The 72,089-nt window shown below is 40.3% G+C and overlaps 1 protein-coding gene and 1 long non-coding RNA gene across 2 annotated transcripts; one reads left to right on the top strand and one right to left on the bottom strand.

Moving 5' to 3' along the window:
* Positions 1–27,923: 27,923 nt before the first annotated feature.
* LOC121404629 lies at positions 27,924–29,838 on the bottom strand. Its single transcript, XM_041594432.1, has 2 exons — positions 28,225–29,838; positions 27,924–28,085 (listed from the first exon to the last, which is right to left on the bottom strand). Exons 1-2 carry the CDS (start codon positions 29,836–29,838, stop codon positions 28,074–28,076), a joined length of 1,626 nt encoding a protein of 541 aa, XP_041450366.1. The 3' UTR covers positions 27,924–28,073.
* Positions 29,839–41,130: 11,292 nt separating this feature from the next.
* Positions 41,131–41,696, top strand: LOC121404633. Its single transcript, XR_005968109.1, has 3 exons — positions 41,131–41,148; positions 41,212–41,275; positions 41,330–41,696. It is a non-coding gene; the product is annotated as an uncharacterized LOC121404633 (long non-coding RNA).
* The last annotated feature ends 30,393 nt before the right edge of the window (positions 41,697–72,089 follow it).

Here is a 72,089-nt window from a genome sequence, read left to right as displayed (position 1 = left end):
TGAAGTTAAGCTTTCGTTGCATTGTGTGAATTAGCGTCGGCTCAAATAATGTTGGTATTATTATTTTCCAGCATCGATAAAATAATCATAAACTCGATATTTTATTATGATTAGACATAGTCGCGACATTTCCAAACATTTGGGGATTCGAAAATTTTCACGGAACTATTATTTTTGTTCAAGGTGTAGTTTTTTTTAAAGAATTGTAACGACAAAGTGTGGCACTAAGGGATTGATCAAACGGCTGCACCCTAGCCGTTTATCCATAGATTTTTACAAGCGATACCCTAAACGACGCCTTATTAATGTAAATATCTAAAACCAAAAATTCAGCCTAAGAAATAATTTTTTTTCTACTTTCCTGAGTTTTCAAAGTCAAAATTTCGGAAAAATATACCGGAAGATATTATCAAATTTGAATTTGAAAGCTTAATATTTTCCAGATTTTGGCTTCAGCTAAAAGAAAAATGAATGTGTGTAGCGCAGAGAAGGAAACGTTTCGACCCCATAAAGTATATACTCTTGATGAGCATCAAGGGGCCGCCGCCAAAGCTGTGGGAATTGCCAAAACTGCCGCTTCAAGGGCTACCCGGCAGCGCGTTCCATGTTGTCAGCGGCATGCCCGATTGCAGCGGTATTGGCGAGGGTGCAAGCTGGACATTAAATGTTTAGCTTCATCCAAGCTAATTGTGGCCGTGGCCGAGCGGTGGTGGATCGGACCATCATGCGCAACTCTGGCCATCTGTTCGCACTGGTCCAGGGAGGCGGATTACTCCTTCGGGAATCACCTTCCGAACCGCCCCTTTCGTGAACCCGAAAGCTGCCATCATCGTCGATGAACCGGAAGCCATCTGCACGCCAATAGACCCCCTTACCACCGAACATGGAGTATGCGTCAGAGTGCAAGGAAGATTTGGCTCAATCATCCTATGCTCCGTATACTGCCAATTCAACACCGACTTGGAGCCGTACCTCAGGTACCTAGATGCGGTTGCTGCTGGCCAGCCGCACTCCCGTCATCTTTGGGCTCGACGCGAACGCAGTATCCCCAGCGTGGTTTAGCAAACTCTCCGAGCATGCTCGGGGGCAAGCTAACTATGCACGGGGTGAGCTGCGTCTGAGTGGATTACCGAAACCGAGCCGGCGTGCTCAACGAGGCCAGTCGGGTGTTTACATTCGATAACCGCAAGCCCACAGCGACACGATGTAACAATCGCCAATCTCGGCCACAAGGAAGTGAGGGAATGGGATACCATGATCCGACCGACAAGTTAGACATTGCTCCTGTGCCGTCCTGGAAGCTTTCCAATGCGCGCTGGCGATTGTTCGAGGAAGAGGTGGTAAGGAGACATCCGAATTGCGGAGGGCCGACATCGCCGTTGGACAACCAAGTGGCTGCACTGCGCTTGTAGTGCACAGTGTGTGGGACAGAGTTGGGACGCAGCACGCCCAGAGCGCGAGGAAAGTAGTTGGTGGACTGCGAGCTCTTAGGGTGAGGGAAACTAAGGCGGCGGCTACAGGACGCTCGTCGGCACGAGTCCGACGCAGCAGAGCAACTTGTCTCGCCACTCCTTGGGATACAAGAAGCTCATCCTGAGGACGAAGGAGGACAACTGGCGACGCTTCGTGGGAGACAACAGAGATGATCCATGGGGCACGTCTACAAGATTTGCCGAGGACGCAAAAAGTGCAGGAATTGATGCCTTCGGAGGATGGTGGGGGTGGTTGCTACTTGTCCCCCGCAACTTTTTCCCTGTTGCGGAGTTGAATGCGCACATTGCCATCACGTCCGAAGCTCCACCGGCCCTCGTGGTTTCCGAGGTTGATGCTTGCGTCGCCAGGTTGAAGAGCAGACGCTCTCCCGGCAGGGGATCAAAGGTGCCATTTGCAGGCATTGTGGCGTGCCATCCTCAGCAAGACACGTTGTATCCCCTGCCTGGAGCAAGATTCGAAGGGTGGTTCCACTTGAAAGGACAGGACGGATCCTGCTTCATATCGGGGTTTTGTTGCCAGTGCTGGGCAAAGTCTTGAGGGAATCATGGTGAATCGTCTGAGGGACACCATACCGGATGGCTCCGATGGCAATTTGGATTTCGCCAAGGACGCTGTGTGGAGGATGCTTGGAAGCACGTCGTGAGCACTGTTTCGGCCAGCCGGTGCTCGAGTCTCGTGGATTTAAGGGAGCCTTCGACAGTCAGTGGGATGACTGATCGTCTCCTCGAGCTGGGCTGCCGTGAAGCAGGCTTGTGGCGAAGCTTCTTCTCGCAGATGCGAGCATCGTCAGCAGGCATGGAGTAGCCACTGTTCCGGTAGAGTGTGATGAACGTCCATCAACATCTTGATGATGGGTTCCAGCGCTTGGAGCCACTTGGAGCGCTCAGCGCGTATGCGACGACCTGCCCTCCTCATCGAGGAAACGCCCGTTCAGAGCTCGAGCGAAAGGGAGGAACTAATGTCCATCGTAGGCGCTTGGGAGTTGAAGTCGGCGTTGCCGTTTCAACTAGCAACAGTGCTGCTCAAGGGCATACTTGACGCGGCACCCCTTGGTACCTTGCTGGAGAGCACCTGCCATATAAGCGCGAATATCGGTACCTTGGCATCACAGTCGGTGAGCGGTTGAGTTTTCTCCCGCACATCACGGGCTTGCGTGATAGGCTGACTGGAGTCGTAGGGGCATGTCTCGCGTATGCGGGTCGACTGGGGTCCCCGCGCAAAGCGGACAATATATGCCGGACTATGGTGCCCTGTGCACTATTTGGTGCCTCGGTTTGGTCTGTCGTGACGACGACGCAAGTGGTTGCCAGGAGGCACCTGCTTGCGTGCCAAAGGGCTATCTTGATTGGATGCCTACCGGTATGCCGAACAGTGCACCGTGGCACTGCAAGTGCTGGACCCCCCCGTTTGATCTGGTCGCCAGACGCCTGGCAATCGATTCAAACTCAAGCGTGACTACCCGCTGGAGGAGAGCGATTGGCTATACGGCTTTGGCAAATCTTAGCTGGAAGCAGAAGATGGCGCGACTGGGGGAATGCCTGCTGAGCGAGTGGCAGCGCAGATGGGACGATGGTGACTCCCAGGTCGGGTGACGCACCGCTTCATCCCGAACGCAGCTTCGTCTACAGCGAGCCAAGGTTTGGCTTCACGCTGCGCGCTGGAATCCTGCTGACTGGCCATGGATCGCCAACGCATTCTGCATGAGAGAAGCCGAAGCGACACGCCTGCATGTCTACGGCGCAGAGCGCGCGGATTGGCAACACGTTCTATGTGTTTGTCCGCTCTATGCATTTGCGAGACCTGATGGACTAGGAGTGCAGCACACGGATGGCGAATGGATCTTCTCGGAAGTGGTGGCTTCGCAGGAAAGAATGCAGTTGCTGGACAGATACGCTGGCGACGCGTTCTCCAGACGGCAACAACTGATGGACCCAATGGCGACAGACGACCAAAGAACCAACCTAAAGACCCCTTGGCGTCCAGTCGGGGCTAAAAGGGGAGGGTCCACTGAGCCCTAAAGATCGGTACCACGGGTTGTTCAGCGGTCCAAGGCTGTTCATTGAGGTAGGCCCCCTAGTGGGAGCATCGTGGTGGCTGTGGTAGGCTGAATTTTACGCGGCAAGAGCCGCTAGGCTCCACCGTGGAGTTGCGATGGGCCGAGACCCATAGATCGGAAGAGGTGATAGATACACTTCGCTCCTCACCAAGGGGGAAAGTATGCCCGACTAGTATACTTCAATTGGTACCAGGTGGGTGGCTATGTATTTGCTATAGCTTCTTATCCTGGGGCGTAAATTGGCGCATGTACCAGATTTACCGTGACATGTGCATTGCACTCAGCACATTAAACACCGTGGTTGAAATCCCTTCCTGTGGAACCGCCACGTTAAATAAAGCTGAGAGATCAGATTGCCTGGATCTCAGAGACTATAAGAGTTAGGGTAACAAAATTTGCTTTCCAGACTCGTGTGATATCACACTGCTACAAGTGTATTTCAAAATTTCGCCCCAGATGGCATTATTGCCAGAATGAAGAAATTCATTTTCTGTTGGTTCCCCCTCCTTCTTCAGCACTGCTGACGCTTCTGATTCTCTTTCTCGCTCGCACACTCTGCCGCGTTCAGTGCGCGAGCAACCCCTAGCGGAGGAGATGTAGAATCTAAATGGTACATGTAGAATATACATGTTAGATGGAGAATATACATAGTATATGTAGATGTAGATAACAGATGTAGCAAAAAAATGTAAGATGTAAAATTTTTTTTTAAATTCTAAAATTCTAAAAAATCATTTGTTCAAAAATGTAAATACTGACTGAGTACGGGTATAAGTAGAATCGCGTCCCCAGAAGCGACTCACACGTTCCTTCTCGTTTTTTGTCAAATTTTGGTCCAGCCTAATGTACACTACTGGTCAAAATAATAAGTACAGAGGTATCTTGCTAGTTTGTTATTAAATATTTCTTATTTTTTTGAAATCATGGCTGCCAACTGTTTATATTTTGAAAGGTTACAGTGTTGCAAAGCATTTAAGGTCAAAATGAAAGTGGGGAACCCCACCTATTCAATTCTAAGCTCCAATTTGAGCTGGATGGGCATTTTTGGTGTGGTCAAAATAATAAGTACACTTGTGAAATTTATAATTTTTTAAGGATTATATCAGGATTTGGACAAAGGTTTGTTGTTTTTTATTGACTCCTCGCATTTTTAAGTACATGACGCTAAAAAAAATTCCAAAAGTCTTGGACGATCGGTTTGTTTTGTTCAGAATGCCTTAAAACCAAAAGTGCTAACTGAAAATCGAGGACGGAAGAAAAAATCTTCACCAACAACGGACAGCCGCATCGTATTTCTTGCAAAAAAGGATATGCGTTCATGTCTTCCAAGGCCATTTCCGGAGAAATTGGAAATGTAATATCATCTCGGACAGTTCGTCGCAGACTACAATATGCAGACTTACCAGGACGTATAGCCCGAAAAGTTCCCTTGCTCCGAGGAAAAAATTTTCAGACGAGGAAATAATTTGCCGAAAATCATTTGGCATGGACTGGGCCAGATGGGTCTAAAAAGTGGAATAACATATTATGGAGCGACGAATCAAAAATAAATCTTTTTGGTAATTACTCCAGAAGATATGTACGACGACCCAAAGGCAAAGAATTCGACGTCCGGTACACAAAACAAATGGTTAAGCACGGAGGCGGTTGCATAATGGTCTGGGGCTGTTTTTCTTGGCATGCCGTTGGGCCGATACATCGCATAACTGATACTATGACCAAATTTGGATATAAAAACATGTTGACTGACATTATGCATCCATATGCTGAGGAAAACATGCCCTTAAGATGGGTCTTTCAACAGGACAACGACCCGAAACACACCTCAAAGCTGGTCAAGGATTGGTTCACAGAAAACAAGGTCAGCGTTATGAATTGGCCAAGTCAGTCTCCCGACTTAAACCCTATTGAAAACTTATGGGGAGACTTAAAACGGCGAATTGGAACAAATACCTTTCGAAATGCCCAAGAATTGTGGGAATTCGTCCAAAAAACCTGGTATGAAATTCCAGTGGAGACCTGCCGCAAACTTATTGTCAGTATGCCAAAAAGAATCGCCAAAGTGATACAAAATAAGGGTGGCTATACTGGATATTAACATAGAATTATAAATAATAAAAAAAAATTGAAAAATTTAGATACGCTTTGAGTTTTTGGCTTTGTAGAATTGCTGTAATTATTATTTTGACCACCCCTTGTTTATGTTTTTTAGATAAAATCGATCATAAACTATATATTTGAAGCGAAAATTGATTATGTTAAATGTTTTTATATTCGACTAAAGGTTAGTAATCTAAAAGTTAAGTGGATTTTTTCTTTATGTTTTAAAAAAAAGTTTTATGAGACGTGAAAGAATGCTCATGACCGTGTACTTATTATTTTGACCAGTAGTGTATATGTATTGTATATCTCATATAAAATCATATTTTTTACTTTTTTCGTGCGCAATTGCGACAGTTAAATAGATATACATACACCTTGGTCCTCGCTTAACACGACTTATTTTAACACGAACTCAGTTCTTACACAATTGCAACATATCGACAACAACAACTAATTTTTCCGCTGCGAACTCAGGAATATGTTTTTTTGAGTCGACATTTTTCTCTAGAACTTTCTATGAAACGGAAAAAATTTGCACCTTTGATTGCTCATATCTCTTAAACATGAGTACCGAATATTTTTAAAATTAGATTTTCGTAAGCTTTGGAAAATATAGATGAGTTTATTCATTTTATCCAAAGCGCTCATTAAATTCTTTGACTTTTGTCACCCCCCTTCCGCTGAGGCTCCTATGTGCGACGCCCTCGGCTAACACATTTCTAGAATGCTCTAGACGTATTTTGTGTTGCATTCTGCTTTCTGCATTTTACATTTTATTAAAACCAAAGTAACACTTAAACTTATGTAGAAATGCGCACTGTTATCACTTAGTTCACTTACCTGAATTAGTTAATCGTGAAACCTGAAAAAAAAACACTTTATTGTGAACTCAGACGGAGACAAAACAACCCCACTACTGTTTCTTTTGTTTCATCTCCTCTTTGACGCGTGCCATTTTCATCTTTTGACGCGTACCAATGCTTATATACCCTTTCGATTGTGATCAGAGCTCGAAAAAGATGCTCAACCAATTTTTTGTATGCTGTCTGCTCGCGGAAAAGACAGAGAAAAATAAAACAGACGTGCTCTCTCTCTGAACAGAACACGTATTTTTGTTGCTATCGTGTTTTCGGTCTCGTGCTGAGCGGCGAACGAAGCATAAGTGTTTTCCTACGAAAACAGTCTGAGCGAGAGACTATCATTCGGCGCTCAACAACTGAGCATCAGTCACTGAGCAAAACGAGCCAGCTGCATGCACGAAGTGTCTTTTTGTTGTAGTTGCGTTAGGTATTTGTTGTTGCTACTATATATTCCCTCGCAGGCAAAGCGTGGAAGAGGAAGGGATAACGAAGAACGAGAATGTAAATACGAAATCATAGACAAATTTATAAACTTAAAAGATTTAATATCCATACTTCCACATATTCTTCATAACAAAACAAAAAATTAAAGCTGCATACATATTTCAAATATTTTTTTTTGCTTAAATTAAGAATTCAGCTTAACAACTAATATTGAATTGATATTTTCGGGAGTTAAAGAGGTGCGCTTCTCATTTAAAATAAAATTAAGGGCTGAGAACGACCTTTCTACCGACACCTGAGTTGCCGGTGTGGCTAACACCACCTGTGCCAGCTCACTTATTTGTGGCGACTTAAACTTTTTGTCGTGATAAAATTGTTTGATATCACTATTTAGTGGTAAACGGCCAAACACAACATTGAAATTTTCTATTTCCATGTAAATTTTAGACAATTTGTCCGGTACTTCTTCTCCTTTGACTTGAGGCACTGGTTGCATATCATCTAAATATGATGACAGAAGTGACCGTTCCTCCGAAGCATCGATACTGCTTGTTGCGGAAGAAACATCATTTGTTGACACGGGCTCTGACGTAACACTTGACTTAATAAAAATATAAATAAAAACGTTATTATGAATACATTATTAGCACTTAGTGCATTAATTAGTATTAAACAAAGACGATTTTATTAGTTAAAAACAAATAACTACACACATATCTATCTAGAAGACGAGACCTCTACGTTCTTACCACATTTATAGTATCTTACTTGATTCAAATTAAAAATGCGTAACGCAAGTTTTTTTAAATTTTGTTTTGCTATCATTTTTTGTTGGTCGGATAAAATCAAATTAATTCGAGGGTCCATGTATATAGCTGATAACAAGGCTTCGTTTTGAAGCAACTTACTCTCGCGAATTTCGAATTGAGCAAATAATATTTTTGTGATGTAGTTTTGGCTTTTTTCACATAAAGCTTAAGCTCCATCCACAATATAAAAAAATCGCTGTAAGCAAGTTGCTCCTGTTGCAGTGTTAGAGTCGCTTTATATGTGTCTTTAAATGCTTCAATATAAAGCTTTACCCAGTCCATGTCAAGATCGACAATAGTTTGCGTAGAAACAAACTCCTTTAGCTCGAATAGTTTTTCTAACATTAAGTATGTTGAGTTCCATCTTGTGGTGACATCAAGCGTTGGAATGTGCCTCTGGTTCTCCATCAAGGTACGTCTACATAAGTCAAATTTATTGTCATATATGTACATATGTATGATAACACAAAAACCCACAGTACCTATATTTTCCGGTCCGCAAAACTTTGCACATTTGACGGCAACTAGACATTTTTTGGCTGATCTCGCTTTGTTTATTTACGTCGTTTACGCACAATTGTAGTGTATGCGCTGCGCATCTCACAAGTTGCACGTTTGGGAATGCCATGGAATCCAGCAATTCCATAAAATCTTCGTCCTTGTCATCATCGGTTATACTTTTCTCTGTGGCATCATCATTTATCAGCTCTATGGCCTTAACCATGTTTTTGCCATTGTCGGATGTACGGATTGTGCTGAGCACAAAATACATTTATTGGCTTTTATGCTTATTTTAATGAATAAACCCTTAACTAAAAATCTGATCAAGTTTAATACTATACTCCTGAACAATCTCCACAATTTTATTTATTAAATAAAGTCCAGTATGTGACTCGAACAGCTGGATCATCCCAAGCGTTTTCACGACGATCTCCGTTTTTGACAGTGTGGATTTAAACATCTGTAAATTTATACCCAAGATGGATTTTTCCATCCTGGTTGCCACATCTATTTTAAGTGATACGAGCTTCCGTTTAACAGAAGCCTTTATTCGCACATGATCCATTATATTTCTCGATGTTATTGTAGGCATTTTCAGTGCATTATATATGGGGCTTAAAATTTCACGAAACCCTTCGCTGTCTAAAAGTAAAAATGGCCTGCCATCAGAGGTAACAATTTTTACCAGCGATTCAATTATACCCGCTTCACTTACCTCGTAGGCTATTTTCTTTTTTCCTTTTTGTTGCTCAGCGGTGTTTGAGATATCTTCATTGTACGAGTCGAATCTTTCTTTATGTTTGATGTTTTAATGTCGCCGCAAATTTGTGACATGGTTGCCAGATAATTTTGCACCACACACGTTGCACAACGATTTATTGTCAGTTTTATCAAATTTAAAAAAAAGTGCACTTTATTATTTCCCTGACGGCTCATCGTAATTGATCCACACGCTTCAACGAAAACAAACAACTGAGGCACGCGCGCAGAACACACACACACACATATCGCAAAAGACACTTTCGGCTCAACGAAGTGTCTCATGTGAACGAATGCATAAGGAGAGCGACAAGACACTCTCGTTGGTTGAGCAAAGAGCGAAGAGCGAAAAAACGAAGCGGAAGGGTCTTTTCGATTCCGTTTTTAAGCGTGTCCGCGAACAACCGGTTTTTTCATGACTGCTTGCAAAAAGGGACCACTTCTTGCGAGCTCTGATTGTGATACATGGATCTTTAAACATACGATACTTTCGCGCGCTATGGTTTTATGGGCTCAGACTCAACAAGTGTACATACGATAATGAAAAAAAACTATTTATTCAACGAAATAAGGTGAACAAAGTATTGTATTTATTTTGTTTATAGTAATAGTAAATATTTAAATTTTACAAAATATCTTTAGTCTATGGAATAATTAAACTAAGTTTCATCTTCTTCATGCGTTTCCCCCAAACAATCTTTTATTTGAATGAATGACGAAGGTTCATGTATTCATTATGATATTTATTTAAATTTAAAGTTTTATTTTTATATATTAAGTTCGCAAAAATCATCCAAATTTTTAAGTCATTGTACTTAAGTTCTATGCATTTGTAGCCTGATGGATTTGTTCTAGAATTTCTTATCAGTGTCGACCGATCACTGGGTGCCCAAACATTTCGGTTTCTTATAAAAAATTCTATTGTACTGTGTATCGAGTCTACTGTAGAATGATAGCCTTTTTACACTGCCGCCAAAGCCGCATCTTTTTTCGCATCATTTTTCAGCTTTTTATACCCGTACTCAAAAAAGAGTTAAGGGGTATATTAGATTTGTGGTAAAAGTGGATGTGTGTAACGCAGAGAAGGAAACGTTTCCGACCCCATAAAGTATATATATTCTTAATCAGCATCAATAGCCGAGTCGATATAGCCATGTCTGTCTGTCCGTCCGTCCGTCCATCCGTCTTGTTGAGCGCCTGGATCTCAGAGACTATAAGAGTTAGGGTAACCAAATTTGGTTTTCAGACTCATGTGATATCACACTGCTACAAGTGTATTTCAAAATTTGCCCCCCTGCCCCAAATGTAAAAAATTTTTTTTTTCTATAATATCTAAATAATTTAATGCTCAAATAATGTTGACTGGGGGAAAGGAGGTAGAATCGGCTGTCCCAGAAGCGACTGGTTCTTCTCGTTTTTCTTCTCGTTTTTTTATGGTGTCATTTTTTTTTTAGAATTTTTAAAATCTGGCATGGATTTTTAGGGGTTGAATTTTTGGTACCTATATGTGTTCCTTTGGCATTGGAACAGCAACGGTATTTTTCAGGTAAAATTAGGTTTGAGTCGTTTTGGTCAAACGGTTGCAAATTGACCGTTTATCCATAGATTTCAATGAACAATACCTTAAACGACGCTTAATAAATGCGTCTATCTAAAACTAACGAGAAGGAACGTGTGAGTCGCTTCTGGGGACGCGACTCTAGTTGCATTTGGCAGCTTTTCAGAACTGCAAAGTTCTCTGCAACCAGATATAAGAAACTTAAGTTATGTGAAAAATAGAAACACCACCTCTGAAAAAAACATTAAAATAACAAATTTTAAAAAATTCTTTGAAAAAAAACTACACCATAAAAAAAACTATAATTCGTTAAAAATTTTTAAACTCCGAAATCTATAAGAAAAAGTTATTTTGGGCCACAGCCTAATTCTAGTATTGACTAGTGTTATTAGATCCCTGGTCGCAAATAGCTGCTCTTACCATTAGCCCTAAGGATTGTACTTGCTCAATATTAGCCGTCACCTTTTCCATAAGGGCTTCGTGTTTTATACCGGTGGCAGAAACAGTATAGCTTAACACGTATTTCCAGTTTTCGAATAAGCCTCTAATCTAATCATGAACATAGACTTGCTGCCCCAAAAGGCTTTTTGTATTTTGGCCATCATTTTCGTAGCCTTGGATTTCATCTAGTGGAATATTATAATGAAGACCTCGTCTGATCTTAATTTCATCAAATAAAAGCACTGCTTCTTTTCCCTTAGTACTCATTCCTTCAACTATTGCCTTTAGGTTACTAAGTAAATCAGAATTAAATCCAGGTCTCATGTTTTTTAAAATAGCTTTTTTGTATTTTGGCCATCATTTTCGTAGCCTTGGATTTCATCTAGTGCAATATTATAATGAAGACCTCGTCTGATCTTAATTTCATCAAATAAAAGCACTGCTTCTTTTCCCTTAGTACTCATTCCTTCAACTATTGTCTTTAGGTTACTAAGTAAATCAGAATTAAATCCAGGTCTCATGTTTTTTAAAATAGCGCTAACGTGCGTCTCGATGGCAGTTTTAAATTTAAAACATCTCGAAGGTATTCGTAAGTCCTTGACGAGTAAAAGTTAATATTCTGCGCAATTACTTTTTCTGCTTTATACATATGTATAGTTTTTCCCTCCTCAGAAACATGAGACATACTATCTATTAGGGAAATAATATTTGGTTTTGTTCTAGTTGTTCTGATCCTGAAACGCCTATTCTTGCGATAAAGAATTCTTTTTAAGGCCACAAATTGCTTCTTTTATTTGTAAAAGCCTTCCTGTCTTTTCTTTTGATCAGCCAATATCTCATAATATTTGTTCCTATAATATGCCTCGTTTTGCTCTTTTTTTAAGCAATTTCCACAAAACTCAATATCAGTCGATTCATTATTTTGTAACGGAACTTCAGGCGTTTCTAATCCGCACTGTTGCTCTACATCGATTGGTATTATATTATGCACATCGGCGAGTTTAATTCTCTTAGCCGTCACAAATTTTCCTATTGATTCAATGTCTTATATATTTTTTCTGAATATTCATACTGATCACAAAGATCTGCATTAAATGAAGTTAATAAATTTTTTTCAGACAAGTTTAATGTTGGAATTGCTTTCGACTTTAATCGATTGTTTCCTAACCACTCGGCCTCAAAATGCCGATCGCAAATTTGTGAAGTTCCCTTCACCAAATTGCTATCCAAACTACAAGCCTGAACCCATTTATTGAACATTAATGAATTCTATGGAAATCTAAATAATGTCACAGGGAAATCCGGCGAACTATTTCTATACCCTCTAAGGCAGGAAGAATAAATGCATTTCACCCCGCTTTTTTAATTTGTTTTTGACTATCGGACGACATAATTAATTCAAAAAAAAAAACTATGTAGGTGCTAAATAACTGAATAAAATAGGAAAATAATATAACGAATATGAAATATAAAAAAATAATATAAATATAAAGAAAATATTAAAATATATGTATGTATATCACCAAAAATGCAGCAACGGCGCACTACGGACGGACTCCAAGCACACACACACTCGCCGAAAAGGGGGAAAGCGGCTGCCACCCAAAAGCACAATTGTGCAGGTCCCTAAATTTACACTAGATATGCCCTTTCTTCAATCACAATCACAAAAACACTCACTCATACGTGGATAAGCATTTGAGGGTCTCTTAGTCCTATTAAAATAAGCTTTATTAAAAAAAATGTTTCACTCTTAATGTATATGCCTACTTGTAGTCCTACTAGCATATACAGCTATAAACACAATACACTCGGACAAAAAAACGGTTAAAAGTTAATTGTTAAACATATAAAGAATGAATTATAATTTGAAACGACCAACCAGCGGAAAATTCGGCTCACTTGTGTCTTTCTCATCAGATTCGCTCGCGCTTTCCATCATGCACGCATACATCCCTATACATCCACACATCAAAATACATCCCCATGAGCGAGGAACTGTAAGAGCTCGCATTTGTGCCGCGAAATGCCATTTGCATTCCAGAAACATATATTTAGACAGGACATTTAAACAGATTTTTGTTTGATTAGGAGCTCCAGGAGGAGATTTTGATTGTGCATAAGCTCCTGCATCGTTTGTTGTATTGCTACCATTGTATTTGTTATAGTTACCAGCATTGACTCAATTCCACTAGGCAATTGGGATGGATTAGCAGGGGTATGTTGGGCAGAGATTTCTGGGATCTGATTTGATGCCTGATTCTGCATTATTCCAGCTGGGGTTGGTTGAAGTGTCGGCTTAGACACTTGTAACTTAACGCCTGAGCAAAAGAAACTCCTGGAGTCGTAGTTGATGGTATATATGGTAAGTTTAGTCGGACGACCGGGTTTCGAGCTGCAGTTATTTGTTGTTTTAGGCGATTTTTCAATTCTTTACAGACAGGACAACCTCTATAGTTGGCAGTATGGTTTCCCCCACAGTTGCTACATTTTTTGGCAGATGGGTCCTCCTTATTTACGGGGCAGGCCTCAGTGAGATGAACATCACCACAGGCAACGCAGACTGCCCGTAGAGTGCAATAGGTTTTCGTGTGTCCATATTCCTGGCAATTTGTGCATTGGACCGGTCCATTTCGTTTGTGTGGGTCCTCAACGGTGATCCTACGGTGCAGTAGATATTGAAGCTTGTATATTGGGTGAACTTAATTTTTACTTATATGCATACTTTCAGGTGTCAGTTCTGCTTTGAGCATTGGCTGGGGAATTTTATTTCTATTTATTATGTTCATAGCCATTTTGATTTCGATGCCCTTATCGTTAAGTCCATCTATTATCTCATTGATTGGGACTGTTGGTTCGATTCCTTTGATAACCACTGGTAATCCTTTGCTACTTTTAAGTTGGTAGGTGTAGTAATTCATTTTTTCATTTTCGAGGTATTTCGCAACTGATCGATAGTTTTGTTTGTCATTGACTTGTATTTCTGTTTCATTTATGTTACCCCTTTTTATGTACGTGACATAGAATGTGTTTGAGCCAATTGTCTCAGTTATTTTTTTGACCAGTTTATCACAATTTGCCTGTCGAACATAAATAGGTGGCGGTCTTAATTTGTTGGCCTTGGGTGTTTGGGCGATCTAATCTTCATTTGGGACACTTAGTATCGCAAATCTATTGTTTGCTAGTGCCTTATGTGGCACAGTGTTCTCGGTTATTTTAGTTATTTTAGCTGCATTGTTGCTCTTCACATTTTCCTACTGCCGCATTATTTTGAGTTTTCTCTCATATGACTTTGCATTTTGATTCCCTATCATCCTATCTGTAAGCCATTTACAATTTTTCCTAATCAAAATCAAAAAAAACTGATTGAGCAGATGCATATTTATCTATTTTGGACGTTAAAATTATACCTTTTTGGACTATGTTTTTTTTCAAATGGAATTCGTGAGACTTAGTCTCGAAATGCCGATTAAAAATATCAAAATGAATTTTGTAATAATGTAAAAAAATCGTCTGAAGGAGCTTGAAGTTTAAAACTACTACTGACATAGCCAACATTTTTGTTGAGTATTAAACACTCAGAAGAAGATCGGACCTCATCGGACGGTTTTAAAAGCTCAGAGCATTTTTTGCAGTCGTACTTTTTCAGTACCCTATGCAATAAATACCCTGCATAATAGCGTAATGCCTTGTCATTAAATGCGGCTTTGATACCTAAATCTGTTTCAAATTCTAACTCTGAGTTCTCGTCAGTTGACATGAAGTCATCGTCATCAAGAGTTTTGAAATCTGACGCCGATTGACTTTTCTCAATTTCGTTGACAATGTTTAGCAACATAGTATCATCGTCGGGGAACAGTTCCCAGATACTGAACTAGACGTTAGAACTTTCATAGAAAGCATTTTACTAATAATCGCATTAAACTCATACATGGTTGGATTATTATTAGTGACTCTGCGAGATCTGATTAAATAAAAGAGATTTTCTAACGGGTCTTGATTTAATTTCGATGTTGCAATAAAGAAAAGATAAGAGCTTTCACTCCAAACATTTTGGGCCAATGCAAGTATAGAGTTGATTGTTAAAATCATACCCTTTATACAATACACTTCCTGTGGATACTTGAATTCTTCGAAATAATTTCGCATTTCTTACAGGGTCTCATTGACAACATTTTTTTCTGGCAGTGCCCTCCTGAATGGGTTTTTATCATAGAGAACATGACTATTAAGACAGTCAAATAGTCTGTTCATTTTTTCTATGAATGTGGGAATTGTGGGAACTGTGAGAACCCTCCAGAACTAATCATAGTTCGTAGAGCAGCGGCTACGCTATGGCTAAATACATGAGTGGATAAATATGCTTTGGTGATAATTTTGGACAGAGTCGCGTTGAATTTTTGGAGTCGATTTCATATAATTCCTCGACTACATTCCATGAAACAACGCCATCAGGGGTATTAAGATTTCTTTTACGGACGATGTTCCTCATCGATTTAATCAAATGTGGAACATCGCAAATCAAATATCTCTTTATTTTGAACATTAAATCTGGGGCTTTTAATGTCAACTCCCAATCTTTTAAAAACAGCTCTATTACACTACCCGACCAAATTGAACTTTTTATTTAGGCTGTGAACCAAAATTACTTTTTCTGATAGATTTCGGGACTTAAAAATGTTTGTGGTACTTTATTATTTTTTTATGGTGTCATTTTTTTTTTTAAGAATTTTTAAAATCTGGCATGGATTTTTAGTTTTAAATACCCGCATTAATTAGGCGTCGTTTAAGGTATTGTTAATTAAAATCTATGGATAAACGGTGTAGCTAAACTTCGTTATCCAAACCTCAAAAATGAAAAAAATAGACAAAAAATACTTTTTGGAAGGTTGCGGGCCCAACTGCCAATTGGAAACAAAGAAAACGAAAAGGGGTTGAATTTTTGGTACCTATATGTGTTCCTTTGGCATTGGACCAGCAACGGTATTTTTCAGGTAAAATTGGGTTTGAGTCGTTTTGGTCAAAGGGCTGCAAGTTGACCGTTTATCCATAGATTTTAATGAACAATACCTTAAACGACGCTTAATAAATGCGTCTATCTAAAACTAAAAATGTTGGCCATTTATTTTTTTTTCGACTTTTCCCGAGTTTTTAAAGTCAAAATTTTTGGAAAAATACCGAAAAAAAATGATGAAATTTGAATTTGAAATATCTTCCAGGCGTTAAGCCGCAGATACAAAGTGTCTGGGTACGATTTATAGTTGCATTTGGCTGCTTTTCAGAACTGAAAAGTTCTATGCAACCAGATATAAGAAACTTAAGCTATGTGAAAAATAGGAGCACTACCTCTGAAAAAAAAACATTAAAAAAATAACAAATTTTAAAAAATTCTTAAAAAAAAACGCCATAAAAAAAACTATAATTCGTTAAAAAATTTTAAACTTCGAAATCTATAAGAAAAAGTTATTTTGGGCCCCAGCCTAATTCTAGTATTGACTAGTGTTATTAGATCCCTGGTCGCAAATAGCTGCTCTTACCATTAGCCCTAAGGATTGTACTTGCTCAATATTAGCCGTCACCTTTTCCATAAGGGCTTCGTGTTTTATACCGAAGGCAGAAACAGTATAGCATAACACGTATTTCCAGTTTTCGAATAAGCCTCTAATCATGAAAACTTAGACTTGCTGCCCCAAAAGGCTTTTTGTATTTTGGCCATCATTTTCGTAGCCTTGGATTTCATCTAGTGCAATATTATAATGAAGACCTCGTCTGATCTTAATTTCATCAAATAAAAGCACTGCTTCTTTTCCCTTAGTACTCATTCCTTCAACTATTGTCTTTAGGTTACTAAGTAAATCAGAATTAAATCCAGGTCTCATGTTTTTTAAAATAGCCCATCGCGCTAACGTGCGTCTCGATGGCAGTTTTAAATTTAAAACATCTCGAAGGTATTTGTAAGTCCTTGACGAGTAAAAGTTAATATTCTGTGCAATTACTTTTTCTGCCTTATACATATGTATAGTTTTTCCCTCCTCAGAAACATGAGACATACTATCTATTAGGGAAATAATATTTGGTTTTGTTCTAGTTGTTCTGATCCTGAAACGCCTATTCTTGCGATAAAGAATTCTTTTTAAGGCCACAAATTGCTTCTTTTATTTGTAAAAGCCTTCCTGTCTTTTCTTTTGATCAGCCAATATCTCATAATATTTGTTCCTATAATATGCCTCGTTTTGCTCTTTTTAAGCAATTTCCACAAAACTCAATATCAGTCGATTCATTATTTTGTAACGGAACTTCAGGCGTTTCTAATCCGCACTGTTGCTCTACATCGATTGGTATTATATTATGCACATCGGCGAGTTTAATTCTCTTAGCCGTCACAAATTTTCCTATTGATTCCATGTCTTATATATTTTTTCTGAATATTCATACTGATCACAAAGATCTGCATTAAATGAAGTTAATAAAGTATTTTCAGACAAGTTTAATGTTGGAATTGCTTTCGACTTTAATCGATTGTTTCCTAACCACTCGGCCTCAAAATGCCGATCGCAAATTTGTGAAGTTCCCTTCACCAAATTGCTATCCAAACTACAAGCCTGAACCCATTTATTGAACATTAATGAATTCTATGGAAATCTAAATAATGTCACAGGGAAATCCGGCGAACTATTTCTATACCCTCTAAGGCAGGAAGAAATAATGCATTTCACCCCGCTTTTTTTATTTGTTTTTGACTATCGGACGACATAATTAATTCAAAAAAAAAAACTATGTAGGTGCTAAATAACTGAATAAAATAGGAAAATAATATAACGAATATGAAATATAAAAAAATAATATAAATATAAAGAAAATATTAAAATATATGTATGTATATCACCAAAAATGCAGCAACGGCGCACTACGGACGGACTCCAAGCACACACATTCACTTCACGCACACACTCGCCGAAAAGGGGGAAAGCGGCTGCCACCCAAAAGCACAATTGTGCAGGTCCCTAGATTTACACTAGATATGCCCTTTTCTTCAATCACAATCACAAAAACACTCACTCATACGTGGATAAGCATTTGAGGGTCTCTTAGTCCTATTAAAATAAGCTTTATTAAAAAAAATGTTTCACTCCTAATGTATATGCCTACTTGTAGTCCTACTAACATATACAGCTATAAACACAAACACTCAAATACACTCGGACAAAAAAACGGTTAAAAGTTAATTGTTAAACATATAAAGAATGAATTATAATTTGGAACGACCAACCAGCGGAAAATCCATGCACAAACACCATGCAATTGCGCGCCCTTTGGGTTGCCATCCAACACCAAGCCAACTGTAATTTTGAATACCCCCATAGAATGAACGAATATGTATAATAAACGGATATTAATTGATTATAATTCATAATCGACTTCATATTAGAATAATTGCATGAGGGTATTAAAAGTGCGCGAATTCGACAAGTAATTTTAAATATAAGCCAATTATAAAAAATCAACATAGATATATACATGTATATAAAAAGATTTTGGAATGCAATTATATGGATCGTAAAAACAGGTCTCTGAAAAATACATATATGTAAATTTATTGAAAAAGTTGATATTACGGCAGCAACGAAGTCGAAAGCCGACGGCACTTGCACAATATTTATGCTCATAAGTAACAATCAATGCATGTATGTACATATATGATAAATAATTGATTTAAGGTAAAAAATCAACATATGTATATACATATACCAATTCTTTGCGTCTATGCATAAATATATATAAAAAGAAATAAATATATATAGAAAAGTTCTCTGAAAAAAAGGAATTTGTTGACAGAGTTTCAAAGTCGAAAGCCGACGGCATTTGCACAATATGTAATCTTAAAAAAAAACCTGTCGTAAATTGGGATACATACATATGTATATGTAAAAGTGCAATTTCAAATAAATCAAACAAATAACAGCTTTTATTTTATATATTGTAATTATTTCCCACCCCCACCCACTCTGCCCATTCCTCATTTATGTTGCAGCAGGTCAGTTCAGGTTGCTATGTCAGCCCTCAAAACAAAACGAAAAACCAATTCAAGCGGCCAAAAATTGTAGAGCCCACACCCAAGCACAGTATGTGTGAATACATGGCACACACACATTTACGTAACCTGGAAACGAAACTCAAAACGAACTCAAAACGGTTTCGGAAAATAAAAATTCATAAATATTTTGTCGTGTCTGTGTACACACATATATTTGCAATTCTCGGCTTGCTTTCGCATCTTGTCATGAATCGAACATGTCGAAAAAATGCCAAACGTCTCAGCACCACAGCCGAAGGCCCTGGGGGTTCTATGCAACACAGATGGCCTTCCGTCATGTTTTATAGGCTGTTTATATTGGGACTGCGTCATGCTTCTTTGCGTTTTGGCGAAGACGCATTTTTTTTACATATGTAGGTTAAGCCACTAACCATACAGTATATAGATGTGCCAGTTCATACATCGAAAGGGGCGCAAGCTGAGTGTTCTGTCCCGGCTCCCAGCGCTTCGGCTCTGTGAGGCTGAGACACTCGGGTCGGGAGCCAGGCCATTCGGGTCGGGAGCTGGGCCGTTCGGCATGTATGACTCATGTCGGGAAGCGAAAGCAAGCTGAGAATTGCAAATGTATGTGTGTAAACAGACACGACAAAATTTTGTATCAATTCTTATTTTCCGAAACCGTTTTGAGTTTGTTTTGAGTTTCGTTTCCAGGTTACGTAAATGTGTGTGTGCCATGTATTCACACATACTGTGCTTGTGTGTGGGCTCTACAATTGTTGGCCGCTTGAATTGGTTTTTCGTTTTGTTTTGAGGGCTGATGTGATGTAGCGACCTATTCAGGGCCGGATCAACCCTCAACCGGGCCCTGGGCAACCATCAATCTGGGGCCCTCCTTTATTTTGTATTTTTCTCAGTGGCCATTATATTTTGTATTCATTATTTGGAGTTTTGTTTTTTCAACAAAATTTTTCTGTTATTTCTAGGAGGGCCCTAGGCAACTGCTAATCCGGCCCTGGACCTATTCCCGTCGTAAGACTTCATATTTTCTTGGTGTGTTCTGTCGCTCGACTCGACGCGGGTCGGGTCGAGGCATTGACGAAGCCGAAAGCAGAGGCAAATGCAAGCCGAAAGGAGAATGGAAGAAATACCCCACGCGCCCGTCGCAACAACAGCTTTTCAAAACAAAACGAAAAAATATTTTATGAACGGCTTCGTCAATGCCTCAACCCGCGTCGAGTCGAGCGACAGAACACATTTTTGCACTTTTCTGCCTAACAGCGCAACTATCACCTCTAAGAATAACAAAAACTTGTAGTTAAAAAATCAAGTTTTGGCGCTAAAATGAATGGTTGTGCAAAAAGGTGAAAATATACATAAAATCATGAAATAAAATACTTGAAACTGATTGTATTATTATCATACGACATTTTTGGATTCCTCTGATGCCATTATGACACTGCTGGAGACGAACTTCGATGGTTTTCATAATTTTAAGAAGAACTCCCACAAGCTCTACAAAGAAATTTCTGAAAATAATAAATAAATATGAGAATCAATTCTCTTTCGTCCATTTTCTTGTCGTCTTGCATAATTCTGTTGATTTCTCAAAATTTGTTTACTTTCCTTGTCATCAAGCATTTAACAGAGCCAAAAGCAGCAGCGAGGAAGCGCACTGGGATAATTACAAAAGTAAGACAGTAAGGTTCAATTTCGCTGGATCCATTACAAATCCAATGTCGTTTGGAAATATTGAACTCCTATATTGAAAAAGCAATGGCCCTGCAGTCCGAGATCGATGTACTAGACCCAGATAATTCAGATAGGGCGGCGTTGGAAGAAACGTGTGTGATCACAAAGGCTCTGTACATGTCGGCAGCGACCAACAGATCCCCTCAACCATACATGAATTCAGCACCCACACACCACCACTCCAATTTGCCAAAATTGAAGTTGCCGAAGTTCAGCGGCAAGCATGCGGATTACAAACAGTTTATTAGTCTGTTTGAAAGTTTGGTAGATTCCGACCCGTCGTTGTCCAATATAGAGAAGTTCAACCATCTCATATCGTGCTTGTCCGATGAAGCCTTGGGAACCGTTAAGGCGTTCCAAATGTCAGATGCCAACTATCCAAAGGCGTTAGAAAGTTTGAAGAGGGTGTACGACAAGCCGTCAGCGTCTGCATTGCGATCAACTATAGATACAGTGTCAGCCATTTTGGAGTCGCTTTTATCGTTAGGAGACGAGCGAGAGGTTGCTAACGCCATGATAATACATCTGGTGTTATTCAAGGTGGACCCATACACAAAAACAAAGTATGAGGAGCAGCTGAACTACGATGAGCTCCCTTGCTGGTCGGATTGTGCAAAAATGTTGAACCGCCGGTACCAACACCTTTCAGCAGAGGAGTCATCCAAAGCGAGAGGCAAACCAAAGTTTGACATGCCGTCGACCAGCAAGAAAACCAGCAGATCCGAAAAGTCGATCGACCCCAAGTGTGTATATTGCGGCGCCAACCATTCGATCGTAAACTGCCAGGGATTTGGGGCGATACCCGTCTTGGAGCGTTTCGAGTTCGCAAAAGGCAAGCAATTATGCATTAATTGCCTCCAATCTGGACATAGGGTATCTCAGTGCTCATCCTCTAAGTGCAGAGTTTGTTCACAGAGGCATCACACCCTCTTGCATAGATACGCAGCTCAGAGCGCAGATTCAGAAAGTCAGGCAATAGGAGTACAAGCATCGTCCCATCCTGCGCAGGTGAAGCAGGCATCCAGTGAGCCCGAGCATGTCATCCTTGCCACAGCAGTGGTAAGAGTTCGGGACAGATTTGGCCAAGTTCACTTAGCAAGAGTGTTGTTGGATTCGGGTTCACAGGTCAATTTCATGACAGAAAGTCTAGCGCAATCGCTAAGGTTGGCAAGGGTCAACCGTTGCCTGACAGTGACATCTGTAGGCAAGTCAAGCTCGGTGTCGAGGAGTGAAGTCTCGACGACAATATACTCCAGGTTAAATAACCATAGTTTCGTAGCAGATTTCTGGGTTCTTAGCAGCATTACCAATCAGCAGCCTGACAGAAGTCTGCCCATTAAGCAGTGGAAAATTCCTGCGAATGTAGAAGTTGGCAGATCCAGCATTCCATCGACCTCAAAGGGTAGATATGCTGATTGGAGCAGACTCGTTCTTCGATCTGTTGTGCACAGGCCAAATAAAACTGGGTGAAGGGGCACCATTGTTGCAAAAGACCCTTTTAGGTTGGGTAGCTTCAGGTCGGTGTAGCAAGCTTCTGACTGGAGAAGCCGCTTGCTGCGTCGCAACCTACTCACCGGAAGAAGACTCTCTGTCTCAAATGGTCGAAAGACTGTGGGAGATAGATGCAACGCCAGAAGAAAACATGCTCAAACAAATTCGGCAGAGCAGCTGGCATGCGAAGAGTTTTTCAAAGCCAATGTCTGCAATTTACCGACCGGAAGGTTTCAAATACCGTTGCCTTTTAAGACAGACCCAGTATCGTTGGGGTCGTCCTTCGAGGTCGCAAAACGTCGTTTCTTATCGTTAGAGCGACGAACGTTAAGAGAGAGTGAGCTGAGAGACATGTATCTCAGTTTCATGAAAGAATATATCGAGCTCGGCCATATTTCTCCGACAGACAACGCGATTCCGCCAGGACCACATTATTTTATACCACACCAGTGCGTCCTGAGGCCTGATAGCAGTTCCACCAAGCTTCGAGTCGTTTTTGACGCGTCGAGCAAGACCACAACTGGGTGGTCATTAAACGATTTACTTATGGTGGGACCTACTATTCAGAGGAATTATTTTTATCACTCGTTCGATTTCGGGTGAATCGGTATGCTTTAACGGCAGACGTTTCGAAAATGTATAGGCAAGTGGATGTGGCCGTAAAAGACCGGAATTTCCAACTCATCGTGTGGCGAGAACATCCCACCGATCAATTGCAAATTTTTCGGTTGAACACAGTTACCTATGGTACTTCCGCAGCACCTTTCCTTGCCATTCGTTGTTTGCACGAGCTCGGTGTACGCCACAGAGACACTCACAAGAAGGGTTCTGAGGTGATCTGCAGTGATTTTTATGTAGACGACATGGAGCCGATGACGTAGACACGCTGAAGTCGATTTGCGATCAGGTGTCTAGATTCTTGGCTCGGAGGGTTTCAGCTTTCGAAATGGTTTTCGAACCATCCAGAACTAATGGATGGAAACAATGAGGAGAAATCCCTATCATTCAATGATTCCGATTCGACCAAAACATTGGGGATGAGGTGAAGTCCAAGAACAGATACGTTCCGGTATCACTTGGAAGATAGCTTCACAAACTTGAATCCGACTAAGCGCACCATTCTGTCAATTAGTGCTCGACTGTTTGATCCGCTTGGGCTACTTAGTCCAATCAGCATAACAGCGAAAATTTTCCTCCAGAGCTGTGGCAGCTTCAGCTGGATTGGGATGAAGCCATCCCAATGTCACTGCATACAAGCTGGGAGAGGCTAAAGCTAAACTTGTGTGGTCTTGACAAAATAGCCGTGCCTCGGTACGTTATGGCTAGTGGGTGCTCGTCGATTCAAGTGCATGGCTTCGCGGACGCGTCTAGTCAAGCGTATGGGTGCTGCATTTATGTGCGAGCGCTTTTCGAAGGTCAAACGTACGTTCGATTGATCGCTGGGAAAGCAAGAGTAGCTCCCCTAAAAACAAAGACCATCTCGAGGCTCAAATTGTGCGCCGCAGCGTTATTGGCGCAATTTTGGGCCTACGTAAAGCAAGTTTTGGAAAAGTGTCGAATCGAGAGCGTATTTTTCTGGACGGATTCAGAAATAACGCTACATTGGATTAAAACCCAACCGTCGTCACTTGCAGTATTTGTCTCAAATAGAGTAGCCATGATTCAGGAGCTATGTCAGGTGTCATGTGTCGTGGCGTCATGTCCCATCGCTGTCGAATCCAGCGGACTTGGCGTCTCGCGGATGCGAAGTGCCTGAGCTCCTGGAGTCCATATGGCTAGAAGGTCCGAAATTTTTATGTGAGCCTGAGCATTGTTGGCCAGAGAATCCGCATTTTAACATCCCAGATGCTGTGAAGAACTCCGAGGCGAAACGGTCCGCCCAGGTTCTAATTGGCGTTGCGAACTCGTTTTCAAATGAAATATTTTCTCGTTTTTCGTCGTACCCCAAATTAGTTCGAGTTTTTGCGTATGTATACCGATTTGCTAATATCGGCAAGAACAAGGGACGTTACAGGGAGCTAACTGCAAAGGAGTTGCAGCAATCGTCTCTAAAATTGACATTAGTAAGTTTGCCTAGACAAGAGATTTGGCTAGTAAATGCACGTCGAGAATGCACTCGCATAGTGAGGAGATGCATCCACTGTTTTCGATACAAACCTAAATTGATGGGTCAGATTATGGGGAATCTTCCAGCAGACAGGTTTAGGGAAGGTCGTCCGTTCCTGATTTGCGGGGTAGACTTTTGTGGTCCCATCAACGTCTCGCTTCGGATTCGAGGTCGTCAGCCGCTCAAAATGTACATTGCGGTATTTGTGTGTTTCGCTTCGAAGGCCGTCCATTTAGAGCTTGTCCCAGACCTGTCGACTAATTGTTTTCTTTTATCTCTAAAAAGCTTCATCGCAAGACGTGGCGTTCCGCTGAGGACGTATTCCGACAACGGACAAATTTCGTCGGAGCCTGGAACGAGCTGCAGAGGCTTCAGGAAGCGTTCGAGGAGCAGCAGTCCAGCCTGAGGACGTTCGCGGCGGAGCAAGGGATGGAGTGGAAGTTCATCCCCCGCGAGCACCGCACTTCGGTGGTTTATGGGAGGCGGCCGTCAAGTCGGCAAAGCTCCTGATCGTGCGGCAGGTCGCGGACGCCGCGCTCACCGAGAGCGAGGTGAGGACCGTGTTGGCCGAGGCCGAAGCCATCATGAACTCCAGGCCGCTCACTCCAGCCAGTACGGATCCAAACGACGGAGAGGTGCTTACGCCAGGCCACTTTTGATCGGCCAGCCCCTTCGTTCGCTGCCGCAAGGGTGCGAGCCAGACGGACGGAGCAGCGGTACCACCTTTACCAAGAGGTGGCAACTACTCTCCGAGCTCAAACGGCGGTTCTGGCAGGCTTGGTCGAAAGACTACGTCCACAACCTGGCAAACCCCAGAGGCCAACATCGAGGTCAGCGCCATGGTGGTGGTCCACGACGACCATACGCCACCGCAGCGGTGGATCACCGGCAGGATCACCAGTGTCGTTAGGGGGCGGACGCCAAGGTCAGGGCGTCCGAGGTGCGGACAGGAGGTGGCGTTATTAGACGCCCAATCCACAAGCTGGCCGATGGGTTGAAGCCCGACGTGCGGTCGTTCAAGGCGGCCGGAATGTCGTTACACCATAGAATAATAGTCAATAAGTAGAAAGCAATGAAGTTATGTGGGGGTTTTGGTTTAATATTAAGTTTAATAAATGATAAAGTATAGTATTTGGTACAAGAAATAGAATTTAAGCGTCGTTCGTCGTCTGGTCTCTTTCCACAACCCTCTCACGTCGGCAGCTGGATCGAAACTCCCTCGGCCTTCTCTCTCCTCGATCTGCTTTGTGCAGATGTCTTAATTCGCCATCGGTTGTGCTTGCTGTTGTGCTTTGGGAATTCGCTTGGGAGCGAATTCGCTCACGCTCGTTTTGTCTAGGGATTTGCAAACACAACCCACATCCGGCCGTCCTGACTATGCACTCGCCTCGAATGCATCGTCGCTTTCTTCGTCGTTGCTCGTGGACCATGGCTTCAGATACTCCGCACACGAAGAAGAGTGCTTAGGCCCATCGGAATTGCCAACTTTTTTGACGTCGTAAGCATTGTTATGTTTCACCTTAATGATCTGGTACGGACCCAAAAACTTCGGTTTTAGTTTGAGTCCGCTACCAAACTGAGTCCTCTTTATGGCAACTAGGTCGCCAATGTCATACTGCCTGGCTGCTTTACGTCGCAGGTTATATGTCTTCTTGTTCTCGTCTTGCAGATTCAGAATTTGAGTCTTTGCTTTTGCCCGTAGCTCATTGCGGTCGTCTTCAAATGCAATGATGGACTCTTTCTGGATCAAACTCTGAAGCTGCTGGTCATCTTTGGTACGCATCTTGACACCCATCAAAAGTTCGAAAGGTGTGGTATCGATGCTTCTGGTGTATGTTGAGTTTATTGCTCGCTGGACTCGATCTACGTGCTTAAACCATTTCGAAGGGTCGTCTATACTGAGCTTGGCAAGCACGGAGATGATCACTGCGTTGAGCCTTTCCACCTGTCCGTTTACCCGTGGAAGTCCTGTAGTCGTCTTCACCAGTTTGATGTTTTCGTCTTCGCAGTACTGCAGGAAGTCTTGGGCGGTAAATGCTGAGCCTCTATCTGAAATGATACAAGCAGGGTTGCCAAACGTCACGCTTTGGCTGCGTAGCTTTAAAATGACCTCGTTAGATGTAGTTGACTTTGTAGGGTATAACCAGCAAAACTTCGTGAAAGCGTCGATAACAGCTAGTATATGTTTATAGCTCTTGCTGGTTGACTCTAGTGGACCCAAAAAGTCAATATGGTACGTCTGCAGCGGCACGTCATCTTTTTTGCAGGGGGTGCAAAAGACCTTCTTGTTTACCTCGCTTGCGGTTGATTAATATGCAAGGTATACAGCAGTCGATGTACTTCTTGATTTTGTCGTCTAAATTTGGTATGTAGTACTCCTTGCAGATTAACTCCTTCGTCTTCTTGATAGCAAAGTGGCCTCTATCGTGAGCCTTGCCGATGATAGTTTTCTGCATATCCCTTGGAACCACCATCAATTCAGCATCTTTGACTAATTTGTAAAGAATTCCGGACTTTATAAAGTAGTCGTCGTATTGTTGATTGTCATCGCTGATGAGCTTCATGATCGTCTTCAAATGTTCGTCTTGTTTTTGCGCCTTTTCTATGCCAGCTAAAATGCTTCCGTCACTTATGTACATAACGGGATATCGTGAGAGTGCGTCCACGTGACGCATTCGGGATCCTGCACGATGCTCAACTTTATAGTTATACTCCTGCAAAAGCATTATCCACCTGGCCACCCTTGTACATAGATTCTGTTTCTCTAGTGTTTTGGTGAACGCGTTGCAGTCCGTTATAATCTTGAATGGTATGCCCAAAAGATACACCCGAAATTTCGTCAATGCCTCAATGACCGCAAGTATTTCCAACTCATAGCTAGTGTATTTGCGCTGCGCATCCGTCGTTTTCTTGCTCATGTAGTATACTGGATGCAATTGGTCGTCGTCTGGTGATTTTTGCATCAACACGGCTCCAAAACCGTCTATGGATGCATCCGTATGGAGTTCTGTCTCGTACTTCTGATTGTACATGGCTAGTACTGGGTTTGATGTCAAACATTTCTTCAACACGCCAATAGCGTTCTCTTCGTCTGGGCCAATTACAAACTTTGCATTGTTTTTTGTAAGGTCAGTCAACGGTCTCGCTATAACCGCGTAATTGTAGATAAACTTTCTAAAATAGCCTGTAAGACCCAAAAAACTCTGAAGCTGTTTCAGTGTCTGCGGCGTTTTGAACTTAGAAACGGCTTCAATCTTCAACGGGGTCGGATACAGCTTTTTATTTTCGATGATATGGCCAAGAAACTGGATTCGTGTTTGCAAGAAATGACACTTTTTAAAATTCAGCTCAATCCCATACTCTTCACACGTTTTGAGAACTTCTTTCAGATTTGTCAATGCTTCTTGCTCGTCTTTGGCTGGAATGATTACGTCGTCAACATATGGAAGTGCTATTCCTTTTCTAGTCAGCTGTCGAAAAATTGCACCAATGTGCCTTTGAATACTCCGGGCGAATTCGACATACCAAACGGCACCTTGCGGAACTGGTACTGGCCGCTTTGCGTCACAAATGAGGTGTACTTCCTACTCTCTTCGGCTACAGGAACATGGAAGAACCCATTCTTCAAGTCAATTGTACTGAATATTACAGCGTCTTGCAAACGATCTAGCTGGTCATCTATTAACGGCAACGGGAAATGATCTTTTACGATGACTTTATTGATACGTCTAAAGTCAATGCATAGACGTGGCGTGCCGTCGCTCTTCTTCACCAATACAACCGGACTCGTGAACTCTGACTCTGACTCCTCAATTACCTTTTTCTGCAGCCACTCGTCGATCTGGTCTTCTATGATGCGTGTTTCATTTATCGCAAATCGTCGTGGCCGCGAAAATATTGGCGTTTCGTCTTTTAGAATTATTTTCATTTCAATATTCGTTGTTTTTGATTTTTCCGGTTTATACGTCGATATAATTTCGCGTACTTTGCTTTGTGTAAACTCGTTTACCGCGTTGCTTATGTTCAGCTGAGAATTGTCTACCGCTACGTCGATTCTCATTATGCACGATTCATCATAAGGATCTTCTTTATTTTCATTTGGCATTTTACTCACTTTCACTCCATTGCGATTAAACGATATTTCTGCGTGCAAACAAAGCTCTTCCCCTATTATCAGTTTTATGTCCATGAACCTTGCAGCAACAACATAAAAGTTTAACACATATTCTTCATTGTCAATATGTATGCTATGGTTCACCTGACCAATCGGCTTGATATTGTCAGCTTTGCTCTCACTTCCGAAACCGACCAAACACACTCTGCAGTCTTTTAATTTTGGCATACGCAGTTCGTCGTATAAATCTTCACGTATAATGTTAAATTTACTGCCAGTGTCAAATAATGCCATACACTTTGCATTTTTAATCGAAACTTCTTTAGACGTTAATTCAGTTTTATTTGAAACTACGCGCATGTTTTGTTTTTCATCGTTTTGTTTCTCACTATTTTCCTTGCAATTTTTAGATATGTGCCCAAACTGATTACATTTGAAGCACTTTCTTCCTTTTTCTTTGTTGGCGCAACTGTTAGACAAATGTCCCTTCTCTCCACAGTTAAAACAAACTACGTCTTTTTTGCCAACCTGTGTATTATTTTGTCCAAACTGCAACTTTTTATCTCTTCCAATTTTATCACTCTTTTTCATTTTCTCGGTAATTTTCTCATAATCATTTAATTTGTTTTTAAAGTCACTCATCATTTTTGCACCATATAAAATTGTTTTATTTAATGCCATCTCGTCAACACCGTCAATCACGTATTGCATAAGTGCGTCGTCTTCCACATTGCCTCTCGAAGCAATATCTCTCATGCGATAAAAAAATTCCAAAACACTCTCTTTGGGTCGTCGTTTACTCTCGTTGAGCTGCATGTGTATTTGTTTGCTACTGATTTTCGACTTGAATTCGTTCAATAGCGCGTTCTTCAACGTTGTCCATGAGTTCAAATGTTTTTCACTCAAAACAAATAGTCGGGCAATGCCCTTTAGCGACTTCTTTGCGAAAATAAGTTTTTGCAAATCTGTCCAACGCATAAACTCTGCCTGTTCCTCGAAATCTTGTATCCATTCTTCGACAGCCATATCATCAGAGCCATCGAACACTCGGATAGACTCTTCTATATCGCGAAAACTTATGGCAAAACGGGGTGCGGCCTGCTCATCGTAGTTCTGCCGTTGCTCGTTGCTTCGTTCTCTATTCCTTTGTCGACTTGTTGTTGGGATCTCTCTTGTGTGCATGTTGTTATAGCTTTCTCGCTCACTCCCGCGTCTCTCAAGCACAGCTTCTGCATCGTTCTCTTGATCTTCGTTTTCGTCTATTCCCTCCTCGTCGTCCTCTTTTATCAGTGTCGTCTTCATTATCGTTGTCCTCATCGTCGTTGTTGTTTTGCAGCAGCTCTCCTTCCATCAGATTCCTAAAGATATGGAGTGCCACATTTTCCGCATTGTGATTTATGTTCAATGTAACACATATTGAAACAAGATCACGGTCCGTTAGCTTTGCTTGTATATATACGCGCTTTGCTGCAAATCTGGCGTCGTCTTCGTCGTATTCGAAACCACTAAAATCGCGCAACCGACTTCGGTTTTTTCGGTCTCCTTCTTGTTCATACACGAATTTGTGCAATGCACCAATGCTTGACTTCGTTGCCCGTCGAAGGCTTTTTGGAATTAAATCGTTTAAGCACGTCATTTTGAAGAAATAAAAAAAAAATTGTCTATTTTATTTTCTCCGCTTTTTTAAATTTCCACGTCGTTTTTTGTTTGTTCTCAAGCTCCGTAACTTGTACCGCCGTCGTCGTACCGTAACTTATAAATTTTTGCTTAATTCCACCACGCGTTCCTTAAAAATTTTCCGCTCAAATCCGGGACGAGCCTCCAAAATGTGGGGGTTTTGGTTTAATATTAAGTTTAATAAATGATAAAGTATAGTATTTGGTACAAGAAATAGAATTTAAGCGTCGTTCATCGTCTGGTCTCTTTCCACAACCCTCTCACGTCGGCAGCTGGATCGACAAACTCCCTCGGCCTCTCTCTTCTCGATCTGCTTTGTGCAGATGTCTTAATTCGCCATCGGTTGTGCTTGCTGTTGTGCTTTGGGAATTCGCTTGGGAGCGAATTCGCTCACGCTCGTTTTGTCTAGGGATTTGCAAACACAACCCACAGTTATGTATGAAATGTAATGTAGTTCGTAAGGTTACGGCATGAAGTCCCGCCACTGTAAATCCAAGCAACATGTAACTACACGCCCGCAGCATAGCCGACAAGCGGTGCGTGGGAATAAAGCACTCGTAAATTGAACTTCGTTTCGCATGGTTTATTTTTTGATCGCCCTTTATCGCCGCCCACAGCTCTGGTCTGTACTGCTAATTCCCGCGTCTCAAGTCTAAGTAAAGGCATCAAACAAACAAACAAAAATAGTTTCGAATTTTCTACACTAACCCTATACAAAAAAGAAACTAGGAGAGCAAAAAGGGCATCTTGGCAAAAATGTTGCTCCGAAATTGAAGACACGACAGAAGCCGCAAGGCTACGCAAGATCCTGTCAAAAACAGCCCCCTCGGTGGGATATCTCAAGAGAATGGATGGTACGTGTACAAACTCTAGTGAGGACTCCCTACATATTCTACTCGATACTCATTTTCCTGGGTGCACGACCATCGAGCCGGCAGACACCCCAAGTGAAGGCCCGGAAACCTCGATGGTGCACATCCTCACAAAACGTAATATTAGCTGGGCAGTAAACAGCTTTAAATCCTTCAAATCGCGTGGCCCGGACCAAGTCATTCCGGCTCAGTTACAAAAAGCCGGGGACATGGCGTCAACTGGCTGAAAAGTATCTTCAGGAAGATACTGACAGTGGGAAAAATCCCCCGCGCTTGGCTCAAGGCTTAAATAGTATTCATCCCCAAAGCAGGGAAACCCTCACACACAACCCCAAAAGACTTCAGACCAATAAGTCTATCGTCCTTTCTTCTCAAAACCTTGTTGTTATCGCATTCAGCGATTTGATCGCAGCTTGGCTATCACTATAGATATTTATATGAGTTGCCGTAGGGGCACGTTACTGAAGGCAGCCCAAAGCTTTCCTGATCGCTATGACTTCCGCTTGGAAGATGATCTGGGAGCCAATGAGAGACCTTTGAGAGACTAGTCGGGCTGCAGCTGAGAACAACCATAAATCCGCAGTGGCTATCAGGCGCATAAAATGCCTACCGAAAAGGAAAATCCACCGTAACGGCACTCCATGAAGTAATCTCGACGGTAGAGAAATCCCTACACATCAAAGAATACTCCTTAATAGCTTTCCTAGATATCGAGGGAGCTTTTAACAACGTCATACCAGGAGCCATCACAGAGGCCCTGACTGACCTGGGAGTGGATCATCACTTGGTGATGCTCATTGATCAATTGCTCACATGCAGGACGGTGACATCATCAATGGGATCGTCCACTCAGTCAAGGTATGTCAACAGAGGCACCCCGCAAGGTGGTGTCCTGTCTCCCCTTCTATGGAACATACCAGTCAACAAGATTCTGTGTGACCTGGAAGGGGAGGGCTGCAAAGTGGTAGCATACGCGGACAACGTTGCCATTATCTTCTCGGAAAAATTCCCTTAAACACTTTGCGATCTAATGACCGCAAAGCTTGCGCGACTGTCAGAATGGACAGAGTCGCGTGGACTGGGAGTTAATCCCTCTAAAACGGAACTTGTGTTGTTTACAACCAAATACAAAATCCCGTCGTTCAACCCCCCAATACTAAACGGATGCAGGCTCTCCTTCAGCGACAGTGCCAGTTACTTAGGGTTGGTAATTGAAAAAAAGCTTAGCTGGAACCTGAGCATCAAAGACAGAGTGAAGAAGGCTACGATAGCCCTCTACACTTGCAAAAAGGCAATTGGCTTGAAATGGGGCATGAACCCAAGCATATTCCAATGGATATACCTAGAAATAGTTAGACCAAAAATACTCTACGGAGTCGCAGTGTGATGGCGTGCCCTATCAAAAAAAGACCATCACTAAACAACTGGGCAAAGTAGAACGAACTGCCGCCCTATGCATCAGTGGAGCCCTACGCACCACACCAAATGATGCGCTAAATGCCATCCTATGCCTCGAGAGCCTAGAGCTTGCAGGCAGGGAGCAGGCAGAACTGGCAGCAATTCGTCTGAGGGACTCCGACCAATGGGTGTCACAGCACACCTGTCACGCATCTATCCTAAACGGGAACGAGATCGTCCCAACAAAAACGGACTTCTGTGTTCCGAGGGAGTACATAGATACTCCTTTTGAAATAATTATCCCCCACAGAGGCAAATGGCTCGAGGGACCACCTGGCACAGATGGAGCCATTCATATCTTTACTGATGGCTCAAAGCTGGACAACAAGGTCGGAGGAGGAATCTACTCCGAACAGCTGAACATAAGACACTCTTTCAGGCTCCCAGATCATCTTCCAAGCGGAAGTCATAGCGATCAGGGAAGCTTTGGGCTGCCTTCAGGAACGTGCCCCTACGGCAACTCATATAAATATCTATAGTGATAGCCAAGCTGCGATCAAATCGCTGAATGCGATAACAACAAGCTCGGCTACCGTGGCAAACTGTCGCAAATCCCTCCATGAGATGGCTTATCAGTCTGTCATCAGCCTAATATGGGTCCCGGGCCACCAGGACATTGAAGGCAACTGTATAGCAGACGAGCTGGCCAGAGCTGGTACAACAATCCCCCTTCTCCATGATAAGGAGGATATTCGTATGCCAATGGACACCGGCAAGCTCAAAATAAAAGAACATTTTCAGCGACTAATAAATGACAGATGGCAAACAGTTACACTATGTCGCATAACTCGGCAAATATGGCCTAACATTACTAGGAAGCGCACCGATGAGCTTTGCAAACTCAGTAGGAGCAGGTGCAGCTCAGTCATACGCTCCCTTACGGGACATTGGCTAATAGGCACCCATGCTAACAGGCTGGGTGCCCCCTATAACGACTTCTGTCGGAGCTGTAGAGATGAGGACGAGGAGGAGACTGTGGAACATGTGTTCTGCTCCTGTCCGGCTCTCAGTAGAAGGAGACTTCAATACTTGGGAGCACCTTTCCTAATTGACATTTCGGACATGTCTACAATCAGGTCCAGACGGATCGCAAGCTTCATAAGGGCATCCGGATGGGACAATGGTTAACATATTGTATTGTATTGTTTGTTTATTGTATTTCCTAGTGCTACAAGCAAGGGGCTTATAATTAGAGCACTAGTCACTAGGTGTCACATTAGTTTGGGATTAAACTTAGATCTAAATTAATCTTTTAATATGACATACTAATAAGTGGTTACATATATTGATTTGTTTTCTTATGCTTATGTTCGTGTTATTTTATTTTAAATTGAATTTGATTTTTAAATCTTAGTCTAGTGTAAGGTGGGCACCTAACTGTGTTTTGAATTGTGAAAGGTTTCGTATTGTTTTCATGTGATGTGGAAGATGATTCCATATGCGAATAACATTCACAAAGAAATGTCTCTCAGAGTTTAGTGTTCTATATCGTATGGTGATAATATTGTTCGTTCTTGCGGAATTGGTAAATCTTAATTTTTCATACAGATATTGGGGTTGTCTGGTGAGGATTATTTTATGTAGGAACGTAAGCATCTTATAGTCAATCCATTTGAAAAGAGTCATGTCGAAAATGTTATAGGAGAATGCAGAGATTCTGTCGCTGCGCCTTAATCTAAATATGTATCTAGCTATATTATTAAAGCAAACGCTCAACTTTTGCCTGTTTTCGTAGCCACAGTTTCCAAATGCCTCAATCCCATAAGTGAGTACAGGTACTAGGTATGCTTTTGCTATCTGCATCCGGATGCTAACTGGTATAAATTACTTGGTAATATTAAGTGCCCTTAAGATCCCATATGTTTTTCCAACTGCTTTGCTCACATGATCATCCCACGACAGAGTACTATTTATTATAAAGCCTAAATTAGTTGTCTTCTCTATGTAGCTAATGGGAGTGTTTGATATTTCTACACGTCTCAATATAGTTTCATTTATTTTTTTTCTTGTTTTTGTATATAATCAAGCATTTTGACTTTGTTGGATTGAGGCATAGACGATTTTTGGTTGCCCACGCACTAATTTTCTCAAGCTCTCTATTGGTAACATTTATGCACTCATCTATTCGATTTAACGGTCGACTAACATATAATTGGACGTCATCGGCGTACATGTGCACTTTACAGTCGGACAATACTATTGGAAAATCATTTATATAAATGGAGAACAATATCGGACCAAGTACTGATCCCTGTGGGACACCACACTTAACATAGGCAAAGGACGACATTTTCCCTTCAGCAACAACAGCCTGGCTCCTATTTAGCAGATAGGATGATAGCAACCGTACTGCAGAGTCAGAGAAGTTGTAGGATTCGCGAAGCTTTGCGATGAGGATGCGATGGTCAACTGAGTCAAAAGCTTTAGTGTAGTCAAGAAGAGTTAGGAATGTTACATTTCCGTCGTCTATTCTTTCACGGATATCCTCTACAATTTTTATCATTTCAGTTGTGCAACTTCTATTTGTTCTGAATCCAGATTGATTGTTGTTTAGTAATGTGTGCTCTGTAAGGAATGAATTTATTTGTTTAGCTACCAAGGTCTCGAACGCTTTTGACAGGGTCGGGAGTATGGATATTGGCCTATATTCTGCAGAGTTTGCTTTTGGGATAGGCATTATTTTAGCCTCCTTCCACTGTTCCGGGAACGTTGATGTGGTAATGGCTGTAATGGCCAGTAGCATTTGATTTAATCTTATGAATGGATTCTAGAACATCACAAGGACTAACACAACAGAAACTAAAGCTAGGAACAGTATAATTATAGGGCGCTGATGTCAAGTTCAGGGTTGGTGTTGGGTCCGGTACAACTAATTGCAAACATTTTTTGTTAACTTCATTTACGTCCATGTCAACTAGTGAGTTTCTTGTTTTTCTGCCAATTCCTATACTTTTAATCACTTGCCATTTCTGCTTGCTACACAGAGCGTTGTTAAACTTTGACGAGTAGAAGGTGGTCTTAGCAGAGTATATTAGTTTAGTTACGTTTGATCTTAATGATTTGTACATATTAAAGTGGCTTTCAGTCTTATATCTTTTAAATTTTTTAAAAGCCTCATTTCGTTTGATGATACCCAGCTTTATCTCCGGGTTGAACCATGAGTTATCTGTTCGTTTGACTGTCTTTCTCTTAATAGGTACATGTTCACAGTAAAGATAGTCAATGTTTGATTGAAGTTGGGCAAGCTGAGAATTTACAGACAACATATAATGTATTGACGTCCAGTCAAGGATGCTAATGTCAGTGTGTAGTTTTTCAAGGTCAATGTTCTTGAAGTCTCTGTAAAAGGTGTCATAATTATCGTAGTCAGGATTAAAATCGTAGGTCAAGAAAATAAGGTCATGTTTTGAATACCCTGGTGCTGTGAGTTGGTCATATAGTAGAATTTTGTCAGTACTGTCGACAAAGAATAGGTCTAGTAGTGTGTTTCTTGTTTTTGTAAAGTGTGTGGGGAGCTGGTGGTTCACTATATTTAAGTCAAGGCTCAACATGCTATCTGCTAATGAGGATTCTCTAAGAATATCACAATTAAAGTCACCTTCTAGGATTACGTCTGTATAAGTCAAGGAAATGTCAGTAATAAGTGATGTCAGGTCTGAGTAGTCAATGTTTCGATTTGGTCGATATATGCAACCAAGAAGCATCTTTCTTCTATTGATGGTGATCGTTAGAAATAAGTATTCTATGGCACTATCTGGTCCTTGCTTACAGAGGATTTTTGCGGATATCTTGTTATTTATGTAAATTGCAACGCCCCCGGCATGCCCTACACGATCAGAACGAAATACATTGTATCCTCTACATTCAATTAACGAGTCACTTAAGTCGGGGACAAACCAAGTCTCGGACACACATATAACATCCACACCAGAGTCGATAAACATATGTCTGAATTCGTCAATTTTTTTTGTCAGGCTTTGTGCATTGATATGGCAGATTTGCAGACCCGATTTTTGCTTCACCAGAATTCTGAGGACCTGAGATGTATTCACATTTGTTAGTTCTAATGAACCGTCCATATCAAGTGTGTTTTAACACAACGAAAAATTTCATTACAGTAAGTACAGTTAAGGGCCCACTTAAAAATAAAATACAGGAAGGTGGTTAGATGGGTAATACTTATAGCTAACATGAAAAATTTGCCTATGGTTATATTATTGACGAAACGAGCTATTCTCGTCTCCAGCTGCAGGGCTCTCAGTAGCAGCTTGCATCTCCCTCAGATCCTCAATTTTGAGAACTTCCCAGATCTCACTTTCTTGGATCACTTTGACGTGAACCATACCCCTGCGCGTAAACACGGATTGCAGCTTCCGATGCTTCTTCATTTTCAGAGCTTCTCTAAAAATCTGGTAGTTTTCCCTGGTAAGCTGCTCGTTGACATATACTGGGGCTGGTGAGTTTAGGCCGAGTAACTGCAGAGTTAGGGGCTGCTTGGTTTCCCGCCTGTACATACCGATGTTGCGCAGTAATGCCGCTTTGTCGCGCACCCGTTCCAGCTTGACAATGATGATTTTGTTCGGCCTCATACGATAGATGTCCCTAATAGCAGGCGCAGGCGTGTGATTTAGGCTGAGGCACAAGTTGTTGAAGATATGTTTCAGCTTTTCACCTTCGACGTACGGAACTCCATGGATCCTCAGGTCGCATGCGACATTGGCCTTAGCCTGTGCATCTAGTTTTAACAAAAGCTGGGCTTCCAGATCCTCTAGGTGGTCGGGTCTCTAACGATCCCGACAACTGCCACAACCTAACCTAACCTAACTTAGCCTTGTCATCAAGCAGCCAAATCAAAATTCAAGACGCACCTCTGCCAATGTAAACGCCTTTTCTGCTTCATTGCGTCTATTCCGATATCGATAGCAGACGCGCCCAGTGTAAAAAGGCTATTATTTGCGAAGAAAAGCTTGCACATAATAAGAAATCGAACATAGAGAGACATTTCGTTACACACTATTCCCAATTCGCTGCTAAATATCCAACCGGTGACTCAGGAAAAAAAGCTGTTGAGAACTGCATAAAACAAAAACAACAGTCAAAATCTATGTTAAGTAAGTGGACGCAATCTTCAAATATTTTTAAATCTGGCCTGCTTTAAAATATCCCTACAAATTGCAAAAAGAGGGAAACCATTCACAGACGGGGAGTACATCAAAGATTGCTTTGAATGTGGAGGCGAAGAATTGTTTTGTGATTTCCAAAATAAAACGGAAGAAGAAAATCAAAGATTTGCCATTATCTGCAAAAACCATACAGGATTGAACTGCTAAAATGTCTTCAAATGTAACCCATATGCAAGTGGAAGATATCCAATTAGCTTCTGCTTTATCACTTGCTGTGGATGAGTCTTGCGACATAAAACACGCTGCACAAGTTACCCTTTTCGTCAGGTATATGTCATCACATGGTCCAAAAGAATAAATGCTGGGATTTCTGCCGCTCTCAGGACAAACTCGTGGAGAGGATATAACAAATGTTGTTCAGAAATGCTTGGCAAGCTATAAAGTCGATATATATAAAATCGTTTCTATAGCAACTGATGGAGCCAGAAGTACGACAGGAATACATAAAGGGGTAATAACGATTCTTCGCAAAAAAAAATTTTAGCGTTCCACTGCATAATTCATCAGCAGGTTCTGTATGCTCAAACATTTCCATCCGAAATAGTTAAGGTCATCAACTTGGTAATTAAGATCATTAACAGCATTTTGGCAAAAGCTCTCTACCATCGCCAGTTTCAGGAATTCTGATTTACCTCTGCACAATAAAGTGCTATGGCATTCCAGGGGTAACATATTGAAATGTTTTGCGTCTTCCTTGAGTGAAATAAAAACATTATTGAATCAAAAAGGCATTGTTCATCCCGAATTAACAGAAGACAAATGGCTGCAAAAATTGAACTTCATGGTAGATATCACAAAGATTTTTAAATAACTTCAATGTACAACTATAAGGGAAGGGAAACCCAGCGTACACATTGCTTGAGGAATTGGCTTGTTTCGAAAATATTTTACTTCTTTTTGTCGAAGACATCAAGCGCGGCAAACTACTTCATTTCGAAAATCTGAAATAATATCGCGATCAAAACAATGCTAATATTGACACAAATGACTTCATCCTGGTTCTAAGAAAAATGAAGAATGAATTTGCTAGCAGATTTGAGCAATTCAAAAGAAGTGCTAGTACACTGTCTTTTGTAGTAAATCCTCTTAAAACCAATACAAATGAATTAAACATTGAGCCATTTGAAATTGATGCTGGTTCGCTTCAAATGCAATTGCTGGAATTGAAAACCAAACACTTGTGGAGTGTGACTTTTGACTATGAAGATCAAAAAGATGTCCGTCCAAGGCAGACGGAATACAAATCAAAAACGGAGACGAGAGAACGCAGCTTCATTGCGACTCATACATACATATTTACCTATGCTGGATAATGCATAACAGAAAGGAAAATAGAGAAGACACAGTGCGTTGTTTAAGTTTACATATTTAACAGAATCAAATTAATTCAATTTTATGCGAAAAAAATCAGATCGGCAAAATATTGTTTTTAAAATTAGCAGATATAAGTTCTATTATAGAAGTTTTATCCCATTTTGAAAATGCGTCCAAAGTCCTAGAGGAGAAAATTATCCCACCCTTCATTTTGCAATTCCCCACACTCATGCGCTGAAAAAGCTTGCTCCAGTCATATCTCTAATAAAGTGGGAGAAAAATTAATGAAATCTTTCAATGCTGTTTATATCCACATATGCATAGTTTTCATACACTCGCTAATTTTTTATTTCCCCCAGCAAATCAGTTTCCGTCATTTTCGGAAGAAGAAAAAAAATCTACTTTAGCGAATTGCCAAATGGTGCTGAAGAATTTAATTGGGAATGTTAAACTAATTCAACAGAATCTCAAAGATAGCATATTTTTTAAACATGTCGCAGCAATAGCAATAGAGAGTTACAGTGCTATTTGAATTCAATGACATTTCTTACACACAAATTTTGTGTGTTTGGACTGGTGGAAAGCCAACCAAATGTCTAATCCTACATTATTTAAACTAGCATACAACATTTTTTCTGTACCTGCTAGTAGCGCCGCCTCAGAGAGGGTTTTTTCTAAAGCCAGGAGTTTGCTTTGTGAGAAAAGAAGCGCTATAGGAAACAATCCAAACATGGTAAATCAAATCATGGTCCTCAATGATAATTTGAACCCATTTTCCAATTCCAATCTAATTTCTAATTGTAACTGACATACATATATGAAAAATGTTCCTTTTGTTTTTAAATTTATTAAATAAATGAAAACTTATGATGAATTTGTTGTACTAATGAATTTGTAAATTGTATTTTAATGCGCCTGTAATTGTTGTTTCCTTACTCAAAGGCAAGAGCTTACGCGTAAGTATGCGTAGCACCAAAGACTACACAATACACCAACAAAATATGAAGTCTGACGACGGGAATAGGTCCAGGGCCGGATTAGCATTTGCCTATGGCCCCAATTCAAGGGCTAACATAAAAATTTGTTGAAAAAGCCTAGTACTCAGATCGAAAAAAACACCTCGCGAACAGAATCAGGGTTGATATTCTTATGAAGCCGATAAGAAATTTTTGACGGCAAAAACTGTTTTCTAGGCTCTGTACGGAAGGCAGTACTCAGATCAACAAACAAAAAGGTCGGTATATACTAGAAAAGTATCCGAAGTATTTACTTGCATTGCGGGTATGTTTCGACCCACCTCGAAAATGATATCAATTTAATATATTTTTCCAGCAAACACGAAGCAAACATTGCAATAAGAGTACAAAAAACCAAATGAAATATTTTAATACTGAAGACAAATAGAATCTAATTAATGCAGTATTTTATGAACTAGTTCTCATTCATGGAAAATGGATTATTTATTATTTTTCTTAATTTTCATAAATATAAAACAAATATTGTTTTCAAAACATTTTTTCTTCACGGTATCTAGCACGGGAGGCGTCGCCATCTGCTGCTGCTGATAGTCAGACACATTCCCTTGCCAATAAAAATGGGGGAGTCAAGACATGATGCAATTATATAAGGTGGTCTCGTCGGCAAAAGTAGTCCCTTTACAATGTTTACAATAAGTGGGAGTGAAAGGGCTCAGCGCAGTAAGTGTGAGTGAAACAAGCGTGTTGATTAACGAGTTGTAAATCAAACGAGCTGATTTTTTTATATAATATAATTTTTAATAATTTTGAATTTGAAATTAAACGTTGTTTTTGTTTTTGGATAGATATTCTTTTGTTAAGGCTCTTAATTCTAAAATAAATTCGAATCTTAAAATACAGAGTTTTTATATCTAAATTAATTTTAACTGTTTCGGAAGCCATTAACAATTTTTGTTGAACATTTTTTGTAATGATAAACTGTTCTTTGCACAAGCTTGCGGCAAAACTGCAATACGTAATTTTTTTTGTGCACGACAAACATCGATATAATCGATTCTTTGGTTTTGGTGTAAACATCGATTCTTTTTTTGGAAATTCCATCTCCAATTTACCACAATTTAATGCGAACTTGAGTACAGCAAAAGGGTAAGAATAAAATGTAACTTTAAAAGAATATTTATACAATATTTTTGCATTTTATTTGTGTAGAATCCGAGTGTGCTGGTAATCCGGTAGGAAGGGAGTAGAATGGATATGTTTTTGCAGTTGAAAGGTAAATATTAACAAAATGCAGTGATGCGCACGTGTTTTCACATTTTTTTATTAGGAAAAAGAACTCATGGCGAAAAAAATGAGTCCGATTCGGAAGAGAATGACGAGCCATGGAGGAAAGACAAATGTGGTAGGTCAACCGTATGGAACTACTTTAAGCGCTTGCAAGATGGAAACGAAAAATGTAAACAATGCGCTGGAATATATAAATCATGTGGGAATCCGACAAATTTATTCAACCACTTAAAACGTGCGCACCCAACATTGATGGACAAACCAAAGGCAGCTAAGACTTTGGATGCTTACTACAATGCTCAAGCTGGAATACTCATATCAGATAGACGAGCCTCCTTAAAGGCTAACAACGTAAACAAATTGTTATTTGCGGGCAGGAATCAGTGGTTTCTGGAGCAATAAAAGAAAACAATGGATCTAAAAAAAACGAGAAGGAACGTGTAAGTCGCTTCTACGCAACTCTTATACCCGTACTACGTCAGTATATACATTTTTGAGCTTATGATTTTTAAGAATTTTAGAAAAAAAAAAAATTTTACATTTTACATTTTTTTGCCACATATGATATCTACATCTACATCTACAATGTCTATTCTACATCTAACATGTAGTTTGTACAAGTACCATTTAGATTCTACATCTCCTCCGCTAGGGGTTGCTCGCGCACTGAACGCGGCAGAATGTGCGAGCGAGAAGGAAAATGAGATGCGTTGTCGTTGGCGGGAGGGGAGGGAAGCAACTGAAAATTAATTTCTTCATTCTGGCTATAATTATGATCCGATCTGATTCAGATTCGGCAATCTGGTGTATGGGCATTTTCTACGATACTGCGTTTTTAGTTTTATCGTATCTTTAAAACTGTGCCTGCCACAGATTTTCTCCTTTTGTGGGGCGATTTTGAATATTGTAGCAGTGTGATATCACATGAGTCTGGAAACCAAATTTGGTTTCGCTAGCTCTTATAGTCTCTGAGATCCAGGCGCTCATCAAGACGGACAGACGGACAGACGGACGGACAGACGGACATGGCTATATCAACTCGGCTATTGATGCTGATCAAGAATATATATACTTTATGGGGTCGGAAACGTTTCCTTCTCTGCGTTGCACACATCCACTTTTACCACAAATCTAAGATACCCCTTAACTCTTTTTTGAGTACGGGTATAAAAATGTGTTTATATTCGATTTAATCGATTAAATCGATGTTTTTGTCTAAAAGATCGAAAAGAATCGATTCTGCGAAAATCGATTTTTTCCCAGCTCTAACGCACTGAACGTTAAGGGACTAAAAACCGAACGATTCGGCAGCCGACGAGACCACCTTATGTAATTGCATCATGGTCTAGGATATGCCTGGGGAAGAGCGGCTCCAGCCGAAAAAGTGCATTTTATTTACTTTCTACAAAACCAAGCAGCGGTCTGAGCAGTGTAACCGTCGGAATGCAGTGCACACCTCTGGTTGCACCACTGGCCGCTCGAAAAATATATGACATTTGTTTGCTGGCAAACAGTTTTTGGATCTGAGTACTAGGCTAAAATCAAAAATCCAAATAATGAATAAAGGAGATGGCGTTAACCCATGTCAGACGTGGAGGCCAAATAAATCTTTCAACTAATCACGGTTAAAAGTAGCTTAATATCAAAAAATATAATCAAACAAACATAAAATTTATATGTTTTTATTTCATATGAAAAAAGAAGGGAGCTGGCGTGAAAAAAGTAGGGTCCCAGATTGATGGTTGCCCAGGGCCGGTTGAGGGCTGATCCGGTACTGAATAGGTCGAGTTTGGTGTTAAAGTTGTTATTTGTTTGTATTGTGTGTATTTACAGTGGGGACTGAGCCGAATAGGGTGGAAAAATTAAAAAATTTTTATGAACGCTTTGAATAAAACAAATGTACACATATAGTAGAAAATGTTCCAGAGCTATAGCGAATCTAATTTTCAAGATAATTTTAGAGATATGAGATATGAGCACTCAAAGTTGATAACGAAATGTAAAAAAATGTAAAAAAAACTGTGCGCATCTGCTGAGCGGTCTTGATCTCGCGGTCAGAGACGAAGCATAGCCGAAAAGAGAATTGAAACCCCGCGCGCTCCCTTTTTCCGTGGGGCTTACCGGTAAGCCTCGCCATAGAACAGCTTTTTGGTCGCTCATGCAGCATCTATTGTATAGTCTTTGGTAGCACCACTAAGCAAACAACACATAAAGGCGTCAAATCGACGAAAAACTGCCTGCATACCATTTTTGGACGATTGGCTCCCAGGCCTTCGTTTATTATTTATTTATTTATTTTATTAAATTAAAAAAATCGTCTTGGGGGTCTTGAGCTTTAAGTTATTATTAATACTTTTAAAGATTTTATTGAACAAAAATTGCTCTGAATTTTCGCAGTGCACAATGTTGTCCTTTAAAAGTTCGCCGCAGGTGTCGCAATGAAACTTTTGTTGCGACTTATACAACACAAAACCTGTAAAATAACGCAATGCGTTTTCTTTACTTGCACTAATAATATTAGTGGAAGAAAAATCCATAGTCTCCGTTATATGAGGGCTATGTTAATTATTGCATTTTTCTAAGGCAACCTCTTGGCAAGGTAACTGTTCTTTGGTCTCCGAGAATTCGACTTGAATTTCTCGCTTTGCCTCATAAATCACATTTATAAGCATGTTGTCATCATCCGGTTCACAGTTTTCACTTGTACTTTTTGAGGTAATGATTTTCATTGACAACATTTTTGAAATGATTGCGTTGAATTCGAAGAGCATTGGAGTATTGTTGGTAACCCCTCTACTTCTTATTAGATAGAAAAGGTTCTCCAATGCATCTTGATTCAGTCGAGACAAAATCAAGAAGTAAACATCTGTATTTTCATTCCATACGTCGTGTGCAAGCAATAGTATTGAATTTATAGAGAGAATAAGTCCATCAATACAATATACATTGCTGGGATAACGACACTTCTCAAAATACTCTTTCATTTCCATAATGTATTTTTCCACATTGTTATTTTTTTGTAGAGCTGACTTCATTGGGTGTTTGCCACTTAGATTATTGCTGTTTAAGCAATCAAACATTTTATTTACTCTTTCGAAGAAAATAGCAGTTGAATATGCTACATCCCTGCAATCATCTAAATTGCCACTTTCAATTAATGTTTTGATTGCAGAGGATACCGTGTGGCTAAATACTTGTGTAGCATATTTCACTTTCATCTTTTCAAATGAATTGGGGTCTATGTGGTTACGTGCTAATTTTGGACATAATCTAGTAGAAGAGTTATTAGTATCTATTTCAAACAATTTTTCAACTACTTTCCATGATACTGGTCCATCAGGTGTTTCGATACAATTTTTCATTAATATATTTCGTGATGATTTTATAATATGTGGGACATCATAGATGGCAAAAATTTGATGATCATCGACTTTAAAATATGGGTTTTCCAGGCTCACCCAAAATTTTTTAAAGGCTCCGCGGTTATTTGAGCCTTGGTCACATACAATTGCTCTAATATTAAGCCCCAATTTATAAGCAGCTTTGATATTATTTTCGATTTTTTTCCTTTAACTTCAGAGAAGTCAGCCCAGTAGATGTTGCAAAGTAACTTAAAACATATTTCCAACTCACATAGAGCCCCCTTACCATGAATACAGAAATTTGCTTGCACAGTTGAGATGTTTTTTCCACACCATCATCCACAAACCCTTCCACTTCATCTCGGTGTGAATTATAATGCAGGCCCTTTCTAATTGAGATTTCAACGAAAATTAAAGCAGCATGCTTACTTTTTACATCCATTTTTTAAAATATTGTAAGCAACGTGTTTGATAGGTTCTCATTTAGGCCTGGTATCAAACATTTCACAGGAGCCCATCTACCCAAAGATGATTTAGACTGAAAATTTAACTCCAAATCATTTCGCATAGCTTGGAAGAATAAAAATGTATGCTTTGAGCAATAATTTTTTTCATCCTCTTGCCAGGAAGTTTTATTTTTAAGAAGCATTTTGCAAACCGAATTTGAATTTTATTCTTGTCTATCATTGTAAATATATTTTCCCGTTTACGTGACTCTTTCGAATATCGGAGCTTCTTGTATTTTTCGATCCTTAACGATGTTTGCAGCTTATGTACCTTCTTCCTATACAATTGAACTCTCTTTTTTTCTTTATTAAGTTCTTGAGACATTTCCAATACTTATTTTTGTAATATAATTCATTTTGCTCCTTCTTTAAGCAGTTCAAAATTCCGCATTTTGGGTAGGCTCATCAGATACAATCATTTTATTATCAACGGGTTCGATGGCAACGGAAGGTAGACTTTCCATGTCTACGTCAAATTCCAAATTATTTTTTACTATAAAAGTTTCTTTTTTTAAATCAGAATATGATTCGATTTCGTCGCTATTATCCGCAAATCTAAACACATTGGTTTCGGTAGCTTATTGAAATTCGGGGCCTGAAACAATCTCAGAGTTGGTACAGCCAAAATACTTATTTTCAAAATGTTGATAGCATATATGCGCTTTATTTAAATTTACATCCGGACCTAGATTACAATTTGCAACCCACAGACGACGAACATTTTCGTTTTTGGGGAAATTTGAAAAGGCGTATAGGAAAATGCTCGGCGCCATTCCTGTACCCTTGCAAGCACGAATCTATAACACACCTGGAGCCAGCTTGTCTATGGCCCTTAGTTGGTACTTCCATAATATTTATTTGTATTGTATAATATAGTAAGCAAAAATAGTATAGTAATAATAATAAGAACAATATAAATATGTATGTAAATCGCAATATCGAAATAGGCTGTTCGAAATTGACTAACAGCAACGCAATCCAACTCGCAACTCGAAATGACAAAAAAGATTTTCGTTGCTAGGCGTCAGAGTCAGAGGACACAAATACAGGCATAGTTACACACGCACACGGTTATATATATAATAAATGTCGAATATTCGACACAGCTGCAAAGGAGCTCTCTCTCGGCTCAAGCCGGAGAGAGCCGAGTGCCCTGCCGAAGCTATCGGCTCCCGATCCGAAGGCCTGGGAGCCAATCGTCCAAAAATTGTATGCAGGCAGTTTTTAGTCGATTTGACGCCTCTATGTGTTGTTTGCTTAGTGGTTGTAGTCAGGGCAAGCAAGTACTGGAGCGGTGGTTAGTAGTCTATGTCCATGCTGGGCAACCATCAATCTGGGGCCCTCCATTTTTTCACGCCAGTTCCTTCTTTTTTAATTTGAAACAAAAACTTATAAATTTAATGTTTGTTTGATTAATTTGTATGTTTATCAGTGGATATTATATTTTTATACCCGTACTCAAAAAAGAGTTAAGGGGTATATTAGATTTGTGGTAAAAGTGGATGTGTGTAACGCAGAGAAGGAAACGTTTCCGACCCCATAAAGTATATATATTCTTGATCAGCATCAATAGCCGAGTCGATATAGCCATGTCCGTCTGTCCGTCCATATGTCCGTCTGTTCGTCCGTCCGTCTTGATGAGCGCCTGGATCTCAGAGACTATAAAAGCTAGAGCAACCGAATTTTGTTTCCAGACTCATGTGATATCACACTGCTACAAGTGTATTTCAAAATTTCGCCCCGCCCCCTTCCGCCCCCACAAAAGACGAAAATCTGTGGCAGCCACAATTTTAAAGATACGATAAAACTAAAAGCGCAGTATCGTAGAGAATGACCATATCTATCAGATTGCCGAATCTGAATCAGATCGGATCATAATTATAGCCAGAATGAAGAAATTAATTTTGAGTTGCTTCCCCTGCCCCCTTCCGCAAACGACAACGCAACTCATTTTCCTTCTCGCTCGCACACTCTGCCGCGGAGGAGATGTAGAATCTAAATGGAACATGTACAATCTACATGTTAGATGTAGAATATACATTGTATATGTAAATGTAGATAGCAGATGTAGCAAAAAAAATGTAAAATGTAAAATTTTTTTTTTTTCTAAAATTCTAAGAAATCATAAGCTCAAAAATGTATATACTGACTGAGTACGGGTATAAGTAGAGTCGCGTCCCCAGAAGCGACCTACACGTTCCTCCCCGTTTTTCATTATTTGGAGTTTGGTTTTTTCAAAAAATTTTTCTGTTAGCCCTAGGGCCCTAGGCAAATGCTAATCTGGCCCTGGACCTATTCTAGGGCCTGGGGGTGCTGGGACAGAAAACTCAGCTGCGACACGTTCGGTGTATGAACTGGCACATCTACAGTGGGGAGCAAAAGTGAGTACATACTCATAACCAGTGACTTTCGCCTCCCATAACAGCTAAACGAACAAAGCAAAGCAAACCAAATATTTTTCATATAGCAATTCATTTATTCTTAGAAAGTAGGTAATAACAACAGAAACAGATGGGAAGCTTTCATAGAGAGAAAAATAGAAAACCAAAACAACTCGCATGTGCTCAGTTTTAACCTTTTTACAAACATCTAAGAAAATAAATTAAACTTAATATTTATAATAGACCCTTTATAAGAAATGACATTATTAATACGCTTTGGCATATTCTCTACCAAGTTATCAATAATGTCTTTCGGAATACGATTCCATTCCATCTGTAGGGCGTACTGCCCTAGCCGTCGTTTCACGATTGACCATAGGTTTTCAATCGGATCGAGGTCGGGACTTTGAGCTGGCCCCTCCATCAACTTAAAACTTTAATTCCCTAGCCATTCCCGAACAATTTTCGCTCTTTGCTTGCGAATCCATCAGTGTAGAGGGCTTAATCCGTATTTCAAATTATTTAAAATGGGCCAAAACTTTTCACATTGGAAGTGCTTGTTATTATAAATCTGAAGGCATTGCCCCACATATGGGATAGGCGTTTGTTGACTTAGGCACAAATTCATGGCGTTATGCACTTTGCCATCGATTGCTGAAAGTTGTAAATTGAAGTTTATATAAAAAAATGTTTCGTCCTCCATAATCATTTTGCAGGGTTGCAAGTGTTTATCTGTTATTTTAAGTCCGAATTTTCCTTTAATATGCACTCCTTGGTCTCTTTCATAAATGCTTGTCTTAGGGGCCGACAAAATCTAGTTGATTGAAGTGTTCGGTTGTTCCACAAAACGTTTCCGGATGGATCTACTTGCCTTAATGGTGTCACAGTTGTGGCAAAAATGCTGGAATCCATATCATAAGCTTGAACTCCAGAATAACCTTGGTTGTAATTGGATTGTCTAGAGCTACCATCAAAACCATAGCTTAAAGTCAAATCCGCAGTCAAAAACGACATGCGCTGTTCTTGCATTACATTTAAAATTACTTCATCTTGTAATATTACAATTCGACCAGCAGTGTGGGCTAGTAGACTTTGAAGCGGGACCTTTGCTTTTGTCTCAGATATTAAAATGCAGTCTTTCTTTTGGTCCACAATTTTGTTGTAAGAAGGGTACATGTCGCAATTTTTGTCACTTTGATTGATCCCTTATTGCGCAATACTGATCTTTGGTGTGATCTTTGTCGAGAAGCAGGGCTAACGCCTCGTTGGGTGAGATAAATGTTGGCTTTCCGACTGGGTCCTGTACAGCCTTTCGAATCGAAGTTTTAGTACAAATGCAAGGTCGGTTTTTCCTCGTTTTTGCCGCTTAAATCAATAAATTGATGTTTCCTCCTTCCGATAGTACAAGATCTGCAGCCTGCTTTCTTTGTGATCTACGAAATTTCTTGGAATATGGTAGTACAGGACGGCCTACTGACTCTAAGCCTTTTGGAACGGTTACACTTGTCTGCATTTGACCTGCATATCTTCCATTTTGTTGCCAAACGATAACAAAAACTCATACTGGTATCTCTAAAGAGTTTTTTAATTTCATCTGAAATGTCGCCATTAATTCTCGCTTTTAAATAATTTAGTACCGCAATTTCCTTGGCTGTTTTACACTTCTCTGCTGTCTGGTCAGCAAACAACTCTGCATTGCTATATTTGAGGTTAAAATCTACTGCAAATTAAAAGAAAAGTGGTCAAATGTGGTATTTCTTACTATATACATTTCAACAAGAATTTATTAATGTACGATACACAATAAGTTTCAGGGTGGGAACTAGGTGGGACTCACTAAATATACCTTTTCAAAAATTAGTTTATATTAATAACACTTGTCAACACGACAATTAGGCTGTGGCCCAAAATGACTTTTTCTTATAGATTTTGGGGTTTAAAAATGTTTAAAGAATTAAATTATGGCAGAATTTTTTTTGAAGAATTTTTTAATTTTGGTATTTTTTGTAAAGCATTTTTCAGAGGTAGCGCATCTTTTTTTCACGTAACTCTAGTATCTTACTTTGCTAAAAAGATAATTAAAACAGCTACAAGGTAAGCCCAAACACTTTGTGATTTAAGCTTACCGTCTGGGAAATATAAAGCATTGAAATGCAAAAATGATGATTTTTGTGTGGTTTTTTCTACAGAATTTTGACTTTAAAAACTCAGAAAAGTCACTTTGGAGCTAAAATTCGTTAAAAAAACCTAAAAAATGAAAAAAATGAACAAAAGATACCTTTGGCCCCAACTGCCAATTGGGAATTTAGATCGCAATCAGGTACCAAATTTACAAACCTTTTTTGTTTGCTTTGTTCACTAAAGTATAATTACACTACTAAACAAAATTGAACTTTTTCTTTCGGCTGTCGACCAAATCGACTTTTTCTGATAAATTTCGGGATTTAAACAATTTTGTAGTACTTTATTTTTTGTATGGTTTACGTTTTTTTAACAAATTTATAAAATCTGGAATTTTTTTTATATTTTTTTTTTTCAGAGGTAGTGCTTCTACTTTTCACATAACTTAAGTATCTTATATATAAAACACTTCCTTTTCAACAGTGAGCGAGACCGGTAGTGGTTTTTTCTTAGCTGTGCAGCTGTGCTTAGTGGTGTTTTTTGCCGAGTTACATAACCAAAAAAAAAAAACGAGAAGGAACGTGTGAGTCGCTTCTGAGGACGCGACTCGACTTATACCCGTACCAAAGACTCTATAACACAACAAGATGCGTAACGACCATACTGCTGAAAAGCACACGAAATTTTTAGCGTGGATTTTCGATGTGGATTTTCGATTTGTCTATGTGTGCGTTGTCTTGTCCGTGTTTGAGCGCTTGGTTGTGTGAGTGCATTTTTCGTATGTTCTGTCGCAACAAAGGAATCAAGCTGACATATTGACGACTTTATTTCTCCTAAGCCCGTGGCGCAGCATACTAAGTGGCTGACTGCAAAGCGAAATTAATAAGCGAGTTTAAGCCTCACTCAGTGCAAGTTTATTTATTTTTATCTTTTTGTTTTGTTTTTTTTTTTCTTTAACCAACTCTATCTAAAAATTAACTAATTTTCCCAAAATATACAAAAATGAATATACGCTAAAATATGACGCTAAAAATCATTTCAACAATGCCTTCCAAATCTACTTTGTTCAATATCTTTTAAACGGAGCAGGGCTGTATCAAGCCTCAACGGGGCCCTAGGCAACCATCAATTTGGGGGCACCTCCTTTTTTTCCCGCCCTGCTTTTTTCATATAAAATAACATAACTTTTTTCTTTGTTTGATTATTCTGTATTTTTTTTTGTTAATTTTCAGTGGCTATTATATTTGTTATTTTTTATTTGGAATTTTGTTTTATTCATGGCATTCATTATTAAGTATATTAGATTTCAAAATAAAGATAACGCCAAAGAAAAAAAAATCATCACCTTTCGCTGCGAATTGAACTTGGCTCACACTTTTCCGTACGCAAGCAACTTCGCCACTGCCGTCCGTTTTCTTTCCTAAGCAGTTGCAGTAGCTTTATTTCGTTTTCATCATTAAGAATTCTGCAGCTTTGACGAAATACGAAATTTGGATTCAGAGTCAGAATTTCAGACGGCAAAAATTGTAGAACACACACATACATACATATGTACATATGTGTGTTATGCCCGAAGTAACAACGAAATTCTAAAAATAGAATACATTTTGTGAAGCGCACTAACACATACGCAAGTGTGGAGTTAGATTTCTTTTAAAATTGTGCTGCTGTCATACATTTTTTTCTTCCTCGTTACGCATCTTGTTGTGTTATAGAGTCTTTGGTAGCACGCACCGTTGACGTACACACACAAGGGCACACACACAAATAAATATTTTCAGGACGAGGGCAAAGTATACGAGAAGGAACGTGCGAGTCGCTTCTGGGGACGCGACTCTACTTATACCCGTACTCAGTCAGTATATACAATTTTGAGCTTATAACACTAGTCAACACGATTTTTCCTCAAGGAACAAAACGACCTTTTTCGTAAAGATTTGGGGCTTAGAAATGGTTTGATGATATTTTTATTTTTTTTCTATGGCAGAACTTTTTTTTAAAGAATTTTTGAAAACTGGTATTTTTTTTTTAAGCTTTTTTCAGAGGTAGCGCTTGTTTTTTTCACATAACTCTAATATCTTACGTCTGGTTGTAAAGAACTTTGCTATTTTGAAAAGATAATTAAACCGCTAGAAGTGAAGCCTAAACACTTTGTGATTACAGCTTACCGTCTGGGAAATATAAAGCATTGAAATGTAAAAATGATGATTTTTGTGCGGTATTTCTTACGAAATTTTGACTTTAAAAACTCAGGAAAAGTCGAAAAAAAATTACACTACTCGACAAAATCGAACTTTTTTTTCCCTCAAGGATCCAAACCGACTTTTTCTGATAGATATGGAGATTTAACATTTTTTAAAGAATTATGGTTTTTTTTTCTATGGCAGAACTTTTTTTGAAAAAATTTTGAAGTCTGGTATTTTTTTTTAAAGATTTTTTTAGAGGAAGCGCTTGTTTTTTTCACATAACTCTAGTATCTTACGTCTGGTTGTGAAGAACTTTGCTATTTTGAAAAGATAATTAAACCGCTAGAAGTAAAGCCTAAACACTTTGTGATTACAGCTTACCGTCTGGGAAATATAAAGCATTGAAATGCAAAAATTATGATTTTTGTGCGGTATTTCTTACGAAATTTTGACTTTAAAAACTCAGAAAAGTCGAAAAAAAATTACACTACTCGACAAAATCGAACTTTTTTTTCCCTCAAGGATCCAAACCGACTTTTTCTGATAGATATGGAGATTTAACATTTTTTAAAGAATTATGGTTTTTTTTTCTATGGCAGAACTTTTTTTTGAAAAAATTTTGAAGTCTGGTATTTTTTTTTTAAAGATTTTTTTAGAGGAAGCGCTTGTTTTTTTCACATAACTCTAGTATCTTACGTCTGGTTGTGAAGAACTTTGCTATTTTGAAAAGATAATTAAACCGCTAGAAGTGAAGCCTAAACACTTTGTGATTACTGCTTACCGTCTGGGAAATATAAAGCATTGAAATGTAAAAATGATGATTTTTGTGCGGTATTTCTTATGAAATTTTGACTTTAAAAACTCAGGAAAAGTCGAAAAAAAATTACACTACTCGACAAATCGAACTTTTTTTCCCCAGGATCCAAACCGACTTTTTCTGATAGATATGGAGATTTAACATTTTTTAAAGAATTATGGTTTTTTTTCTATGGCAGAACTTTTTTTTGAAAAAATTTTGAAGTCTGGTATTTTTTTTTAAAGATTTTTTTAGAGGAAGCGCTTGTTTTTTTCACATAACTCTAGTATCTTACGTCTGGTTGTGAAGAACTTTGCTATTTTGAAAAGATAATTAAACCGCTAGAAGTGAAGCCTAAACACTTTGTGATTACTGCTTACCGTCTGGGAAATATAAAGCATTGAAATGTAAAAATGATGATTTTTGTGCGGTATTTCTTACGAAATTTTGACTTTAAAAACTCAGGAAAAGTCGAAAAAAAATTATATCCTGTGTCCTCTATTTTTGCGTTAATTTGGCGTCGTTTAAGGTATCGCTCATTAAAATCTATGGAGAGACTTTGGAGCTAAAATTTGTTAACCAAACCTAAAATATGGAAAAAATGAACAAAAAATACCTTTTTGAAGGCGGCGGGCCCAACTGCCAATTGGGAACAAAGCAAACGAACAAGGGTTGTACATTTGGTACCTCATCGCGGTAAGAAATACCGCACAAAAATCATCATTTTTGCATTTCAATGCTTTATATTTCCCAGACGGTAAGCTGTAATCACAAAGTGTTTAGGCTTTACTTCTAGCGGTTTTAATTATCTTTTCAAAATAGCAAAGTTCTTCACAACCAGACGTAAGATACTAGAGTTATGTGAAAAAAACAAGCGCTTCCTCTAAAAAAATCTTTAAAAAAAAATACCAGACTTCAAAATTTTTTCAAAAAAAAGTTCTGCCATAGAAAAAAAAACCATAATTCTTTAAAAAATGTTAAATCTCCATATCTATCAGAAAAAGTCGGTTTGGATCCTTGAGGGAAAAAAAAGTTCGATTTCGAGTAGTGTAATTTTTAAGATTTAAAAAAAAAAAAATTTTACATTTTACATTTATTTGCTACATCTGCTATCTACATCTACATCTACAATGTATATTTTATATCTAACATGTAGATTATAGATGAAACATTTTTGAGCTTATGATTTTTTAGAATTTTAAAATAAAAAAAAAAAATTTTACATTTTACATTTTTTTGCTGCATCTGCTATCTACATCTACAATGTATATTTTATATCTAACATGTAGATTATAGATGAACCATTCATATTCTACATCTCCTTCGCTAGGGGTTGCTCGCGCACTGAACGCGGCAGAGTGTGCGGGCGAGAAAGAGAATGATAAACGTGTATCTGGCAGGGGAAGGCAGAGGAAGCAACAGAAAATTAATTTCTTCATTCTGGCTATGATTATAATCCGATCTGATTCAGATTCGGCAATCTAATAGATATGGCAATTCTCTACGATACTGCGTTTTTAGTTTTATCGTATCTTTAAAATTGTGCTTGCCACAGATTTTCGTCGTTTGTGGAGGCGGAAGGGGGCGGGGCGAAATTTTGAAATACACTTGTAGCAGTGTGATATCACATGAGTCTGGAAACAAAATTCGGTTGCTCTAGCTTTTATAGTCTCTGAGATCCAGGCGCTCATCAAGACGGACGGACGAACAGACGGACATATGGACGGACAGACGGACATGGCTATATCGACTCGGCTATTGATGCTGATCAAGAATATATATACTTTATGGGGTCGGAAACGTTTCCTTCTCTGCGTTGCACACATCCACTTTAACCACAAATCTAATATATCCCTTAACTCTTTTTTGAGTACGGGTATAAAAATCAGCAAATTTGTGTATTGCTTTCTCGTTCTCTCTACCAGAAAATCAAGTGGAGAGTAAAAGAGAGAAAAAACCGAACTGGTCCGAAACGGTCCGTTTTGGGCGTGCGATTCGAAGTTATGAGAAAACGGAATCGGTGATTCAATGGAATCGGACGAAGCGAATAACGAATCCCTGCGAATCGATTCGGTTGCTCGTTCATGAAGGGCTCTAATATACATACTAGAAAGCCCCCAGCGGCTTCGCTCGCAGATAATTTTGAAAGGAGATGTGTAATTAAAACAAATAAAGTTGTTGGAGCCGGCAATGCAGCCAAATTGCTAAACGAGGTTTGGCTGATCAATTTTAAAATGCAATTTTTACGGGCTGTGGGTAGATAGCAAAGCAAAATGTTAGTGGGCGTAAAAAAAGATTTGTTTAAGAAAAAAAAAAAATCCAGTGCAAGCCTCGAACCCAGAATCCACGGATCAAAAGTCTCGACATATCACACCGAACCATGCTTTGTTTGATTTTGCCAGGTGTTAAGACCTTAAAGAAAAGTCTAGTCATTTGCAAGTTGAGTTGTAAATTCAAACTAAATTTTATTCTTAAAAGTAGAGCCCTATATCAGTTTACAAACAATGTATGTGGTACAATTGATATTCTATTCTTATCGCTAGACCCATGGAATGGCTACATTTACCGTGGGGGTTGTTTGAGTGCATGCAACGCATTGCATACAACATTAATGCTTAGCTCTACATTTGATCAATGGGATCTCCACTTGTGTGTTGCTTGTCGCGTATTTATTACCACACATCTTTACCCTTTCTTTCAAACGGTCGTAAATTATCGACTTTATGTACTACTACATTTAAATTTAGAAATATATAGATTGTGTGCAGAATCTTTTCTTAATGTACTCGTACATCGCCATGTTCATGTTTGAACAGGGTTATATATGGCAGTATTTTTGACAATAGCAATTTTATAAATTTTGGATTTATATCATCAATATCAGTGGAATTTAAATTAATTTTTAACATTGATTCGAGGACATCTGACTCAGTTAAACATGAAAAAGTAAAACTATTATCCAGTTTCTATATAGATTTTGGGGCAAGTGCTCAACATAGTCAGTTTTAGTCACTTGAGGTACTTTGCAGTCTAAAAGTTGTTCATTGAGTACATCAGGATCAACATCACAGATGCGTTCATTGTTGGATTTACCAATACCTAGCTGCTTAATGTAGGACCATGTCTGCTTGTTTGATGTTGCCTTAATGAATTCGTTAAGCAAATATTTACGTTTCTCTGAGTTGTTTAATTGTATCACCTTCTTCCTAAGTAGCTTATACTGCTCAGCATGCTGGCTTGTTTTGTACCGCTTCCATTTTCGAAATGAAGTGTCGCGTTTTTTTTACTAATATTCTAATTAGCATGTTGAACCAGGCATTGCCACGAGGTTTATCAGTTTTTGCCACTATAGGTATTGATCTATTATATAGGTATACTTAATATTTTATTTTGGAGGACAGTCAAATGTGAGTCAATATTAGGATTGTTATATATAGAGTCCCAGTCACATGTATTCAAGTCAGCACTTAACAAGGCATAGTCAATATTTTTAAAATCTCTATTAACTATTATGTTTTTGTTTAAGTCTATATTAAAATTATAGGTCAAGAAAATTAAGGCATGTATCGAAAACATTGGAATGGACAGCTGACTGAACGTAGAAACATTGAGACTATGGTTTACAAAAAATAAGTCAAGAAAAGTATCACAATAATTAGAAAAATTTCCCTCAGTATATTACTGTTGAAGTCCCCAGCTAGTATTACATCTGCGTAAGTAAATGTCAATGTCGATAGTAAGTCAATTAAATTGTTATATGCTATATACAGCTGAGGTCTATACACAAATATATACCTAAATTCGTCAATTTTTTTAGTCAGGCTTTGGCATTAATGTGGCAGACACGCAAAACTGTTCCTTGATTCACAAGCACTCTCAGCATTGTATAGCTGCTCGCACTGGATGTCTATGAACTATCAACCATTGTCAGTAAGGGGAGATAGTGTGGAGAGTGAGATCCCCAACAAAGATTATTACTAGATGATAATGACAGGGACGGCAAATAATGATTATTTGTTTTTTATTATTATAAAAAATCATTCACTTAAAAACACTTTAAGACAGCGAGAAATATACCAATATTCATCTTAAATGATAATCTATGCGTTTCCACCATGATTTGATAATTTTCAGGTATTATTGACTCACTCAGAGCATAATGATTAATTTTTTTTAAGTTATACTTTATAACTCAAAAAATAATCATTATTCTTTGAGTCAAAAATAAAACTCAAGTTGTAATTTCGACTTTTCCTTAGGGAATAAATAAAAATATTATATTTATTCGTACTCAGTAAGAAAAGACAAAACATAATAAACAATTTTTTTTTATAAAAAAAATTCTTTAGGAAATGTATTTTAAAACAAAATTTGTTCAATAATTTTATTTATTTATATTCAATTTTACAAAAATTAGCTAAAGACTCCGAAGACAGGTTGCCCTCAGATCCGATAATATCAATCGGAGGGCAGAAAGCGCTCTTTCCACACTGACTTGCGTTGCAGGAGCAGAATGCACAACTTTAGACAGTTGATATAAATTAGGATACTGGAATTTTTTGTTTCCCAATATTGCATAATATTATAATTTACATCAATTGGCTTTGGGCTATAATTGTCAATTTCTAGATAAGCTATTTGCAATTTCTTGTCAATTACTTTATCCTCCTCATCGTCATCTGAAACTACCTCAATAGAATTGAGAAATTCATTTAGGAGAGAGCAGGTATTCGATGCATGTGAATCTGTGTTCTCTGCCTGAGAGGATGTTGATGGCTGTGAGTTGCCAATGCATGGAGTTGATACGTGGGTAATCTAAATAAATAATATAAAATAACAAATTTAAACATTTTAAGTATATACGATGGTCTTTAGATATTTACTTACTTTTTGGTCCACATTATATATTCTTAGCATAAGTTGTTTAAGGTGAACCCTAGCGAGCATAAGTGTTAAGGGAGTTTGCTGCAGTACTCTTCTTATTCTAGGATCCAAATAAATGCTGCAGACTACCACATGATTTTCCATCAAGGCTTTCTCTCTGTTTTGGATGCACTGGTGTAATATTGGGCTTTGGAAATATTTTGTAGCTCCGATTGCAAGTTTTAGCTCTAACCACAGCTTGTAAAAATCACCCATATGCAATTGTGTACTCTGCAGTTTAAGCGTGGCGCAGTTTACCGGTTCCAAGATGCTTACGAGTGTTTTGATTTCATCCCAATCAGATGAAGTCAGCTTGATTGGACTACTAACGTGCTCGTCACAAAACTCTTCAAACTTCAACAATGTATTTAGCATTGTAAACGTTGAGTTCCAGCGAGTAGGAACATCCAGTTCTGGTTTTGGCAATGATTTAGCCATAATTAAAGACCTTTGAAAATCAAAATGAATTATTTGAAATATGAAAAATGGTTTTATAACACGCAAATGTATGAAGGAGTTCTGAGAATCTTGATAATTTCCGTGCTTTCTCACTAAGCTCTTCCGACTCCACGTGTCTTAAAAAATCTTTTGCAGCAAGCTGCAGGGTATGTTCTGCACATTTAATGGAGGATATTGAAAATATCTTAGCTTCCTTCAGCCGTGCCTCATCATCCAAATTCTCATCTGAGCTATTAGACCCGTCAGTGGCATCTTCTGATCCCGAGCAATCACTCAGTAGCTCTACTGCCTTGATCATATTACGCCCATTGTCAGTTGTGATCGCGTAAATTTGTTCTTTTTTTATATGGAAATCACTCAAAATATTTTGAACATTGACACATAAATTTTCAGATGTGTGTGATTTTTGAAGCTCGATAAGTCCAAGAGTCCTCACACAAATGTCACTGCCATTATAATATTGGACATTTATTCCTAATATTCCGCGTTTAAGTCTAGTGGCTGTGTCCATTTTTAGGCATATCATTCTGTTCGTCAAGGATGCAACAATTTCTGATTTTATTTTATCGTACTTTTCATCTACTAAGCTCATTACATTCCTTGACTTCACAACTGGCATTTGCAGGCCATTAAAAATCTGTGTTGTTAGAATTTTAAAGCTGTCTGAGTTTAATACAGAAAACGGCATTTTTTGAGTGGTCACAAGATCCACACATGCATCCTTTACTTCACTTGGGCACATAGTCACTGTAAACTTAACTTTCTTTTCTGGAACTTCAGTATTTTCTTCCGCCAACTCGTTCGTATATTCCTTTTTGTGCTGCTCAACCAAATGACGCTTGAGATTGAAGACATAGTTCCCTTTGAAAGTAGCTTTACAAAATTTGCATTCGGACACATTTATTTCCTTATGAAAATTAAAAAAATTACTCGACACAATTACGCTTGCGACATATGTTAACAAAGCGAAAAGAATGATCAAACCAAATGATGCATCAATGCAACTAAGCTTTGACTTAAGATAAGCTTTACGATAAGCCTTTGAAATAGATCAGCTCATTTATATCTATGTACATACATATGCATGTACATTAGGCTGGGCCAAAAACTTTTTTTTCGAAATTCAAACGGGACAGCCCCTAGTTTTGCTACCTTGGATTTAATAGTAATTTACATGTTTTTATTTTTATTTTTTTTAATTTTTGAAAGGTTTCTACCGAATTTTACAAAAAATTTTAATCAAGAAAATTAAAAAAATATATTTTGCTGTATGAGTTGGATAATTGGTGAAATCTATTGCATATATATTGATAACATTCATATCGTCATTAATCAGTTATTGGCAGTAAAAAACCTGCACAAGTTTTTGCGAACAAGTTAACTAAATATATCAACTCATCTGAACCTCTTGATTTTCACCAATCGTTAATTTTTTAACAGTTACTAAAAAAAAAAAAAAATTTCCTTATTATCAATATCAACTAGTTTCTATATATGTATAAAACAAAAGAATAACATTCCCAGACTTAAAGAATAATTACATTATTCTTCTTAAAATGGGTGGTGTAGTATAAGCAGTCACTCATAAGAACTACCAAATAGATCAACAAAACATTTTTATAAACATGAACGGCAAGGCAAGCATAGACCGATCGTGCCAAAGTTAGCGTCGTCGCTTCGTCGGCGCTGCGCTGCCGCTATGTGTGCACATGCATACGTACATACGTATGCATATCTGTGCTTATCATAAGCCGAAGATGATGACTCGACGACGCTGATAGCAGATCGGCTCTGCTGCCGATATCATGTCAAACCTGAAGCACTGACCATTCCAATTAGCATAAAAAGGCCATGCCCTTCAGCTTAGTTACTAAGCTAAATATACTAATAAAAAATATTTCGAAGTTGCCTGGCCACACGGGCAACTCCGACTTAAACAACAAAATCACTTATATTACAATGGAGTCTTAGTGTGGTGGCAGGCTACAGAAAAGAAAACCTACAACAAGCTAATGGACAGTGCTGCCGATTCCGCTTTTTTCCCGTCAAATCTGGCTTTTTTTGATGAACAACTGCGGGAATAGTTTGGCAATTGCGGGAAGCGGGACTTCTGGATTTTTTAGAATATTATTTTGCTTTTTTCCGCTTTTTTTTTTGTTGCTATACTTGAATCAAAAAGTATGAGACTAGTCATATTTTTGTATCGATATTTGCAACTCCACCACTAGTTCTAAGAATATTATCATCTCTATACAATTCTACCATCCCTATGTGCGCGAAAGTGAATGTTAACGTATAACAATTTGTGAAATGCCTAAAGAATATAAGCAGAAGTGCCGCGATGCTTGGCTTAAAAGCGATGAATTTAAAGCTTGGGCAAGAAAGGACGATACTGATGAGCATAGGGTGTACTGCAGCTATTCCAAAATCACAATTATAGCCAAACTTAGTGATCTGCGGGCTCATGCGAAAACGAAGAAGCACACGAGTTCGACGACCGGCTTCACACAACAAAACAAAATAGATTTTGGAACTTTGCTTGTTAAAACTGTTGAGCAGGAAGCAGGAAGTGTCTCTTTATTGCTCAACATGCATCCATGGCACAAGTTGATCATTTGGGCAACTTGTGCAACAAACATTTTGAAGTTGGAGCTGCAGGACGAGTTAAGCTGCATCGAACGAAATGCACCAGCATCATTAAGAATGTTCTGGCGAAGATTTGTGCAGCGATATTGGGGACTCCAAATTCAGTCTCTTACTCGACGAATCAACAGATATCAGCGTCACAAAACTACGAGACTGGGAAAATGCTGTTTCGATTATGATGTGCCCAAAAATTATCTTCGCTTGATTGGTACGACCAAGTCGTACGATTGCGAGCCTGAAAACAATTACGCTGAGTTAGACGAATTAATGGCGGTCTTACAGTAAAAACCCTATAAAATACTACAGAAATAAAAAAATTGGTAACCCAAAAATTACGTTTTTTTTTTGGCTTTTTTCTGTAATTTTTCAGCTTTTTTTGTGTCTTGTACAAGTCAGAAATGGCTTTTTTTCCTGATGAAAAGTTGGCAGCACTGCTAATGGATAGAACTCAGCGGCAGGCACTGCTCTGCATCACTGGGGCGCTGAGGAAGTTGGGATCAGAATGAACACATAAACATATACACCGTGGCTCCAAGATGGAGGGAGGAGTAGGTGCGGGCATATACTGTACAGACCCTTAAATAAGGCTGTCCTATAAGCTACCGGACCAATGCAGTATATTCCGTCTTTGCCATACGGAAAGCGGCGGAGGTTGCTCGATGTACGGAACGCCCACATAATGTGGTCAACCTGTTCGTGGACAGCCAGGCGGCGATAAGATCCTAAGTCGTCAGCAGTCAGTTCAAAAAATGTCCTGGCAAGCAGGGAGGTATTAGATTTCCTAAGCACGACAAAGTCAGTGCGGATATATTGGGTTCCCAGCCACCAGGGCATCGAAGGCAACGAGACAGCAGATGTGTTGGCTAAGGAAGGCGTCGGGCTGGTGAACGACAGGACTGAGAACGTGCATACATACAGGCCAGTAGCAGGTGGAGGAAAACCACCAACTGCAAGATCGCGAAAACCATGTGCAAGTAGAGCAATGGTAAACTCAGCCACTACCTACTGCACCTACCACGGAAGGCCTGTAGGATGCTAATGGGAATACTCACAGGTCATTGCCTGGCTGCAGCACATGCAGTCAAACTAGGCATCACCAACAGTGGCAAGTGCAGGAAATGTGATGAATCTGGGGCTATCGAAACCCTGGAACATCTAATCTGCCAATGCCCGGCCCTCTCAAGGGCCAGAAACAAATATCTTGGCAGCCCGGTACTGGCATCGCTAAAAGATGCATCCAAGAGGACGCCAGCGGAACTCCTTGCCGTTGCCGTTTTAAAAACGAAAAAGTCTTACGTTTACCAATGCAGGAGCCACTGACTTTTTGTTTTGCAATTAAGGTTGTATCTCAAAAAACTAAAATACTTTTTGGGAAGTGCTCGTAAGTCCTTTTATTGAGAATATATGAAAAGTCATATTGGCACTACTATTATTTTGACCGCAGCTGTAACTATGTAAATATGCTCAACCTCAGTTGGTTCCCCGAATCTAACAACAAAATACACAATAATAGAGGAAGCATTTGTGCATCGGTCCCCGCTCTGTCTACGAGTCATCACGAAAACCCCCCGCCATAGAACAGCATTTTTGGTGCCTCAGGCAACGCCACCAAATCCAGACCAAGAAGAGATAATCGATTTGGACTCCGAGAGTGATGAGGAATCACGTCAGTCGTTCAGCATGTCAGGACCCAAACTGTCTGTGCACTCGTTCACTGATAATGCTGTACCGGTTTGCTCCGACAAGAAAAATTCGGATTCGGAAGTCTAATCCCCTAGCGGGCATCCTGCAGCGCCGCTCACAAAAAAACGCCACCAAATCCAGAGCAAGAAGAGATCATCGATTTGGATTCCGAGAGTGATGAGGAATCACGTCAGTCGTTCAGCATGTCAGGACCCAAACTGTCTGTGCACTCGTTCACTGGTAATGCTGTACCGGTTTGCTCCGACAAGAAAAATTCGGATTCGAAACTCGAATCCCCCCAGCGGGCATCCTGCAGCGCCGCTCACAAAAAAAACGCCACCAAATCCAGAGCAAGAAGAGATTCCGAGAGTGATGAGGAATCAAGTCAGTCATTCAGCATGTCAGGACCCAAACTGTCTGTGTTTGCTCCGACGAGAAAAATTCGGATTCGGAAGTCGAATCCCCCCAGCGGGCATCGTGCAGCGCCACTCACAAAAAAAACGCCACCAAATGAGATGGGTGAAGTTGTGGTCGAGATCAATAAGTTCCCGACACCTTTGCATTTACTGAAATTCTTTTCCCTTGTGAACGATACATTTTTCTACTATGAGTTCTATGAGTTTGACGAGTCGAAAACATGCACGGGTATCTGCTGCGCTCGATTTGCCGAGGATGACCCCAGGATGAAGGATCGTACTCGCGACGCCTTGCTTTTGATCGAAATCACCGAAGAAGACATTTAATGTCGAAAAAAAGATTTGGGCAAGTATGCCGAAACATATGCTAAAACAACATAATGAAATTATTCCAATAAATATAAGAAGTTGCCTGATGCACCAAGAATGCTGTTCTATAGCGGGGGGTTTTCGTGATGACTCGTAGACAGAGCGGGGACGGATGCACATGCATATGCTTCCTCTTTTATTGTGTATTTTGTTGTTAGATTCGGGGAACCAACTGAGGTTGAGCATATTTAGATAGTTACAGCTGCGGTCAAAATAATAGTAGTGCCAATATGACTTTTCATATATTCTCAATAAAAGGACTTACGAGCACATCCCAAAAAGTAGTTTAGTTTTTTGAGATACAACCTTAATTGCAAAACAAAAAGTCAGTGGCTCCTGCATTGGTAAACGTAAAACTTTTTCGTTTTTAAAACGGCAACAATTTCCTCGCCGAAACAAAAAGTGATCGGCTTTTTATACAACTAAACATATCTCAATTGCAAAAGGAAAAAAATATATGATTTATTGATGCATTGACATGAATCTTACACCATTATCTGGGATATTGAGCTTGTGACTTTTTTATAATTAAAAGTTAATTGTTTGGTTACGCAGCCAAATAGTGGACAAATGCATTGATTATAGCCAGTGGTGCAGCAGTAGAGTAAATCCTTATTATTGTTCGTGATTTGCACTGCCCACTGTACTAAATTGTCATTTACCTACAAACTCATGCACGCATTCATGCTCCCTCACGGCAGCAGCCTATGCAGCCGTTCTCTTTCGTTTCTTCATCCCGCGCCTTTCTTTCTTTCCTTTGCTTTGCTATCACTCTCTCGATCTGTTGCTCTCTCGCTCGCATTAGGGAACGGGCAATTCGGCCCGCCTGCCCTTTGAATTAGTCTTGATCTTGCAATCACTGCGCATCGTCTTGGAATCGAGCTATTCAATCCGACACCGTCTTGAACCGACCCCCGCGTCTTCAATCTGACCCCGTCTTGAATCCAGCTAACTATCCTTTCGACTCTGTATCGCTTATTTACTTCACCACAATAAACTGTGAATATATATATTGAACAATCATCGCCTTTTTAATAATATCGCAATACAACGCTACTGAAGAAGCTCAGTAGCTCAACAGTTAATTAAACCTCAAAAGTTGATCTGAAACAAAAAGAGAGAGACTTATCTCTACTGAAGAAGCTCAGTAGCTCAACAGTTAATTAAACCTCAAAAGTTGATCTGAAACAAAAAGAGAGAGATAAATCTCTCTTAAACATAACAGAGTCCTTTTTATATTAGCTGGCACTAGCGCGTGGGTATAGGTTAGGTTAGGTTGTCCCGGACGGCCCTCACGGGGCCACGCATAGGCCAATATGGCCCTTAGTTGTCCGGATTGGTGCGTATGGACCTTCTGAGTGTTTTGCGCGGTTTCGAAATCCGTGAGGATGGAGGAGAATTTTGCAACGGCAAGGAGTTCCGCTGGAGTCCTATTGGATGCATCTTTCAGCGATGCCAGTACCGGGCTGCCAAGATATTTTTTTTTTTGCCCTTGAGAGGGCCGGGCATTGGCAGATTAGATGTTCCAGGGTTTCGATAGCCCCAGATTCATCACATTTCCTGCACTTGCCACTGTTGGTGATGCCTAGTTTGACTGCATGTGCTGCAGCCAGGCAATGACCTGTGAGTATTCCCATTAGCATCCTACAGTCCTTCCGTGGTAGGTGCAGTAGGTAGTGGCTGAGTTTACCATTGCTCTCCTTGCACATGGTTTTCGCGATCTTGCAGTTGGTGGTTCTCCTCCACCTGCCACTGGCCTGTATGTATGCTCGTCTCTCTAGATCGCTTTGAAGCGTTCTGAGGGAGACAGGCACAGTCCTGTCGTTCACCAGCCCGACGCCTTCCTTAGCCAACACATCTGCTGTCTCGTTGCCTTCGATGCCCTGGTGGCTGGGAACCCAATATATCCGCACTGACTTTGTCGTGCTTAGGAAATCTAATGCCTCCCTGCTTGCCAGGACATTTTTGGAACTGACCGCTGACGACTGCATGGATCTTATCGCCGCCTGGCTGTCCACGAACAGGTTGACCACGTTATGTGGGCGTTCCGTACATCGAGCAACCTCCACCGCTTTCCGTATGGCAAAGACTTCTGCCTGGAATATGCTGCATTGGTCCGGTAGCTTATAGGACAGCCTTATTTAAGGGTCTGTACAGTATATGCCCGCACCTACTCCTCCCTCCATCTTGGAGCCATCCGTGTATATGTTTATGTGTTCATTCCGATAGTCGGCGCCATCGATAGTCGACGATAGTACTTTCACAACCATCGATAGTGGACGATAGTGCCATCGATAGTCGACGATAGTGGAAGGGCCCACAATAATATACATATTTGGTTTGTAGTAGTAGTTCTTTCTTTCTTTCTTTTTTCTACATATTTGGTATGTATTTAAAGTTTTAAGTTTGTTTAAATTTTAAATATGAAAATCCATACATATTTGGTTAGTATTAAAGTTTGCTTAAATTATAAACAAGAAAATCCATATAATATATTAATTTTTTGTTATCCAAAAGTTTTGGTTTAAGAATAAAAGTATGTTCACGTTTTCTTCTTTGAGCCTGGTTCGCCTCTCTGAAACAATTTGGCCCGCCTTGCTAAATACTCTTTCGGACTCAACGGATGTTGCGGGATGCACAAGTATTTTAAGAATAGCCTTTTAAGCAAGGGAAAATCCGTTTGGTTGACCTGAAATATAATTTAATATAAATACATATATATTTTTTGAGTATTGATAATTCGTTATTTTAGTTTACCATAATCCATAAAAGAGGATGCATTTCTTGGGCGGCTATATCTCTTTCTAAATATTGTCTTTTAATAATAATTGCATCTGTTCGTGCGTTTGTTCGTTTTTTTATGGACTCTAATAAAGTATTTTGAATTTTTTCCTTGCAAAGTTTGTAGTTGTGGTAGAAGATTTTCAAGTTTGCGGTAGAGTCCATATGCCATCGGTATTATAAGCGAAATCGTCACATATTTTCCACCAGAAATTGTTTCGCTTGCTTGTTGGAAAAAGGACAATATTTTTTCTAAATCTTTTAATATATTAATTTCTTCAGCAGTAAATGGTAGCGGTGCTTTTGTAGTTGATAATACAACTGTAGAAATGGCATCATTTATTGCTAATATACGCTGGATCATAAGGTAGAAACTGTTCCACCTTGTTGGTACTTCTTGTAACAAAGTATAAGAGAATTCAGCTTGAGCCATTTTAAATTTTTCACTCGATATGGTGCTGTGCTTAAAAAACCTTACTATGGTCTTGCACATTGACAACAAAGCTTTTACTAAATCGTCGTTGTCGAATTATAAACCATCATGAACCACCAGATTCAGAGTATGAGCAAAGTAGGAAGATTTTGAATTTTTAATATTTCACATGCTTTCAGCATTGAGCTGGCATTATCCGTAACAATGTAAACTGTTTTTTCGAGGACATTCCAATGATTTAAAACATCTTGCAAAGTGTTTGCAATATTTTGCGCCGAATGGTTTGTTGTGTCTAATAATTTTCTTGTGGCCAATGATTCTGTTTTCAAATTATAATTATAAACAAAGTGACATGTGACGGTCAAAAAACTATCGTTGGCCCTCGATGTCCACAAGTCACATGTGACTGATATATCCGAAATATCTTCTAGTATCGTTAACAATTTAGCAGAAGTTTCTTTGAACATATTAAGCATCAGCACATCTCTTAAATGTGTTTTGCTTGGGAGCTTATATCTGGGATCCAATACCTGACTGTAGTTAACAATGCCTTCATTTTCCACTATATTATAAGGCTGTACATCCTTTGCAATCATTTCCGTTAAAGCCCTGTCAATGTCGTTCTTTCGTTTTGAATTAGTGGCGTACAAAAAACAGCTCTTTTAAAGTAAGAAGCTGCAGAATGCATACTTGATCTACAACTGCTGCTTGTAGATGCGATGTTGTCGGTATCCTTCGAAGTAGCTGCAGCTGGAGTGCTGGAGTCTGAGACATGAACCAAGCCAGGATGAAATCTTTTTAGATGATCGTGCAAATTGGACGTATTTCCGCTGGTTTTATACTCCTTTCCGCAGTTAATGCAATTTGCAAATTTTTTGTCTTCAGAAAAATATTTCCAGACTTGTAAGATTTTATTTTTCTTCTTATGTGTTTGCCTCTCGGTCGGCAAATCTTTCTCCGAGTCCGTGCTGCTGCTATCCCATGCCTGCATTTCAGCGCTGGACACACTGAGTGTGAGGAGCTCCGACGTTTACCTTAAATTCGACACAAAGTCAAAACAACGTATAACTACTTTAAAAGTAAGCATTATACCTCTTTGAAGAAAGCGGTCCATTTCTCTGTATTGTATCACTGATTTTAATTATAAATGTTTTCACACAGACAACGCGAATTTTTTATACCCGTACTCAAAAAAGAGTTAAGGGGTATATTAGATTTGTGGTAAAAGTGGATGTGTGCAACGCAGAGAAGGAAACGTTTCCGACCCCAAAAAGTATATATATTCTTGATCAGCATCAATAGCCGAGTCGATATAGCCATGTCCGTCTGTCCGTCCGTCCGTCCGTCTGTCCGTCTGTCCGTCTTGATGAGCGCCTAGATCTGAAAGACTATAAGAGCTAAGAAACCAAATTTGGTTTCCAGACTCATGTGATATCACACTGCTACAAGTGTATTTTCAAAATTTCGCCCCGCCCCCTTCCGCCCCCACAAAGGACGAAAATCTGTGGCAGGCACATTTTTAAAGATACGATAAAACTAAAAACGCAGTATCGTAGAGAATGCCCATATCTACCAGATTGCCGAATCTGAACTAGATCGGATCATAATTATAGCCAGAATGGAGAAATTAATTATCTGTTGGTTCCCTCTCCTGCTGACGCTACTGATTCTCTTTCTCGCTCGCACACTCTGCCGCGTTCAGTGCGCGAGCAACCCCTAGCGGAGGAGATGTAGAATATAAATGGTACATGTACAATCTACATGTTAGATGTGGAATATACATTGTAGATGTAGATGTAGATAACAGATGTAGCAAAAACATGTAAAATGTAAAATTTTTTTTTTAATTTTTAAATTCTAAAAAATCATAAGCTCAAAAATGTATATACTGACTGAGTACGGGTATAAGAGTCGCGTCTCCAGAAGCGACTCACACGTTCCTTCTCGTTTTTTTGGTGATGTGAAATAAATACTATCGAAAGTGGTTGGCTACTGATTGAGCGTAGAAGCGTGCGAAGTTCCACAGATGATTTCCCAAAGAAATAAAGACGAGAAATCGAGTTCCAGTTTCTTCACAATTTATAGGTTTATTCGTAGGGTTTAGGTAGTCGCGTGCAAAAAACCGGCCGTTTTGCTTAGGGTGGAAAAGCGAATTAATGTAGATCGGTGGCACCCAAGCTGCCGAGGGCTGTCGGCGGGGAGAGCGGGAGCGTGAGCGTGGGCGGGAGCGCAAGCGTGGTGAGTATGCTCTTAAGTACGAGGGCGAGAGCGAGGGCGACCGCTTGTGTAGCTGGAACGCTAACAGCGATGTGTGGCTGGAATGCCCACAGAGCGGTTGCCCCGCCAGCGCCGTCCTCACTCTGAACATTCTCCACCCCCTTGCAGGAGTGCAAAGATTTTACGTCTGCGTGCACGCACCAGACACGATCCATCCAAACACCGTGCTTTGAGCCACGGGAAGGCCGTCTGCGCGGGCGAGGAACCCAGGTTGGATGACCCTTGGATACAAATCTGCACCCAAGACGAGCGAGATGGTCGTCGGCTTGTGGAACTGCTCGTTGGCCAACTTCAAGTCGTCGAAGCGAGCACGGACGGTGTCGCTCAGTGGACGGATCGGCGTACGGACGCGCAGGCGGCGCTCGATTTTGAAGACGGCCTCCACTTTGAACTCTCCTGTCTTCGCCCGGATCATGGCGGTGCACACCTTCTCATCCCCGATGCAAGTAGTGGGCAATTTCAGCTCCCTAGCCACCTCGGCTTCGATGCAACTGACCGGCGTGCAGGGGTCGATCAGCGCACTCATCACCTTAGTGCCTGCGAGGACCACCATCGCCGTCGGGAGGACGTTGATGCTCTGGTGCTGGAGCAAGGAGTTTGCTGTCAAGACTGGATTTCCGACGACAGGGCGGCTGACCGGAAGACGAGGGCGTGGTTCGGCGCGGGAAGACGGAGGTGACGCCGACGGTGCAGAAGAGGAGCCAGCAGGGCGCCGAGTCCCGGGCAGGTGGAGCAGCGTGTGGTGGTTGCGGGAGCACACCTTGCAGAGGTCTCCACTGCGGCAGCCCTTGCCCGAGTGCTCATGAGCCAGGCAGTTAGAGCAGTATTTATGCAGGAGGACGGCTCGGAGTCTCTTCTCGACGCTCAAACGGATGAATTTCCGGCAGTTCCTCAGTGGGTGTACTCCTGGACACACTCGACATTGGAAGGAGGTCTTCCCTCGTGCCCGTGTGCGATCCGACCTGCGGCTGGATCGGGACCGTAAGGACGTTTGAGGGGCCATATCTGCAGTCTGGAAAAACTAGGATGAAGGAAAGAAGTCAACGAAGCATTAGTAAGGAGCTGGCACGGGTTGGCAGACGGATACAGATATGGGTACGGATACGGATGATTGAGCTGGATTTAAGCATAACAAAAAGACGGAGGCTTATGAATCGGAGCCTACGCGAGAGTAGGTGGAAAGGACCTCCGATTCCATAGGCAGCAGAACCACCTTCGTGATCGGTCTCTTGATAAGGCCGCGGGCCGTGAGCAGGTCTACCACACGGACCTTATCATCGGCTCCAGGATACGCGTTCTGCACACGGCCGAGACGCCATTCCTGAGCGGGGATGTTCTCCTCCTTGATCACCACGAGTTCTCCAATCTCCAATTTGTTACGCTTGTGCAACTCTCGCAGGTACTCTGTCTTCCAGCGCGAACAGAATTGCTGGTTGAGAGCCTTGAGATGTTGCCAGTGGTTTAGGATGGAGGAGGCGCTCGCTTGTATTTCTGGCTCTGCCACAGATAATAGCGGACCACCAATCAGGAAATGGCCTGGACTCAAAGCCAACGGATCCGTTGGATCCTCAGACATAGGAGAGATTGGTCGCGAGTTAAGACATGCCTCAATTTTTGAAAGTAAGGTCGCGAACTCCTCTAATGTGTATTTGGACGTACACATCGACCGTTGGAACAGATCCTTGAAGCTCTTCACATCTGCTTCCCACAGGCCCACCATATGTGGGGCTCCGGGAGGGATAAACCGCCATGATAGCCCCTGCTGGCTGTACACCGCAGAAGTCCGAGTGCGAATGGCTTCGAGAAGATCCACAGCCAGAGAGCGGGACGCACCGACAAAATTCCTGCCGTTGTCGGATTGAATTCATGAGGACAACCTCGTCTCGCGACGAAACGAGCGAAGGCGGCTGGGAAGGTGTCGGTGAATAAATCGGACGTGGCCTCTAAGTGGATGGCCTTCGTGGCAAAGCAGACGAACACGCACACATACTCCTCTGAGATGCGACACACGTGCCCTGTGAAACTTTTAACTTCGAAGGGGCCGGCGAAGTCGACTCCGGTGTATGTGAACGGTCTGGAGAATGTGGCTTGTGAGGCAGTAAGGTCTCCCATTAGTTGGGTTTGAAGTCGCTTACGATGGAGGACGCAAACCTTACAAGAATGGATCACTGCCCTCACTACGTGACGTAGTCAAGGGATCCAGTATGTTGCCCGGATAAGGCGGATGACCAGCTGGTTCCCACCATGTAGGGATATATGATGGGTGAATCGAACCAGCATGCGAACCAGGAGACATGCGGGTGGTAACAGGATTGGTTGCCGTTCGTTGTAGGACATGGACGCCGAGGCTTGGACTCGGCCACATGCCCGCATGACTCCGTTCTGGTCAAGGAACGGATTAAGATTCTGAAGAGAGCTCGTAGTGGGGAGTGGCTTCTTGTTTAGCAGGCACCGATGCTCCCCAGAATAATGGAAGCGTTGGGTTGTCAGTGTGACCGCTTGGAGAGCGGCAGCGACTTCCTCTCCGTTCAGCTCTTCGGAGACATGGTCTGTCAATGCCCTGCGGTCGCTCAACTCGGATGTAAATCGCTGCCCCATAGGCACGTTGAGACACGTCGCAGAAGACATATATCTGCACCTTGGCCATTGGACAAACGTGCAACCACCGCGGAATGCGATCATCCTGGATGGCCGGAAAACTGTTCAGGAACGTCTCCCAGGTTTGAGATAGATCGCTAGGAGGAGTTACTCTTAGCCAAATTTCCTGCATGAAAATTTTGGCTTGGATGACAAAGGGGGCAAGCCATCCCGCTGGATCGAACAGCTGCGCAATCTGCGATAGCACATTGCGCTTCGTACAGGACTCCCGTTGAAGTACTTCGGGAGGAGCAAAGAAGAATTCATCGGCACTGGCTTGCCATCGGATCCCCAATGTCTTAGCGATGCTACTTTCTTCAAGCTCTAGGAAGTCAGCTCGAAGTAGGTGGTCGACCGGAATATCGCGCAGTACGCCCTTGTCGTTCGCTGTCCACTTTCGGAGTGGAAACCCCGCGGAGTCGAGTGCTTTGCGTAACTCTGAAATGGCGGTGATTGCCTGCGACTGAGTGGAGCACCAGCCAGCACGTCGTCCACGTACATGTAGCTCTCCAGGATGTCGCTTGCCATTGGCAACTGTGGGCACCTCTTGTGCGAGTTGCTTAATGACGCGAAGGGCGAGGTACGGTGCGCAATTGACTCCGAAGGTGACAGTAGCAAGTTCGTAGTCACACACGTCCCCATTCCGGTCGCGAAAGAGTATTCGCTGATAGGGCGTGTGTTGGGAAGACACTTGGATCTGGCGGTACATCTTGCTGATGTCGGCATTGAAGACATAGCGGAAGACTCGCCACCTCAGGATTTGCATGGTCAAGTCAGACTGAAGGACTGGCCCCGAATTCAATGCGTCGTTGAGGCTTTTCCCG

This window comes from Drosophila obscura, unplaced genomic scaffold (genome assembly GCF_018151105.1).
Source record: "Drosophila obscura isolate BZ-5 IFL unplaced genomic scaffold, ASM1815110v1 contig_27, whole genome shotgun sequence".
Taxonomy (NCBI): Eukaryota; Metazoa; Arthropoda; class Insecta; order Diptera; family Drosophilidae; genus Drosophila; species Drosophila obscura.
The sequence above is the reverse complement of the archived record's forward strand: the minus strand, read 5'-3'. Positions and strand labels throughout refer to the sequence as shown.

Excerpts from the sequence above, each read along its gene's own strand:
- LOC121404629 (XM_041594432.1), bottom strand. The coding sequence starts at position 29,838 with ATGAGGACAACGATAATGAAGACGACACTGATAAAAGAGGACGACGAG.